We start from the raw sequence: 72,089 nt of genomic DNA, 5'->3' as shown, positions 1-72,089 counted from the left end.
TTTGGAAATGATGTTCAAAGCCGTGATTGTTCAACTTTACTTTTAAATTATTTTTACTTGAATTTTAAAATTCTGAAATAAGAAGAATAAATATAGTATGTAGTTTATTTACATGGTGAAAGAAGTGAATCATTGGAACAATTCTGTTTCATATCATATTCCATAGTTTTGGGTTTTTTTGTTTTCTTTCTTATTTTTTTTTTTTAGTATTAAAACGACCGAGTATCGAAAGCAATGGTAACGAAATAAGTTGACACCGCGTCTCGTCAAAACATGTTCAATTCGAATTTACTCGGAATTACACGTTCAACGAGCATTTGCTGTGAAACCTGATTAAAGGAAAATTACTGTAGACACCTAATAGTAAGTATCAAATGATCTTTTTTTTTACATGTACATGTAGATTTCATAGCGTGAATAATAACAACACAACACCGATATAGGGGATCAGAGTCAGTATATTATTGACTCTGAAAATACGATTTGAGAAATGATACTGTATAAATTTTACTGTATTTATCTTGATCAATAATTGTATATTCCTATACGTATTAATCATGTAAAGATACTGAGGTCTTTTAACCAACAATTTTTTTAAATGTTTGTGCAATACATTATTGACTGACAGAACGTAATTCATGAGCTGTGATCTAAAAATCTTCCAGGCATTAATATAGATTTGAATAGAATTACATCTAGATACATATTTGAAATAGAATATATCCTAAGGCTCTGTAGTTTTAAATTGTTTGGATTATATTGCATTTACATGTAATGTATACATGCTTGTAAATGCCACAGAATGAGAAATAATCTAAATTGGCCTATTTTGATAATGTTCCCAAAATAGAAGTATCATGTAGATCTATACAGGAAGTAACATTTACAAATCATGTTTGTTGTTTGTTATTTGCCAGTTAAGTATCATAATGATAATACTAGTAGTTCATAATAAGTAATTATTCTGCTAAAATCAAATACCCTTTTAATTGTCAACAAATACATCACTGGTAGAAAGGTTATAAAGCTTTTATCTAGCACAAGTTTCCATATTCTACAGGTTTACATATGTCAGCAAGTCCTCAAAAGCAGCTTTAGGGGTTCCCAGGAGATTCTGATGCTCACTGTTAGACTTTCACTGTCGTCAAAATCCAACCTTATTTTCTCTTTTCTCAAAACTTCAGCTCTCAAAAACTTGTTTGATTAATTATGTCACTCCTGTTTTGTTGAACATGGTGTTGTCAGCAATAGGTTCAAGTTCTTCTATGTCTTGTTGTAGGTGATTTGTACAGAAGCGAGCCCCGGCAGGAATGATGGCCTCTTTTGAAATGAAGATTTCATGCCTTACTCCTACTGGGACTACAACTAACTTTGGACCTGGTCACTCGCAGATACAGCATGAAGTGTGCCCTCTTGATGTACATGGGGATGGGAGTGATACAGAAGGGGGACTAATTGGAAGAACTGCTGCTGCTGGTGGTGGTGCTGGACTGTCTTGAATCTGTTGCCTAACCGACTTGATATTCTTCTGTTTAATATGGGAGCAACACACACACTCTGGCATATATTGCACAGAAAATCATGATCAGATGGTGCCCTCCCTATCAGAGTGGTGATCACTGACCTATATTTCTTTGAAATCCTGGATCTGTGTTTTGGTTTTACTCTCCATGGACAGTTGAAACAGAGAAAGAATTAGGGACCACTCCTTGGCATATCTGAAATATTTATGTCATATACATGTAATTAAAATATACAATTTGGGTTCGATGAAAATCTTATCTTCATGTTAAAACCCATTAGCCTAGGTTATTTTTCCTAAAATCTAATTATAAATCAATTAACTTGTTAATTAATGCTTGGTGAATCAATTAATAAATTGTATTCAAGAACTTGGAATTATTTTTTTCCCCACTAATAAACTGAAAATGTGTATCTTCAAATGTTTTGTTGATTAATGTCAGTGTGACATATAGAGGGGGTATGGGGTTTACAACAATGTATACATGGTTAATTTATTTCTGTTATGTAGTCCATGTAAATTTCTGTGGAAACGAGGAAGTTATTTATATTCGGTCTTTCCTATCCCGGGGTAGGAAAGACCGAATATAAATAACCCCCTCGTTTCCACGGAAATTAAGTCCATGAGAGCCTGAAATCTCCCAACCTGGGTCTGTTTAATGGACCCTTCCAAAGTCCTTTTTTAAGGAAAAAGTAAACCATTTTCCTAATCCAAAAAGAAAACTGGTGCAAAAACCATGAAATAATATAAATAATAGAAAAATTATCAGTAGTATTGTAATACATTTTCGGGGGGGGGGGGGGGGGGGTTGCCGTTTCACCTTTATAGATTGGTTTTTTTTTCCTAACATTTAAAACATATCTTTTCAATATCAATTTTGTCTATAGCACAAAATAAAAATTCTAAAATCAATTAAAGCGTTTGATTTTCGTGTGTATATATAAAACAAAACGAAAGAAAAAAAACTAGGATCCTCCACTAGTAAACTATGTTTTCCATTTAGAGTTATTGCCCTTCAATCGAAAAAACGTAAACATAATTAAGAGAATACTCTACATTTCAACACAAGTTTTGTCAAATATTATTTAACAAGATATATTTTGATATGTATTTAAATTGATCTACTTCATTAAAAACAAACTTTCTGTGTGTTTTTGTAGGTGTCTTTCCACGTATATACAAGGGACTTATGAATTTACGAACTTAAATAGTTGAAATTGAAAACAAAACGGTAATTTTATCTCCGTTCGATGTATGAATATTGTGCGTTCAAATTCTCAAGTGCAAATGTAAAATAGATAGAGCTTACAGCCGTGTTTGACATTGCTGTAATATTCGGACATTTGTTAATGTAACACGTTGCTACAACTTTACAGTTATGATTGACAGACTTAATATTTTATAAGAAACTTTGAACTGTAGCCTATATTAATTAAACGTAGATCTACATAATTTGTAAAAATTATGAGAACCAATGGACAAATTCATACGATAGATCATACTGTCTGAATATATATCGCACATCTCCATGCGTAATACATGTGTACATGCTGGGCCTGTGTAATTGAAATGTTTACTGGGGTATTCCTAGAGAGAATGTTCTATCGTTAAAATGATAATGTCCTACGGCACCGATTGTGGTGAGGGCCTGTCCCGAGACACAGATTATTCTAACTAGGGTATTCCGTATGGCCGAATAAGTTTGTACTGTACGTTTGATTCGAACATTCATTCTGTTTTGAACAATATCATTTTTAAAGTAACAAAAGGTAGGGAAATCGGTACTTTTAAAGCCATCGGAACGGACTTCGGAATCAAACATACACGATAGGTCCCCCCCCCCCCGTACCTTTTTACCATAGGCCATGACTCTCATTTACTCGTTTAGATATTGATTTTTTTATTTTAAAAAATATATAAGAACATAAAAACTCACCTCTTTGCTGTTTCTTTTTGAGTCGTATCAACTGTGTTAGTTGTATGTATTGACTTCCTTGGAATCTGACGTTTCCAGACGACACTTTTGTTGTTATTATTTTTTTTTCCGACATGGCCGCATTGCTTACGAGTTAATTTTTTTGATGGAAAGTGTTAATCTAACTTTACATTTTAATTTTAGTTTACAAAATTGAGTCGTGAGTAATGCGGCCCATGTGAATTTATAGACTGAAGTTGGCAAATTTATGCGATTTTCCCGGAAAACGTGAAACTGCGGTAGGTTTGGGCATTTACTTGAGTGCTTTAAACATCCGGTGTGAGGAAACGATTGCGCAATACAACTTGGCTCATGTTATGGATAAAAAATATAATCTTAGATTTATTCTAAAGTGTTCTTTAATTTTTCCAAATTTGGTAGGCCAAAAATGGCATATTGTGGGTCATGTTCTTTAAAAGTATTATATAAATACCACCCCTAGTTTTTTTAAACATATATTTTTGAAGAGATAATTGAAGAAACATTGTTTGAGGGACTTAACATCTGTAATCAAATTCATCTATAATAAGTAAATTTAATCAAACTAAATCTAAAAGTTGCATTGACGTTACGAATGAGCCCCTCATGTTCAATAAAACATGTTTAAATGGAGATTGTGATCAGAGTGTTAAAACTTAGTTTATAGTTAAAGAAAAAAGATATGAATTACATATCCCAATCTGAATTAAAAACAGACTGCTATATTCGACTCGTCTACGGTACACCTCCATACAAGGAAGTGCATCATAGAGAAGCGGAATTTTTTTTATCCTTAACCAACCTGCCATTATTTTGACTTAAATGTTTTAGGAAACACAGCAATTTATATTTTTAGCCTAAATTCCAAATCATCATAAATGTTTGTGCAGTGTACTTTTGGGGGAATTTGAGTGATTCACCTGACCCTTTGAAGAAGGCTATACTGAGCTCTTCAAAGGAATCCTAGATTTGTCAAGGTATCACATCTTCCTATAATTGAATGTAATGATTATGTTTTAAAGATTTTACTGTATCTGTTAAGCCGTTCTTGGCACACTGATTTTGACTGCGGATAACTCCGTTTACCTGATCAGGATATGGGGCTCACGGCGGGTGTGACCGGTCAACAGGGGATGCTTACTCCTCCTAGGCACATGATCACACCTCGGGTGTGTCCAGGGGTCCGTGTTTGCCCAGCTATCTATTTTGTATTGCATTTATTCTGTCACCTGCAAAGCAAAATCATTTTATCTGTCCTTAAAGTTTTGGCCAAGCTATATACACTGCATGCAGATAATTATGTTTCTTAAAAATTGTTATTGTATTTTAACATCTTTTATATGGTTGTATATGTACATGTAACAGAAGTTTTGAAAAATGTGTTCAGTGTTTTATTATGTAAAATCTAGTTAGGAGTACAACTATACATTTACAAATCATGTACATGCATACAAAGGCACAAACACAATTTCTACCACAAAACGTTAATCAGATACAAGTAAAAAAAAAAATAAGATTATGAAAATAAAGCTAATAATTGTACATGTAGCAGATCTTAGAAATATTTTCATGAAGCACGGATCCTAAGATAATAAGAGATATATTATTGCTTATGCTCTCACTTTGCCTGTATTTCTGTCTTTGTTGAGTATATTACACTTGCAAATGGCACACACTGTTTCATGGAATTTCATATCACATTTTTTGTTGCATACTGAATAACTGCATGAGATTTTTTTCTTTTAGAAGCCATATGAAAGGTGAAGATAACGAACAGTGATCAATCTTATATATGTTTTAGTTGCTGCCCAACAAATAGTACAGTGTCATAGTGTAAAATGTAAGTATTCAGTATGTTAGTATATATCGTAGGTATTTTTGAAGCATAATGTTACAGTTAGATTATTATGTCCCCCCTCTTCCAAGGGGAGGCATATTGTTTTTTACTTTCTGTCTGTCTGTCACAAATTCTTGCGAACGCTTCTCCTCCTATATGGTTTATCGGACAGACTTAAAACTTTGTACAATGCTTCACTGGAATCTGTAAATGTGCATATTGTTGGGATGGGAGGATTCCATTTTTTCCTAAGAATTATAGTGTATCTAAGAGGGGTGGAAGATGTTTAAATAGTTTGTGAATGCTTCTCCTCCGATATGGATTATCGGATAGACTAGAAACTTTTTACAATACTTCAATGCCATTTGCAGATAGGCAAATTGTAGGGACATGGGGATCCAATTGTTTTCTTAAAAGTTATAATGTGTCTTAGGGGTGAAGGGTAAAAAATATATATATAAAGTTATAAGACTTTTCTTTCTGGTAAAATAGGCATAGTGTATATACAGCGTAGATAGAAATAAATCACATAGCATAGAAAAATTCCAAATCCATTTTAGCTCACATGAGCTGAAATCTCGAAATAGCAATTCTGATCACTTTGTGCTGTCATCAGTCCATCTGTGCAACATTTTCGACTTCTTCTTCAGAACCATAGTGTTAATTTCATCCGAACTTGTCACCCTTTAAAAGGAAGATAATCACAAAAATAGGGTGAGGTGATTTAAAAATCTTTGTCTCAAGAACTACTGCGCCAGAAAAGCTTATATTTACATGGCAGCTTCCTGGCATAGTGTAGATTCACATTCATGAAACTCATGACCCCTTGGGATGGGATGGGGCCACAATAGGGGATCAAAGTTTTACATACAAATATATAGGGAAAATCTTTAAAAATCTTCTCAGGAACCAGAGCCAGAAAAGCTGAGATTTACATGAAAGTGTCCTGACATAATGCAGATCCAAGTTTGTTAAAATCATTGCCCCAAGGGATAAGATGGGGCCACAATATGGGATCAAAATTTTACATACTAATTTAAAAAAGAAAAGAAAAAAGAATTGTATGTTTTAATGTATTATACCTGAGACATGATATGCTGTGTGTGCGTATGTGTATTTCATTATTATTAATATTTTAATACGCCCTGAAATATTCTTATCTAGCATATTTATATAAGGTATCTTGTGTTTTCATGTTTTATATGTACAATCAGGATAGGTACAACTTTTAATGTTTTATTCATTTTCTATGTATCATGTGTATAACATTCTGTTGTAAGGTATATATGCATTGTAAAGCACTTTTGAGCGTACATATTGTATGAAAAGGGTGCTATACCATACCCGCTGGTCAGGTTGGATGTAGAGACACTTGTAAAAATCCTGACTAAAAGAATTGAATAAATGTGTTGAATAAAAAACACCAGAATTTATTTTCTATACATAATAATAATAAAACCATATTTATATAGCACCCTTTTCATACAATATGTACGCTCAAAAGTGCTTTACAATGTATATTATTGGTATGGTATTGTAAAGCACTTTTGAGCGTACATATTGTATGAAAAGGGTGCTATATAAATATGGTTTTATTATTATTATATATAGAAAATAAATTCTGGTGTTTTTTATTCAACACATTTATTCAATTCTTTTAGTCAGGATTTTTACAAGTGTCTCTACATCCAACCTGACCAGCGGGTATGGTGACTCAATGCTATTTACTCAAACGCTTTCACACTTATGATAGACTATCCTACATGGACACGAATTGTGCTCCTTTGTTAGCTGACCTTTTTTTATATTCATATGAAGCAGAATTTATTCAAAAACTTCTACGTGAGAAGACAAAATCTTTCGCTGTGACCTTCAATTCGACATTTAGATATATCGATGACGTTTTGTCTATCAACAATGATAGCTTTCATTCATATGTCGATTTGATATATCCCTGTGAGCTCGAAATAAAGGACACCACAGAGTCGTCCACTTCTGCTTCATACTTAGATATTTTATTGAAAGTAGACATTAACGACAAACTGACGACTCAACTATATGACAAACGGGATGATTTCAGCTTCTCCATCGTCAACTTCCCACATTTATGTAGCAATATTCCATTATCACCTGCATATGGTGTTTTTATATCTCAACTGATTCAATATGCAAGAGCTTGTTCTGCGTATAGTCAATTTTAAATCGAGGTAAGTTACTGACAAACAAGTTGATGGTACAGGGATTTCAACAGTCTTGATTGAAGTCAGCATTTCGCAAATTCTATGGTCGTTATAACGATCTAGTTCGTCAATACAACCTCGAATTGGGTCAAATGCTGTCTGACGTGTTTCATACCGATTGTTAAACCGTTCTTGGCACACTGATTTGACTGCGGATAACTCCGTTTACCTGATCAGGATATGGGGCTCACGGCGGATTTGACCGGTCAACAGGGGATGTTTACTCCTCCTAGGCACCTGATCCCACCTCTGGTGTGTCTAGGGGTCCGTCTTTACCCAACTATCTATTTTGTATTGCTTGTAGGAGTTACGAGATTGATCACTGTTCGTTATCTTCACCTTGAATAGAAGTAAAGATAAAGGAGAGGTAAAATTATTCTGGCTGCTGAACAAAAACATAAAAATAAGGGAAAAAAAATTAGAAAGTAAAAAATTGCCAACAATGGCTATGTTGTTCTGTTCACCTTGTGCACAATCTAAAAGTCATAAGATTTTGGTCACAAAATCAGTACAAATAGATATTCGTGTGCAAATTACATTCTGATGTAGCATTTATGGCCATAATCTTCTTATTCATGCACATTGTGATAAATAATCAGTTTTTAAACAATTTTCATTTTTCATCAACTATGCAGATCTTTCTAAGAGCTAAGTGTCTTTCAATATGATATGCATTGATCCAGATATTCTTAAATTTTACTAGAAGCAGTGAACTTTCTTGATATCGAGAGGAATATATATAATGTTTCAAAATAAAATTTATTATAATAATATAGTATATATGGTGTATATGTGTGAAACATTTAGATATATTTTTTTCTGATTGAAATTTGTCCGTTATTGGTCGTAGTTGTTGTCGTTGGAATTGTCGTAAACTTTTCACATTTTCATCTTCTCCACAACCAATAGACCAATTTCAATTAAGCTTCGCACTAAGCATCCTTGGGTGAAGGGGATTCAAGACTATACAAATGAAGGGTCATGTCCCCTTCAAAGGGGGAGATAAACACAAATATGCAAAAAAAGGTTAAGGTCATTTAAAAATCTTCTCAAAAACGACTGGCTTAGAAGAGTTGAAATTTATATGAAAGCTTCCGGACATAGTGCAGATTCAAATTTGTAAAAACCATGGTTACGGGGGTAGGTTGTGGCCACAATGGTGATCAAAGCTTTATATGAAAATATGCAAGAACAATATCTAAAAATTGGCCAAGGAAATTCAGATGAGCAATGTGTCCCATGGGCCTCTTGTCTTTAATGCTATTTATACTAAATTGAAACTAAATAGATATTTAGAAGGAGTGATCAAGGTAGGTAGTTACCACAATTGAAATTAATTTCATGATTGCAGGGGTAGGGACTTTGATTCCAAGGTGATTGTTGTCTTTATCATTTGAAAGATTTCTGTAAGTCTGCTGGTACAGTATAAAAAGTCCGTGCATAATTAGGAAAAGCAAAAAAGGATGCACCAAATTGTGGATTTTACAAGCCCATGGTTTTGACTTTAGGATGGGTCCAAATTAGTACATCATGTTGTGTTAATTTACAGATATCATATCACGCAAATCATTTTATGTTGGTACTATAAAGAACCCTCAATGCTACGGCCCTGAGCACTAAGCATAGATATAAATATGTGGTTCCTCACCCACAGCTGGTAAAGTGAATATGAGTGAAAAATCCTCGATGGAGGTAAAAACAAGCAATCAGTATCCATATTTCATATTGCAAAATAAAATTTAGATAGCTTAAATTGATTGTTGTGAATTTTGTTTCTTTCAGATATTAATTTTGAGGAAATAGCTGATGTGCAGTGCACAATCCGAAATAAATTCATCAGTTTATACCAGGATCTACCTTCAAATCCTGTATATAATCTGACCAGGGGTACTCTAAAGTGCAAGTCACAGACAAAAAGTTATTTTTAAGAACTTGTTATAACTTTAAAATGTATGTATGTATACTGATATTGAATTGAATTTAAAAAAATCCAGCATCTGATTTTACATATATAGACATACTGTAGAGATTTCCCACTCTAAAGTTATACATTTAAATTTATACAGATACAGTGGTGTAACATTGTCCTACTTTTTGATCAATGTAAAACTTATACGGTACCAATTTTGATGCACCAGATGCGCATTTCGACAAATAATGTCTCTTCAGTGATGCTCAACCGAAATGTTTGAAATCCGAAATAACTATGAAGTTATAGAGCTAAATATAGACAAATACATATAGATGAGAAAACTATGTTTATTTCAATACATGTTGAGAATTCTCAACCATTTCATTCCCATTTATGAGCAATATAACTTGTACATGGTACTTCTTAACCAACTTTAATACTGTATAACTATAACTACCTGCTTGTATGCATTGCAGGGAACAGCCGCAATAATGATTCACATTTGCTGACGAATTACTTTAGTATGAAGAGTAAAATGGTACGTTAAGTTTTAAATTTATGAAAATGTATATTAGGCTTTTCACATATATTTCTTAAGATATATAGAAAATATGTATATATTTATTAAATTTGTGTAAATCCTGCTAACCTAGCTTCATTCTAAGTGAGGTTTATGGCACGCCATATTTACATCTATTCCTATAAGGATTTCGTATATAATTTATGAAATACTTCTATTTTTGATAAGATATCTAATAAATCTGATACGATATCTCGTATAATTTACAGTTTATAAAATATCTAAGATATATTATAAATTATGTAAGATTTCTCATAAGATTTATAAGATATATTGTATATTAAACTTATACGGTACCAATTTTGTTGCACCAGATGCGCATTTCGACAAATAATGTCTCTTCAGTGATGCTCAACCGAAATGTTTGAAATCCGAAATAACAATGAAGTTTTATATCAAACATGATATCTTATAATGTTTATGAGATATCATATAAAAATAGAAGATATCTTAAATTTATTTTAATATGATATCTTATAAAACAAAAGATATCTTAAATGTTTTATAAGATTTCTGATAAACTTTATAAGTTATCTTGCATATCTTATAAGATGTATGATAAACAATTTTTTGTAAAAAATATCTCATAACTTTATAATACATGCAACATATCTGAAATGTTTTATGAGATACCTTATTAAAGTAAATTCATGTGATACATTATAAAGTTTACAAGATATCGTATAAAAACTCGTTTTCTACATATCCTATAAAATGTATAAGATATCTTTTTAAGTTTGAGATATCTTATAATACATTAAATATGTTTTATAAGATTTCTTATAAAATATATGACATATATTGTTAAGAAAAAAATATAAAATATATCCGATCTTTTATCAAACATCCAATTATGAAGGATACAATTAAGATATTTCATAAACTTTAGAGGGTATCTTATACGATTTATAAGAAATCTTTTAAGTTTTATAAGATATCTTATAAAATCTATGTGATATATTTAAAGAGGAATAAATCTAAAAACGGCATACCATAGAAGCGTAGTAATAATGTCTAACAATAATCTCAATTTCATTTTTTTCTGTGACATTGACTATTTATTATAATGTGTTGTATTATACTCTGCAGTTTATATGAGTCGCAATTATATTGTAAGTGGAGGAATCACACATATTTTCTTCACCAATTTTATTTTCAATCCAAACTATTCAGTTTTTGTAACCAATGCTAAAGATGATTTAATTTGATGAAAATCCTTGACAAGAAAAAAAATTCTTTTGTCCTGTGACTTGCCTACTCTCCTGTGTTTGAAAAACATTCTTCATCTTTTACTTCGGGGGTGGGGGGACTTAATTACTACTTACTACCAAACATCAATTTTGTTCCTTACCTTCGATTTCCTAATTCGGGGAGGAAGGGGGGGGGGGGGTGTGATATTTATACAAATTCTCCATCGATACGTGTTTGCAGTTCTGTTTACCCTAACTAGCATTATAAATGAAAGTGGAAGAGAACGTCATCCCAATTTCTCTATTTGCTTATGTTATAAACAATTGAATACTACCCCCCCCCCCCCTCCGAGACAAGAGCAGAAAAGACCCTCATGACACGACAGTAAGAGTTTAAATGAATTTAACTTCTTGAACTTTTCACTATTTCACATTCATCGTCGGTAATGACAGTACTTAATTGGATTTTCTACATAATTGCAAGGTATCAGGACAATTCATATCATATATGTTTACAATTATTATTTTTGGTCTAAATCCAAGAGGTGTATTAGCAAAATTTAATAAATTTCTGATAGATAGTATATACATCACAGACCAAAAAGACGTGTTCACATAGACACACTTTTTTATGCAAGACGAAATATTTTAGTGAAAATCCAGTGTTTGGGTTCAAATTCATCATCACATTTATGTACATGTAAAATATATAATTTCAGCGGAAGCAAGTTAGCGTTTGGTAGGGAGAGTATTATCTTGGTCTACGGCTGAAGTACTATAATTATCTATAATCTGCGTCTGTTGTTAATTCTAATTGTTTGATTTCCCCCAAGCTGTTATCAATTTACTTCAAACGTTAAGGTACTCATCATCAGGGTACTTTTCACTTTGAAATCGCCGCGTAAAAAGAATCAGTAACGCAAAGTCGTTATAAAATTTCCAACATGGGAATTTTATGATTTTTCAACGGGAATTAGTTGAGAAACGCATTAAAAGATAATTACATGTATCAGAATATTCATGCAAAATTCTTCGTCATGAAATGGTTCATTACAATGTATGATCCTGCCTTAGCGTCCATTGTCATTGTAAATTCTCCAGAAGGAAATGTTGGAAAACGTTAACTCATCACGGCCATTAAATGCCTCTACAATTACAAATATGACAACTGTTGATCACCTTATTTTCTTCAGTTTAGAATAACACTTCCTTGTTGTTTTAAGAATTCTAACATGCAGACACTTGTCTTTTTGATATTATTGAGACTGACTTTGTCCTCTGGATACCGTAAGTAAACAATTTTCATATTATCTATGTCTGTCATATTAGTAACTCTCTCGTTTGTGAAATCGACTACTGAAGATAAGTCACTAGTACACTGTGTTAACAATCATATCGAAACAAGGAGTGCTTCTGCGAATGGTATCTCCAAATCAGGGTTTTTTCCGCCTATATATTATCGAAGTGGATTTAAGTTTAGCATAATCCACATTTTTACTGTTTTAAGTGATTCAATACCCCCCCCCCCACTCCCCGTAAATGACAATAGTACGATGTTAGAGGATAAAGGTCGCTGTTTTAATAATCAATTTGGTGACAAATGTCAGACAGTCACGTTCACACAAACGTGCCAAACACTAAAACAACACACTGCCTCCTAGAGATATCCAAAGCGAATAGTTAAGTGACTCACGTACCCCTATGGCGAGCCGTGAAGGATGCTGCCTCTGCGGGAATTCCTTAGCGAGGTTTCTCATTCCTCTACCGAATAAGGCAAGCTCGAATCCATCCATCCGTTATAGCGATCGGGGCATGAGATAACAGACCCCTCACCAGAGAGAGAGATAGAGAGAAAGAGAGAGAATAAATATATATGTAGCACTAAAATGACCAACAACACAGTGTGGAATTGTCCAATTTTCGGGACGAACAAATAAAATACACTGTATTTACATAGATATGAAAGGCAAATTAATGTAATTATAACGAAGACAAACTATCATTAGAACTAAACTACTAAACATGGCGTTTTCATATTAAAATCGTAAGGTTGTTCATGTAAGTATCATATGAATGCTTCTTCAATATTAAGTCAACCAAAACTGTCGAAGGTATGGTCAATAAAAGCGTATATTGGGGTACTTAATGAAAATATTCTATGAATTTGATCAAATCTGTATTTCATAATGTGTTGGGGTTAACCCAAGTGTATGCGAGTGATTTGTCATACTATTCTAGTTCCATGAATTCAATTGTTAACATCATGAAACAAATGTAAATATATAAAACTAATACGGTGCCAATTTTGATGCACAAGAAGTAAATGTAAATATATAAGTTCTGCATGTATATGGTATGATTCTACTTTGAACAATAAACAATGCATATAATCTCGTGAACTCGAGAAGTCGTAAGGCTTGGCAGAGGCAGCATTGATGTCATGATTTGAACCTTATAAAACTTCGGAAACCTGACATGAGTTTTACTAAACTTCTTATGTTGCGGAAAAAAATTCTAACTGAAAAGTTTCGCAAGTTTTAACTTAAGATACGATGCTTCTGTTTTACCAACGTGTTCTCAAGTTTCCATCATAAACATAACTTACGAATGATTCATAACTTACGATATGTCGCTGTGTCATATTCCCTTTCAATAGTTCATAGTACTTGTATATTCAATATGGACTTTCAGCAGCTGATGAAATCCTCATTGGAGAATTAAAAATGTTAAGGCAAATGAAAGGTGAAGATAACGAACAGTGATCAATCTCATAACTCCTATAAGCAATACAAAATAAATAGTTGGGCAAACACGGACCCCTGGACACACCAGACGTGGGATCAGGTGCCTAGGAGGAGTAAGCATCCCCTGTAATAAAGTTCAAAATAGATAATTGCTAGAATCTACGAATATTTTTATACAAAAATGTATTCATTTTTTATGATTTCATTCGAAATCTCAATCGTTTTCATATGTTCTTTAAATACATTTCAAACTATTGTAAATGACTATATACACTGTACAATACACTGGAATTATCATCTTAGTCTAAATACTTCCTCTAACAAAATATATACATATGTACGAACAGAAAAATCTGCAAATTTTCCGTCTCACCATTTTTTTTTAGTCATATTGAATAACTCAATATTCATATTTAATTTTTCGGTGCATTTACCAACACATGCCCTGTACATGTTGTACTATGTGTACACCAAAAAGTGAACAGCTTTGCTCTTGATTATGGGATGGTGTACACTTTGTGGTCCATGTAGAGAAATCAAATGCGCTTAGGTTTTTAAAATTGGAAATACACATGCTTTGGAAATAGGTTCAGCTTCTCCATCGTCAACATTCCATATTTATGTAGCAATATTCCATTATGACCTGCATATGGTGTTTATATCTCTAAACTGATTCGATGCGCAAGGGCTTGTTCTGCGTATAGTCAGGTTTTAAATCTATGAAGAAGCTGAAATCATCCCGTTTGTCATACAGTTAAGTTGTCAGTTTGTCGTTAATGTTTACTTTCAATAAAATATCTAAGTATGAAGCATAATCGGACGACTCTGTGGTGTATTTTATTTCGACCTCACAGGGATATATTGAATATGAATGAAAGTTAGTATTGTTAATAGACAAAACGTCGTCCATATATCCAAATGTCAAATTGAAGGCCACAGCACGAAATTTCTTGGGGGGGGGGGGTCCCTCAGACACAATGTTAGCATTCAATGTAACATCTATAACTAAGAAAAAGTAATGTCACTCGATGTCCCACACGGTTCATAACTGACGAAAATACAGGCACATACCCGGTATGATCTAATTTACAGGAATCCGTTTTAAGTAAGTCCAATGAGTTTCCGTAACCTAGTCAAATGCAAATCTACATTATCGTACCAATGTTACTCCTGAAGGTAACAACAGCTACATGTGTTAAGTTTATTACTTACCCCAAGGCGGTGTCCACTAGATGCGAGTCATGTTTTAATATAAAGAAAGAATATCCTAGCTACATATGTACACGAACTACCCTTGTACAGAAAATTAAAAATTATTGTAAACTTTCTTTGAGTAATATCTTTGCTGCTAGAAATAACAAAACATGCAACCAATAGACTATCCAACTTATCCTTAAAGATGCTGATGTGTTGATTATCAGTGTAAATCACCAAACCCTGAAACCCACTACCTGATGTACGGCTGTATGAAGCATGTAAAAATTCAAAATATAGTAAAGAAATACAGCTGCTGTTTTTTTTTTACTAAGATAATGAAGAATTAATAAAGTACCAAAACATCTTTGAAATAGATTGTATTAATAATCTTTTCAATGTATTGCAAGGATATAAAACATTGATTTGCTGCATGATTGAATGATGATTTTGTTTTAGATTATACCACATTCTGTAATGAAGAATATAGAATAGCAAAACATTATCAATTTTCCGTTTTTAATCGATCAGAGACAGATTCAGCATCAAACTTCTACACCTTAGGCAATGATGGTATATGACTTAAGGGAAACGCCGAAAACAGTAACAGTGACAATAAAGAAACAAAAATGTGATTAAGTGCCAGAAATGAAATTTGTTGTATGACTGAAAAAATATAAATGTATATAAATCAGTGACAGTGTCGGACGGTGAATAAATGCTAAAGTTAAACGATGCTTTAAATGAAAATAAATGAAAGTTTCATATATAAACAGCGCACTATATGCTGAAATGAATTGTGTAAAATGAATGAATATGCATTGCATTATCAGTGCTTTTTGAAATGTATCGTGCATGCATGAAAATTATCAGTGCTTCATGAGTACATATAGTGTTATTGATTATATATTTAATGATGCATGATGCATAGACATATTTTTCTGCTTTATTTGCATTTAGATTGTCCAGGTAAAATCTACCTGCGTTACTGTTAGAGGACCCTTTAAAGACCGAATTTTAAGTTAACACCCCCAAATTTTACTTGTATGGTGATAAATGGTATGCAGCCTGATCAATCAAACTTTTAACAATATATCTCAGGTGGAGTGACATCTGCAGAGACTGTGGTCTGGAGGAACCCCAGAGAAGTGTTTTGATAACAATAACAGCCAATAATTACTGGCATTTTTTAGATCTCGAAGAAGCCCAGTATACCTGAGATTTGATAGCATTGACCTGTCCACAACTGCCATTTTCTCATAATTCAAAATTTTAAAAACGATCTCTGAACAATGCAATTTCAATATGTATAATTGTATTTGCCCCCTCTATATACATGTATTATAAATTACACAATCAGAAATCAAACAATAATTCCCACATTAATTTCCAGATTTTACAACTTATTGGAATAATCTATATCATCATTTTATGATACCTCTATATCTATAATAATTATTTGCTGAGTCAATGACTGACAGTAAGAGAGAGAAAGAGGGGTGGGTGATGACTGTGTGTCAGCTACCATTAGGAATACAACCATTTTACAATATGTCTTGTGTATATCAAAACTATATACATCACCCTGCTCTCTTGGCCATGTAAATTCCAGGTAAATAACAATGACCATAGATGAGCCCCGCCCACAACCAGTGATCCTTGAAGAAACGGTACGGTATTTTGGGGGGTCTTTAATCCACCTTCATAATGAGATGTTGATTTTTACGAGTAGACGTTCGGCGAATAAGCCAAACATTCTTTACTTTATCTACCAATACAACTCTAGTCCGTTACGACTTTACAAGCAGGTATACTAGCCTGGAATTATATACATTAGCATGTGTATAATAATTCTATATTGGACATTCTTTCACGGCCAGACAGGTCAAGGAATCTCAGTGGTAGAGAGTTCGTTTCGTAACCGGGATGGTCGTTTCTTCGAGACCTGATCACGTTATGACCGCTTCAAACCCTAGAAGTGATTGCTTCTTCGCTAAATGAATGAAGAAACAAATTGGAATATCGGACCTATATCATTTGGAACTTTATGAAAAACTATAGAATTTGGAATTCTACTGAAAAAAGAAGTTACGAAAATTAAGAGTCAATTGGGCAACTTTTGTATACAAATTAATGAGGAATAAAGATCATTTATTTCTGATACAAAAATATCTGCCTGATTGGAACATCATTATCAGAATGATGTAAGCAAACATTTAAATTTTGATGTTTGAAAACGGATGGAAACACAAAAAAGTCACAGCACGGGGTATTTCCTCAGTTTGTTAGATTTTGAGTCAGTATAATAAATGACTTATGCAATGAAATCATTAAAATCACACCATAATACGCCAATCTCGAAGTAAGCACTCTGAAGTTGAAATAAAAAATATGCTAGAGTTCCTCATTGACAATATCTTCGTGGTCTTTAGTGATCAGGACTTCCAACAGTCTGTTGGAATTCTCATGGGCACGAATTTTGCTCCTTTGTTAGCTGACCTGTTTCTATATTCATATAAAGCAGAATTTATTCAAAAACTTCTACGCGAGAAGAAATAATCTCTCGCTGTGGCCTTCAATTCGACATTTAGATATATCGATGACGTTTTGTCTATTAACAATAATAGCTTTCATTCATATGTCGATTTGATATATCCCTGTGAGCTCGAAATAAAGGACACCACAGAGTCGTCCACTTCTGCTTCATACTTAGATATTTTATTGAAAGTAGACATTAACGGGAAACTGACAACTCAACTGTATGGCAAACGGGATGATTTCAGCTTCTCCATTGTCAATTTCTAATATTTATGAAGCAATATTCCATTATCACCTGCATATGGTGTTTATATATCTCAACTGATTCGATATGCAAGAGCTTGTTCTGGGTATAGTCAGTTTTTAAATCGAGGTAAGCTACTGACAAACAAGTTGATGGTACAGGGGTTTCAACAGTCTCGATTGAAGTCAGCATTTCGCAAATTCTATGGTCGTTATAACGATCTAGTTCGTCAGTACAACCTCGTATTGTGTCAAATGCTGTCTGACGTGTTTGCCCAACTATCTATTTTGTATTGCTTATAAGAGTTATGAGATTGATCACTGTTCGTTATCTTCAACTTGCACGTAACAAAATGGGAAACTCCGCCCACTTTTCTTGACAATGTGCTCACCTCATTATTATTACAGTTCTTTATTTTTGAATGGAAAAATCACTTTGATAGTGTTGGTGAGTGGTAGTAGGGGCGTTAGATTGAACCGATGAATTGAACTAATGAAAAGGTGAAAATAACTAATGTACTGTTTATACTGAAGGATTAACATCCCCTCCACGATTTGAGGTTAAGACAGAACTACTCAAGTTATTTTACTTGTCAATACGTATCAGACAAATGTGAAGTATAAACATTTTCTCCACCCCTCACTTACTTTATTTAGACAGGATAGCACAATTAGTTTACATTGTGGTCCTGAAATCATATATACAGACAGCAGCATTGATGGTACCGGGGTTTCAACAGTCTCGTTTAAAGTCAGCATTTCGCAAATTCTATGGTCGTTATAACGATCTAGTTTCCAAATATAACCTATTATTGGGTCAAATGCTGTCTGAAGTCTTTCATACCGATTGTTAGACCGTTCTTGGCGCACTGATTTTGACTACGAATAACTCCGTTTACCTGATCATGATAGAGGGCTCACGGCGGGGGTGACCGGTCGATAGGAGATACTTACTCTTCCTAGACACCTGATCCCACCTCTGGTGTGTCCAGAGGTCCATGTTTCCCCATCTATCTATTTTGTATTGCTTATGGGAGTTATGAGATTGATCACTGTTCTTTATCTTCACCTTACGTTATACAGGTACAATATAAATTATTCTACCAGGTTTTTGCAACGATCAAAGGAATGCCGTGGTCATTGTTCTACGATATGCCTTCATACGTATTAACTGATTACGAGAGAATGCATAAGCAATTCGCTTGCACTTCGTAATTTGCTAGTGCAACAATAAAGTCGATGACAAATAATTCGATTTCATAATCGTAAAAATCAATCAATATATGTTGTAAAACAAAAGAGTGAAGAACATCTGTTATTCGGTATAAGCTAATCGTCTGCATTGCGAGAGCGATACACATGTAAACATGGCGATGAACTGTATTTAAAACAATTGATATAATCCGTTAACATCAAACTTCATACTTGAATTCTTTTTTAAAATTAGAATATCATTATATCTCACCTTTTCGTCAGCACAAAACAATGTAGGCCGTTTCGGAAACTGCCATGGCGTCACAGTGACCTAATTCGTAGCTATATAGGAAAACGATCGGCTGTATATTTCTGAGCCGTCGTAGAATAAAAATAAAGGCTCTTGTTTTCATATATGCTGCGGGGTACCCTTCATGTTTGCCCAACTTTCTATATTTTATATTGCTTATCTTCAAATCAATTTAAAAGTGTCTAATGTTGGGTAAGATTTTGAAAATTCTGGCATATCATTCCACAACTGTCAACCGTAAATTGTAAAACATATTCTAAAATATTTTGTCTTTGCCCTCTGGATATAGAATGAATTACTTGGACTTAATCTGGTAGAGCTACTGATAATTTCGTTAACTATACTGAAATAAAAAAGATCGAAATAATTGGGAGTTAAATTATGTAAAACTTTGAAGACAAGAATGACAGTTCTATATAAAACTTGTCGGACAGAGACAACAACCTAAGTTGCTGCATCATGCAAGGTGAAGACAACGAACAGTGATCAATCTCATAACTCCTACAGCAATACAAAATAGATAGTTGGGCAAACACGGACCTCTAGACACACCAGAGGTGGGATCAGGTGCCTAGGAGGAGTAATCATCCCCTGTTGACCGGTCACACCCGCCGTGAGCCCCATATCCTGATCAGGTAAACGGAGTTATCCGCAGTCAAATCAGTGTGCCAAGAACGGTTTAACAATCGGTATGAAACACGTCAGACAGCATTTGACCCAATGCGAGGTTGTATCGACGAACTAGATCGTTATAACGACCATAGAATTTGCGAAATGCTGACTTCAATCGAGACTGTTGAAATCCATGTACCATCAACTTGTTTGTCAGTAGCTTACCTCGATTTAAAAACTGACTATACCCAGAACAAGTTCTTGCATATCGAATCAGTTGAGATATATAAACACCATATGCAGGTGATAATGGAATATTGCTACATAAATGTGGGAAGTTGACGATGGAGAAACTGAAATCATCCCGTTTGCCATACAGTTGAGTTGTCAGTTTGCCGGTAATGTCTACTTTCAATAAAATATCTAAGTATGAAGCAGAAGTGGACGACTCTGTGGTGTCCTTTATTTCGAGCTCACAGGGATATATCAAATCGACATATGAATGAAAGCTATTATTGTTAATAGACAAAACGTCATCGATATATCTAAAAGTCGAATTGAAGGTCACAGCGAGAGATTTTTTCTTCTCACGTAGACGGTTTTGAATAAATTCTGCTTCATATGAATATAAAAACAGGTCAGCTAACAAAGGAGCACAATTCGTGCCCATGGGAATTCCAACAGACTGTTGGAAGACCTGATCACCAAAGACCACGAAGATATTGTCAATGAGGAACTCTAGCATATTTTTTATTTCAACTTCAGAGTACTTGTGCGTGGAATCAGAGTGGTGTTTAACAAAGTAAGTTTTTGAATGACTGATCACTAGATATGAATGTTTCCGTTTTCCGTTTTTGTTGAAGAAGCAACTGTCTATGATGTCAAAAAGTCTAATCTTTAATTTATCGTGAGGAATGGTCGTGTATGGTGTTGAAAAGTCATAGGTTTTAATGCTATTGATTTGGGGAAAATTCTGTGATTTCAAGTTTACTAAAAGTTCTTTAAAATTTTTTAGAATCCACATTTGATTAACACCACTTCTGGCATATGTAGTCGCACAGTAAGTTTGAAGTTTCTCCTTCACAGCTGTTAACATTTTCGTGAGGAGCAAATATAGGGGCTTGGTAGAGCACTTAATGGATCCAGCAATGTATCTTTGTTTGTAAGGGTTTTTATGTAGTTTAGGAATCCAGTATAGGTACGGTAACTCATTTTCATTCGACCCATTGACTGGAATATTAAATGTGTCTAAAACTGAAGCATAGTTTTGAAGAATTTCGTCTTTTGAAAGGGCAGTTGGAGTATAAGTATGATTACCAAAAGTGGAATTAATGCCAAGTTCGTTTAAAATACAGTTGTAATAATGAGCCTTACAAACAAAGACAATGTTGTTACTAGCTTTGTCAGCTGGAACCAAAACATATTCCTCATGTAACCTATCTAATTCTTTTATCACTTCTGGTTTACTAACCAGAAGTTTTAGGTGTATAAAAAAAATATACCTTGAATAACTTTAGCAGCTCGCTTTTGAAGTGGATATACTTTGTCAAGACCGTACTTTTTTCATATATTGCCCACATTGCATGAAATATTACACGACGTCATTAGGTGCTACATTGTATATGTATGTCAACAGACATGTATGTAATTTTCAATATGACAAACTACGTGATTACAATGATGCAACAAGTATCGAGTAAACTCGGGAGGGATATCATGTATTTTGGAGTCACTTTCAAAACTTACAATTTCCCTTGAGCACTATCTTTAGCGAAACAAAGTTGAAATTTAATAAGATTACAATGTAAAAGTTATACGGTACCAATTCTGATGCACCAGATGCGCATTTCGACAAATAATGTCTCTTCAGTGATGCTCAACCGAAATGTTTGAAATCCGAAATAACTATGAAGTTTTAGAGCTAAATATAGTCAAAAACAGCGTGACAAAAAAGTGGAGCCAAATTCGTCCAAGGATAAGAGCTATGCACGAGGGAGATAATCCTTAATTTTGAAATGAATTTCTAAATTTTATAACAGGAATTAAATATACATCCGTATTTTCAAGCTAGTAACGAAGTACTTAGCTACTGGGCTGTAGAGACCCTCGGGGACTAACAGTCCACCAGCAGATATAATAACATATAAGACCCTGTCTATGCGCTCTCTGCCAAACGTTCTGTAATTGTATAGAAACAACTCTGCATGAACATATCTAAACACGTTTGTTTTTCAATCTTTTTATAAATGTTTAGAAATTTCTTTTTCAATCAATTATTTTATTCTCTAAAGGGTAAATGTTAGAAAACTTTAAGCTTCATCATGGTCATTAAATGTATCCACAATTAGAAATATGACAGCAGTTGATCACCTTACTTTGTTAGATTCAATAATAAAACTTCCCCCTTGTTGTTTTAGGAATTTGAAAATGCAGACACCGGTCCTTTTAATATCAATGATAATGACTTTGTCTTATGGATATCGTAAGTAAACAATATATTATTTATCTATCGTACTACTAACTTTTTCGTTCCTATCACGGTCTAGTAAAGCGATGTTACCACTTAATACACCGTACTAACAATCAAACCGAAACAAGGTACATATCCTAGGAATATATCCCGATAGTGCACATTTCAAAGCACCACTTACTCCCAATTAGTTACCATCTCACAATATAGGGAAACTATATCAAGTTTAACTAGTATTCGCTTGTTATCATACCAGTATATCAAGGTGCAGTATATATTTTGTAAATCTGTAACTTAATTATTGTTTTACTTACCTTGGAGAATAGAAATGCAATTCACTTCGTTTTATAATCAAACTTGACACCGAAATGTTGGGACAACCCTGCAATGTAATATATAGATATCAATTTTGATTAATTATGATTGATGACACAATTAGTAGATATTATTACTTGTTCTGTGTAGAATTATGTTTCTATGTGAACGTAATTTTGGAAATAAGTTATAATTTCCACAATCAGGTAACAATAGAATGTGTTTCTTTCAATTAAAGAAATCATCTCTCAGAAAAAGGAGACTGCGCAGGCTACGGAAATACCAGAATGCCAAGGGTCTGGAACATGTTATAAATCCAGTAATGCAGTAGATGGGGACATTAACACGTTTACAAGGACAGCACCTATTGGAACTTATAATCAAGTTAAATCGACATGGTGGTATGTTGACCTTGAGAACATACTCAGCATCTACAACATCAGAATACAGTTCAAAGACTATGGAGAACAATATGGTATTGGTTTTTATAGTTTAATGATTTTTGACTTGATATGTAAATGTTTTCATTTTCCTTCGTGTCCAGTTCGCTGAAATAATCTCTTCCTTCTTAACTATCACTAATACAATTTTAACGAGTTCTCTGATGGTCACCAATTAGAAATTCCTCGAATGTTTCTTAATTTCCTGGCGGCATGCTAAATCCAATCCTCGATTATATGCAGACATATCCTTCCAATTTTTCTTTTATTTCAAACATTTAGATCGTACGCCAGTAGTCCATTCTACAGAATTACAGAAATTACTCTACATGCAGCAGATTCGAAACGTTATTTCTGTAGCATTAAAGAAATAAAAAGGTTTCGTTAGATTTTACAAAGTAATGTAAATTTATTGGATGTGTATTTTGTATATTATTACTTTGTATATTATTTTGTATATTACTTACTCCTCCTAGGCACCTGATCCCACCTCTGGTGTGTCCAGGGGTCCGTATTTGCCCAACTATCTATTTTGTATTGTTTATAGGAGTTAAGAGATTGATTACTGTTCGTTATCTTCACCTTGCATTAGTGAAAGTATTGATTAGAATACAATTCCTTATATGTTTTACATTGAGGACGTAAAAAACTGACAATTACAACCTTTAAGAAATTCTGCAATTACGTGTAAATGGAAGTTAATAGTCAGATTGTTAGTGAAATGATATTGTTTGAAAAATTCAACGTGTTTGTGATAAAAGTGAATACTAGTATAACATCCATACGCAGACCCCTAAACACAGAGTTGGGATCAGATGCCTAAAAGTGAGCATCCCCTTTTGACCGTTTACACCCTTCATCTTGATCAGGTAAACTGATGATCAGTAATCTCGACTGAGATTGGTCTGGCTGAATATTTGGACACCTTCACCGAATATCTCCTTCATAATTCATGTCTTGTTTACATTCAACATCTGCCTGTTCTAGCAATTAATTTGCACCTAGATGACATTGCCTCTTGCTTCAAATATTAAACCAACTCTGTATCACTATTACTACATTACTTATATTTTATTGTCTAGTGTGTAAATCAAAATGTCAGGAAGCCTTCATGTGAATATAAACTTTTCTGGTTTAGTGGTTCTTAAGAAGAAGATTGTCCCCATATTTTTGTATTTAAAACTTTGATCCACTATTGTGGCCTCATCTTACTCCCGGGGGCCATGCTTTTTATAAACTTGGATTTGCACTATGTCAGGAAATGTTCATGTAAATTTATACTTTCCTGACCCAATGGTTCTTAGTATTAAAAATTTCCCCTATATATTTGCATGTAAAACTTTTATCCTCTATTGTGGCCCCATCCTACCCCGGGGCATTGTTTTAACAAACTTGAATTTGCACTAAGTCAGGAAGCTTTCATATGAATTTCAGCTCTTCTGGTCCAGTGGTTTTTGAGAAGATTTTCAAATGACCGGACCCTATTTTTGCATTTTTGCGATTATCTCACCTTTGAAGGCATGGTTCTTCATTTGAACAAACATGAATATCCTTCACCAAAGGATGCTTTGTGCAAAGTTTGGTTTTGGTTGAAATTGACAAGTGGTTCTGAAGAAGAATAAAATATGAAAGGTTTACAAAAACGACGACAGACATCGGACAAATTTCGATCAGATAAACTCACTTGAGCCTTCGGCTAAAATGACTATAGGAACACTTCAATTTCGAGAGATAAAAAATTGTGCTATGAAAGTCAGCCGTTGAACGGAGAAAATGTTATTTTGAAAGTTATATACCCAGACGGTAAGTAATGCAACATTATTAATGATAAAGATTTAGTATAATGGTCAAGTAACTTATCTGAAGCGAGCAGCAATGTCACATAGGTGCACATTAATTGCTAGAACCGGCCGAAGTTGAATGAATTGTATAGGACTGCCCCGAGATTCAGTGAAGGCGTCACAGTCCAAATATCCAGCTAACTGAATTTCGGCCGAGATTAAGTAATTAGTAGTCAAAATCAGTACGTGAAGTGGTATGAAACTTTACCCAACGGCAAGTTGTATTGGTAAACTGGATCGTTATAACGGCCATGAAATTTGCGAAATGCTGACATCAAACGAGACTTATGAAACTCCGGCCCTTTTAGTATCAATGTATTACTGAATATCCTAGATGGAGAGTTAATTTCTAAATTCCCTTGATTTGCTTCGTGCCTTAACAACTTCTCAATAACTGCTGGACCAATCTTTACCACATTTGATATTTGGTAGCATCTATAAGAGAAGGTAATGATGAGCATGAAAGCCTCTACCAAAATTGTAAATACGATCTAGCCTTTCTACTCCATCTATGTGGTCTTCCATAGTTAGAATAACACTACCTTTAATTTATACCTACCCTAGGCCAGGTTTAGTTTTACCCTGATTTTTGAGACGAGATCACTCCCGAAAAGCAGGTGTAAAACATGAAATGTGAGCCCTTCTTACAGGTAAACTGGTTGATACATAGGTGTGGATACGGCCATAAGAGTTTCAGTTTAAAAGTAATGAAGTCTGAGTTTGTTACATGATACTGGGGTTTGGTTTTTAAGTATCATCAGGTGGTGTCTTTACGACATTGATAGAATAGGAAAAGGATATCAAGATTCAGGTGGTATTCTGAATTTAAGTCAAAATGTTAGTTAGACCCCCTTTTTGATCCAGTTTGCCTCCCCAATGTCAAATTCTTGCCGACGCCCCTGTTACCAGCCGTTCCAGCTTCCAATAATATCGGTCTGTCACAGTAATTTTCCTGCCTTGTCTAGGAATGTTCGCCCCGCGAAAACCATTGTTAAACGTTGATAAACGTTCACTCTACATACGTATATGTCATGCAAATCCAGAAATTTAATATATTTCGTGATTTGTACTTCCTGCGGATAAAATTATATAGGACATACCGGAACCAGACTAGCCAACCGTGTGAGAGTACACAAACAATATATACAGGACCCATCCGTCAGGAATACACCCTGCAGTGAACATTTCGATTGATGCACCAATGGAGACTTTTTAATGGTTCTGTTTTATAAAGTTTTAGTAAATAATGAACACTTTCGGAGAACAAAAGATGACTATTTTGTAAAGTTAGTCAAACCTAAATTGAATGTAAATGAATCATAACATAGATGGTATATTTCAAGTCATTGCTTTATTTTGGCGCCTTATTGACTTTACACATGTAGTTTGCGCCAAGTTAGTATATGTATGCTGCATTTTTGACGTCGCAATAACGACGTCTTAACTACAATATCATAGCAAGTATATTGTACATACACTTTATGTATTAGTATTTCAAATTATTATACTCTGACGAATATATATATATATATATATATATATATATATATATATATATATACATATATATATATATATATATATATATATATATATATATATAGAGAGAGAGAGAGAGAGAGAGAGGTGTTTTATTCGATATATATATATATATATATATATATATATATGTCTCGAATAATCCCGTGGGGATCCGGGTTAGACTAGGTCCTTAGTACCCCCTTGCTTGTCGTAAGTGGAGACTAAGTGGGGTGGTCCTTCGGATGAGACCGCAAAAACTGAGGTCCCGTGTCACAGCAGGTGTGGCACGATAAAGATCCCTCCCTGCTCAATGGCCATAAGCGCCGAGCATAGGACTAAATTTTTGCAGCCCTTCATCGGCAGTGGTGACGTCTCCATATGAGTGAAATATTCTCGAGAGGGACGTAAAACAATATTCAATCAATCAATATATATCGAATAAAACGCACCTCTCTTCAACTTATGTAGCTGTTTGATATCTTAAACTGATAATTGCAGCCATGAGACAAAGTTCGCGTTTTGCTGGTTTTTCGCTCTATGTGTCAAATACAACTACAAAGGAAGATGGGTATCTATGTTATAAGAACGGACAGGAGTCACCGCCCTTGGATTTCAGTACAACTTGTGTCAAACATGGACGTTACATTATATTTTACAATGAAAGACTTGACGGAACGACTTATCCTACCGGATATGAAACAGCTTGGGTTATCACAGAATTGTGTGAAGTAACTGTAACAGGTAAATGTAACATTGTGCTATCATACAATTAAAATACGTTTGATGCAGTATGATAAATTAGGTGCTATATTTTCTCTATATTACATCCTTAGGTTGTAAAGAATCCGGTGTGTATGGATATGACTGTGATCTACCCTGCCCAATTAACTGTCAGGAATCGAGATGTGACATTGTCAACGGAACGTGTTTGGGTTGTACTGCAGGATGGGTGGGGGAGTTTTGTAACAAATGTAAGATTACGTTTGTTATACCATGCAAATATTATTGATACTTTAATGTATATACATTTAATGTAAAATGAGATGTGACAATTGTAAGATGTAACAAATGTAAGAGTACGGTGAAATCCTTATTCCTGTATGATTGACACTCTGATGGAAACGAGTTTAATTGAAAATCGGACATAAAACGGAAAAAATTATCAATATAATGAATTTTCTTTTCGTAGCATGTCCAGCTGGATATTACGGTTTACAGTGTAGATTTACGTGTACTGGACACTGCAGAGACAACCTGTCCTGTAATCACACCACTGGACAATGTGACTATGGCTGTGACAATGGATGGACAAGAACACATTGTAACACAGGTAATTCATTTTTCGTTATCTTAAAGTGTAAAGTATTTACGTTTACTAACCGTTGTGGAATATTTGGTGGTTAAATATCAATATATTTTAAATTTGATGAATATGACAAGAAAGTAGCAATGAATATGAAACGGAAATGCGAATCTTTGTTGAAAGTAATAAATTTTTCGATCGTACTTTACCAGAGTGTCCTGCAGAATCATACGGCCCTGATTGTGTGTATAACTGTAGTAGACAGTGTCTGAGTTACCTCCCCTGTAACAGGACAACGGGAAGATGTGATGGAGGCTGTAATTCAGGATATACCGGGGAACTCTGTGACAAAGGTGAGATGTTTGAAGTGTGGTTTAGAAGCATTCTTGTACATTTTGATAATTCATGTAACTGTTTTGTTTCTCTACTGGGTTCTTTTCTATTATAACATTTAAGAACTTCACAGCTATATATTTAGCTCCGATTGAAATTTATCACTTTTAATACAGCTATTGCATAGGCAGGGTAATAATTTGAAATCGTTATCATTAAATGATTTTGTATTTCCATATGGCAATACTTTGCAATCTGTTAAGAATATTTTTGATAGATATTAAGAGATTATAAATAATTATGTTTTACATTGATAGTCTGTTCAGTTGGTCGGTACGGACTGAATTGTTCAGAGAACTGCAGTTCCCGTTGTCGATCTGAAAGTAATCATTGTAACCATAAAGACGGACATTGTGAACATGGATGTGACGATGGATTCCAAGGAAGTAAATGTGAAGAAAGTAAGATCCAGTTCTTAATGATCAAAATAATCCTAATTTATTCTTTTTTGTATTATTGAGTGAATTGATTTTGCCAGGTTTTGTAACTGATATGTTGAATTTTTGTTGGATCAGTTCACAGTGTTTAAGGATATGAATTTTAATTATGTTTGCATGACTAAGACGTAGTTGAAAACAAACCTCATAGACAAAATGGAGTGATACGGGAATTTCAAAATAAAGGAAATTTAGAAATTTAATCATCTGCATATGGTTCTAATTTATTACTTCAACGGACTGAATAGGGGAGAGCATGATCTTGGCATCATCAATATTTAAACTGTGAAGGGCTATTGAGAAATAACTTCATGTTACAGGGGTTTCAACAATCTTGTTTAACGTCAGCATTATAAAAATGCGATCGTCTTTATAATGGTCTTATTTGCAAATATAGTTTCTCAATGGGTCGAATGCCCTCTCCTTTGTTTTATACCAATTGTTAAAGCGTTTAATACTTATTTTGACTACATAGTACGCCGTTTACCTAATGAAGATATATGGCTCACGGCGGGTGTGACCGATCAATAGGGAATTAATCCTTTTAGGCATCTGATCTCACCTCAAATGGATCCAGGGACCCGTGTTTCCCTGCTTTAAATTTTGTATTTCTTTATTGGATTTAGGATATTGATCATTCACTATTGATTATCTTCACGTTTAGGATTGATTGGTTTTCATGATTTACAGACATGTAAAGGTGTGTATTGTCCAGGATTTAGAAAATATATCATAAAATCACTAAGTTATCTTCATTTTCACACACACACACACACACACACGTGCATAATGCCGAAACTCACTACACAAGACTTTACACCTGAAACTCACTACACTATGTTCTAGTTATGCTAACCAGAATATAAATTCATTTTTACGTAATGTGGGACATCTGTATATTGTTCTGATACTTGAAATATAGAAAAGCCGTCTCTAAAAATATTGAATTTACACCGGATACCTACGACACGGTGTCACATGACTCATGTGAACACACACGGGAAACTCACTACAGAGTGTTTAAACGTGATATATTACCCGAAAGTCACTACATTTAGTCTGGCGATTGATTGAGAGCACAGGAAACTCAAGCATTTCAACCATTTTCAAAAAAACAAAACAAAACCCAACAATTTTTATTTTACAGTATCCCCCTTTACAGCAAACAGGACTATTCCGGATACTAAAGTAAAGGGGGGGGTCTTTACTTTGGTATACGGAATAGTCCTGTTCGCTATAATTTACATGTGTTTATTGAAATAAAATCCCAGTCTTTTATGCATTGTTTTACTTCAGTTTATCACAAAATATTATCCGGAAAGTTGGTACCTTTAAAAGAACTATTTTTTTTTTTATATATCAGACGATATGGCTTCTCGGCCAGTGCACGAGGTTGTGTTTAGCAATGAATATTTTCATATTTCAATGACCTTCATATCCGAAGAAGAGCCTCGGTTTGAAGTGTCACATTGTAACCTATATATTTGATCATAAGTTATATTAATTAAAGGTATTTGATGTTCTACCAAGGAGTGGATGCAAGGGTTGGAGGACGTGTACCAATCCTCAGAGGCAATGGGTCTAAATAGTCCGGCGTTATGCCTTCAGTGCGTCCATGGTTAAGCCCTGGTGGGGCATGGGATGAGACACCTGGTGTTGTAGCGTATACCCCCTTCAGTAGGTTCATCCTCCGGAAAATCTGCTTTATGCCTAGCCATTTAGTAATTACTTTCAGAGAATTTAGGATAATGGAGGATCCAGATGGATATTTACGTCCTAGGTTGAAAATTTAAAACGTTTCTATTTACCATTTTATTAATCGTCTATCATTGTATGAAAGTCCTTTTAAATTGAGATTAAACTATTTTTTTTATGTGTTTGGTATAAAAGTAAGGAAAAACTCCTATTTTTTCCCCCGACATAAATTGTGAAAAAGGTTCATTTATCATTCGACAATATAGAGTCTTTCATCGAATCACGAATACTGGTTCAATATCCGTTTTTAACATTTTCTATGTCACAGTATAAGTTGGATTTTATAATATGTCCTGTGTTACACAATAATATCAAATAAAAATAAGGTCTGATGAAAAGACGAAGAGTGGATATTGAAAATGTACATATACAGTAAATGTATTCGTCTGCTCATGCATTGTGTCCTTGTACAGAGTACAAGAATAGCTTTTCCCCCAAGCTATTTACCCCCCCCCCCCCGAAATTCTGGCTATAAAGCAACCCTACCACATCCACCGGAAACCTGGCTAACTATCAGTATTACCCCTAAATAAATTTGGCTATATAGCAAAATGCATCTTATTAAAAAATGATCCTTCATAAGCGCAATGAGCATTCAATTCAGTAGTTGAACGACTGCCAAAAGAATTTACCCCTTTAATCAATATATCAAAGATATTAATGAAATTGCAACCAACCACGTATGTGTATTGTAGGGAAGTTTCACTACTAGGGCTAGGGGATATAGCCACCCCTTAAAGGGGGTGACTCACTAAATACCATAGCCAGTCTTCCGATGGAAATCCAGACCAATCACGAAGGAGGGAGGCTCACTATTGATAAGTGTGGGGTGGGTGTGGGGGGTCTAACTATATTGCCAGACTCCTCCGGGGGAGGGGGGCTTACTATATATAGCCAATTTTCCGGGGGGAGTCGCATTATATAATACCGGTAATTAATATTAAGCAGATCTAAACAAGGAGTTCAGTCTATGAATCACCAAATCAACGTAAACTCAAATAATTCAAGACATCTTTAAGCATTTGAAAATATCAATTCATTTGATGCGCGCAACAATTCAATTGAAGATCTCTTCAAATAATTAATAATATCTACTATTCTAATTTCTAGCGCGCATTGATTAAATTGTTTATATTGCTCTGATACTTAAAATATAGAAAATCCGTCTTTAACAAAATTGAATTTTCACCTGATACCTACGACACCATGTCACATGTGAACACACACCGGAAACTCACTACAGAGTGTATAAACTTGATATATTACATGAAAGTCACTACATTTAGTCTGGCGGTTGATTGAAGGAATTAAAAGGGAACTCAAGTGTTTCAACCACTTCTCAAAAAACAACTTTTTGGGGAATTTATATAAATATCAGAGAGAGAGAGAGAGAGAGAGAGAGAGAGAGAGAGAGAGAGAGGCTGTCTAGTGTTTTGTCAGTTGAACTAAAATATACTCTTCTGTAACAGAAATTAATGTTAAAAAGATTTGAAAAAGGTTTTCAGTCTAAGAAGCTAAATTCAAGATAAGTTTAATTATTTGAAGATATCATCAATTCATTTGATGCTTGCAACAATTCAATGAAACATGTTCAGATAATTACTAAAATCTACAATTCTGAATTATTGCGCGCATTGATTGAATTCTTTATAGCATTGAATACTTTGATGAGTTGATTAGGCTATAGTTGAATTGTTGTTCTCTTCAAATGAATTACTGATATCAACAATTGAATTGATGCCCTCCACAATTTAATTAAAAAAAGCTTTAATTCAATTACTGGCGCTTCAATTCAATTACTGTGTGTAATAATTTAATTATTGCTCTCTTCAATTGAATTGATATTTATTCAATTGATGCATGCAATACTTCTTCTAGATACAACAACTATCTAATTAGATCTGTCTTGAATTCATTATATTAATTGAAGTGTTTCTCTCTATATAAGAGTTGATGTGCTCATTAATTTCTTGTACAAAAATCGTTGTAAATAATTAAGATATTTTCAATTGAATTAAAGAGATTATTAAATCAATTATACGGAGCTCAAAATCACATGCCGCGCTGAAGTATTGCAGTCATCAGTTAAATAAATGCGCGCAGCAAACCCATTATTGCTCTCATACATTGAATTGATGGGCAGCGCGCATTATTTAATATATGGGCGCAATAATTGATGTGAACACCTAATCAATTGATGAGAACAATGATTGATTTGATGCGCACGTCAATTGATTATTACGGGTAATAATTGAACTGATCTTTTTATCTGAGTTTTTGTTAATTTGGCGCTCCTTATCAGTCACACTTGTAATATAACCAATGTTGCATTCAAAGGCGTCTGTATCCTGGATGTCCTTTATGTCGAAATACGACCCCAAAGGCCATTTAAAGGTGACCATACAGGAAATATTCCTGGTTATATGACAGTGTACTACAGTGCTTTAAAGATCTTTTTTTTTAAATATCTGAATACAGACACTGCTCAAGTCACAGGAAGAACTTGTACCAAGGACTTTTAAAAATACTGTGTGTCCCTGCATCCATCATGAATCTGATCGTTCAGAGTTCAGGATTTTTCTTTCGTACTACTCTTTCAGCAATCTATCAAGAGATACTGAATTTATAAGACTCTATTAAATTGTCTTGATTTTTCATTAGTATTTGAGAAGACACTGAGTAAAAATACTCCTAATCCAATTTGTCACTTGCGAAGTCCAAACCTAATGAAAACTACACCAATTTTAAGACTTCTTTAAAGCAAAGTACAATCAACTGCAAAATATAGGTGTACATATTTATTTCATAAGCATACAAAGCTGATCAATTTAGCTCAAAAAACCTCATATGATGTAAATAAAGCTACTCTTTAGTCTTAAAACAGCAGACACTTAATGTTCATTCATATTTGAAATTTGAGTTAGCTATCAAACTTGAAATATCTATTGAATATAAATGAAAACAAGTTACAAGTAAGAGCATGGTACTATCAATTACATTATAAGTACATTAGTGTTAAACTGCAATTAGTTTTAGTTAAATACTGTTATATTATCTTAGTATATTCATTCAGTCTTTCAATCGCACATGAATATAAGGCCTTGGAATACCATTAAACTTTTTGTTCAATTCAAGATATAGATGGAGAATTATTTCATGTGTACTGCTGTTGATTATATATTTATCAATTTTGAATGAACCAATGTATGGTGTACAATGAATGACAAATGCTGATAATACATCTTGTATATAAAACTAGTATCAAAACCATATACAAGAAAGATTTAAGAAACATATATGCCCTCCATATTACAATATTGAAAATGATCATTTAGAATGTCTGTAGCAAAAGTTACAATGTATCTATTAGTCAGAGGCAACCATTATATGTGATCTCTAAAGGTACCGAGCAGATATTTTCAAATAACCAGTTATTTGAGTCCTGACCTTTGACCTTGAGAGTTTAAAACCAATGGGAGCCATCTATTCTTTAGGCGGCACCAGACTACCAAGTTTGATGTTTGTCAAACAAGGGTTCTCAAGATACTGAATGGACAAAATCTGATGTCCAGAGTAGTTTGACCATTGACCTTAAAATGAATACTAGATATCTACACTTATGATGTGTCAGTGTACCAAGTTTGATGTCTGTCAAGAAACGCAAACTCAAGATATTGTGTAGACAATACCTATGTCCGTAGCATTTTGACCATTGACCTTGTGACTTCAAAATCAAATGGAGTCATCTACTCCTTAGGTAGAACAAGTGTACCTGATTTGATATCTGTCAAGCAAAGAGTCCTCAATATATTGAGCAGACAATATCTTGTCATGTCCAGTTTGACCCTTGACCTTGTGACCTCAAAATCCATGGGGTATCTAATTCTTAAGGAAAATTAGTGAACCAAGTTTGATGTCTGTCAAGCGAATGGTTCTCAAATATTGAACAGACGGTATCTTACTATGTCCAATTTTACCTTCAACCTTGGGATCTGGAAATCAGTAGGGGTCATCTACTCTCTAGGGGCAACCGCTGTACCAAGTTTAGTAACTGTCAGGTAAAGGGTTGGTTCTTTAAATATTCAGTGGACAATATTTTATTATGTACAGTTTGACCTTTGTCCTTGTGACTTCAAAATGAATATGGGACATTATGGGACATATACTTCTTAAAGGAAACCATCTACTTCTTAAAAGAAACCACCTACTTCTTAAAAGAAACCAGTATACCGAGTTTGATGTCTGTCAGGAAAGCGTTCTCAAGATATTGAACAGACAATATCTTACTGTGTCCAGTTTGACCCTTGACCCTGTGACCTGTAAATTAATATGGTTCATTCACTATCTAGGGGCAATCATTGTACCAAGTTTGGAAACAGTCAAGCAAAAGAATTCATTAGATATTGAGCAGACAAGATTTGCTCTACAGACCGAATTAGTCATGTAAAACAATATATACGTCCCCTCTCGTTCAAATGGAGGGGGCATAAAAATTGGATTAACTCTTTGTAACACCTCTGCTAGGAAGTAATTTTTTTAACAGCAAACTTTCCACGACACCATGTTAAACTGGACAGCGATTTCTCCTTCCAAATGGATTTTAGACAGTCAACCTGAGCCAGAGTTTTTCCTAGTTTGATGAAAGTCTCAAATTGTCTTTACAAAGCTGCCTTTTCTGCAGTGGTCCAAGTGTGGCACTGAACATTGGCTGTAATAAAGAATGGACAGTACATATCACTTGAAACAGTTGTACAACAGTTTCTTGAAAGATTGTCCAACTCATTTTCTCTATCATTTACCATAACTTAAAGTAAATGATTTCAAATCAATAATATATTTTTTAAATGTTCTATCCTAAACCTTTATTAAACTACCAATAGATATTTAATATAAAATAAGAATATTGATAAAACTGATGTATGCTCCCCAAAATACATCTCACCTGAATGAACTATTTCAAATAACAAATGATTCACACAATGCTCAATAAATGTTGATATATTGTTGGAATGAAGGTTTCTTTATCATATATAAGGTATATGTTGAGTGATGTTGACCTTTACAAAATGACCTTGAGTGACCTTTGTCTGAAAGCCATTTGCCTATTACCTATCTGCACGATTTATGATCCATACTTGTTTAAAAACTAATGAAATAAGGCACTTTTCCTTATATATAAGGTGTATATTCTGAGTGAGCCTGACCTTCCCAAAATGACATTGGTCCAAAAGTCTGGTCATGAGTAAACTTTGAGTAGAGTAACAGAAAAATATGACTGTCCAAAATCCCAGCATTAAATTGGTGCAGCCTAAAGAACATTTGACTTTTGAGTCATGTGATCATGACCCTCTACAAATAACCTGGGCATAAGGTTTATGACATACTTCTTGGCTATAAGCAGCCTCTGTGTCAAGTATGACTTCTCCATGCACCTCTAACTTAGAATATTAACATTCCTAAGACTTCATAATCTGAAACTCCTAAACTGTGCCCCTAAACTTGTCTGAATGACTTGTGTTCAGGGTCATGACATTTCTTTGATCATATTTTAATTAATCTTGTATAATTTTCTGAAGTTATTTCATAATAAAATTACATTATAGAGAAGAATTTTGCATTGCACACCCAGAAACCTTGACCTAGCTTGTCAAAATGATTATCATCTGATGCTGGTTGTTGCACATTCTTTGAACACAAGCAACCTCTGCACCTAGTATATTATTCTCCTGTTTATCTCATCTTGCAATTTATGGCAAGGACAAACAAGATGTGTTTGTGAAACACAAATGCACCCGATAATGGCCAATTCTGAAGATGGCCAAGGTCAAAAGGACAAATATCTTGGTACCAGTAGAAAGATCTTGTCACAAGAAATGTTCATGTACAATATGAAAGCTCTAATATTTACCATTTAGAAGTTATGACCAATGTCAATTTTTTCTCAAAAAGTAGGTCAAATGTCAAGGTCAAAAGGTTTAGTACCCACGGAAAGGTCTTGTCATAAGGAATACTCATGTGAAATATCAAAGCTCTAGCTCTTACTGTTCAAAGGTTATTAGCAAGGTTAAAGTTTCAGACAGAATGACAGACAGGACAAAAACAATATCCCCCCCCCCCCCCCCGATCTTTGATCTAGGGGGCATAAAAATATCTGTAATCTTGTCCAAATGACCCTCTGCTAAGGTCAGGACATACCCTTAAGTTAAAGCAAACAAGGCTCAAAATTTTTCTAATTTCAAAAAAACAACAAAATGATCTAAATTAAGTAAACTTTGTCCAATCATTATGAAAACCCTAGGTGCAGATTTTTATATGTCTTTATGATTTGAGAGAGTGTACACATTTTAAGAAAATTCCATTAGCTAGTCTCCTAAAATGAGTACAGCCAAAATTATGCCTACAGACAAATCGACAGACAGACAGACCAACAGACAGACATGGCGATTCTAATATACCCTCCTAAACTTCATTTGCTTGGGAATAACAAAATATAATACAAATTATGACATACAAATACCTCGCTTTTTTCTTCCCGACTTCCTAGATGAGCTAGGGTGCCTCAGTATCTGCATTCCCTCTGAATATAGTCTACAACATTGAAGAGATAAAGCTTTAAAATGTTTGTACTGCTGTAAGTTACTATTAACAAAATGTAAATGAACTTTAAATATGTAATATACATATCGCGTTTTCCAAACACATAAACAAGTTACTTCCACCCTGTGTATGTGGGGACTCGGGCAAGTGTTGATGTCTCTATTTGAGTGAAATCCAATAACAAGAATATTAGTAATTGCTTCCCCAAACTGCATCTAACCAATGAAGTTGAACTACTTCATGTAACAAATGACTTGCACAATGATATATAACTTTTGAAATAAAGGTTCTTTTCTATATAAGGTACATGTTGAGTGACCTTGATCTTTCCAAAATGATCTTTAGTGACCTAATCATTTGAAATTTATTAAGTTGCCTATTTAACTTATCTGTGTAATATATGGTCAATACCTATTCAAAAACTTTTTCCTTGTTAAATATAACCTTATTTTATTACCAAACATTTTGTCTTCACGCCGCACAACACAGTACACGTTAACATTATTTCACATTAGGAAATACTGGTCCAATCATTTTAAATATTGAATGTTTTTAAATCTTCTTTTTTTTAAATGCATTCATTATTTCTAAGTTACATTTTAATTTCTGAGGTGCAGGGTGGTGAGTAGGAATGTTATTTTTGAAATCATCACAATTAAATCATATCAAGATTGTGAAACTAAATTCAACATGCTTTAAACCAAATTTCAATGTGTTGATTGAGAGACAAAAGATTTTTGAAATCCAAATATAAACTTTGAATATTTTAGAAAGAGATAACAATGTTAAAAAGTTCTTGGATATCAACATGGTTGGTTACTACAGGCTTCTCAAAAGAATTGATCACTTTGTATTGACATTGAAACTCACTTAACAGTTTAAGTGTGTGAAAAATCTGTATTGACAATGAAACTCACTACATGTGTGTGATTAATAGAATCCTTCATTAGTACGAGTGTGGGATAGGGAAATTCCACCGAGGGGACAAGATTCGCAGTCTAGGACGAGGCTTTGCCGAGTCCTAGACAGCGAATCTTGTTCCAGAGGTGGAATTTCCCTATCCCACATGAGTAAATGATGAAGGATTATTTTTCTCACATTTTACCTACAGTTTAGTGTATAAATTTAGGAGCTTTGAGAAAATTCTAAATTATCAAAATCTTCATTTGAACTTCGATGCAAAAACTAATTAGATAGGCAGAAAGAGCATACCCGAAAATGGTTTACACTGTAAGTGTAAACTAAAAAACCCAAGATTGTCCGCCAGAAAGCTATATAAATTAAAATTCAAAGATAACAATGCAAAATATTTTTACTTCACTGTGTAACGTAAATCTTCACCGTGTGACGTAAATCATAGAAAATATATGACGTCACAATCAAATGACGCCGCAGCAGTGTGAGACAGAAAAATCTCACATGGCTGTCTCACATGGGTAAAGTCAATCTCACACTGGTGATAATGTGAGAAAAATCTGTATTGACATTGAAACTCACTACATGTGTGTGATAAATCTGTATTAACATTGAAACTCAATATATGTGTGTGATAAATCTGTATTGACATTGAAACTCAATATATGTGTGTGATAAATATGTATTGACATTGAAACTCACATGTGTGTGATAAATCTGTATTGACATTGAAACTCACTACATGTGTGTGATAAATCTGTATTGACAATGAAACTCACTACATGTGTGTGATAAATCTGTATTGACATTGAAACTCACTACATGTGTATGATAAATCTGTATGATAAATCTGTATTAACATTGAAACTCAATATATGTGTGTGATAAATCTGTATTGACATTGAAACTCAATATATGTGTGTGATAAATATGTATTGACATTGAAACTCACATGTGTGTGATAAATCTGTATTGACATTGAAACTCACTACATGTGTGTGGTAAATCTGTACTGGCATTGAAACTCACTACATGTGTATTGATCTGTACTGACATTGAAACTCACTACATGTGTGTGATGTGTACTGGCATTTAAACTCACTACACGCATGTGATAAATGCGTACTGGCACTGAAACTCATTACATGTGTGCAAATGTGTACTGGCACTGAAACTCACTGCATGTGTGTGATAAATATATATTGACATAAAACTCACTGCATATATCAGATGTGTTCTAACATTGAAACTTGCTACATGTGTGATAAATGCATATGTATATTGGCATGATATCACGTGTGCATTGCATGTGTGTGATAAATGGAATCCTTCATTCGTATGAATGGGAGATAGGGAAATTCCACCAAGGGGACAAGATTTGCAGTCTAGGACGAGACTTTGCTGAGTCTTAAGCAGTGAATCTTGTTCCAGAGGTGGAATTTCCCTATCCCACATGAGCAAATAATAAAGTGTTATTTTTCTCACATTTTATCAGTTCAGTATTTTAATTCAAGAGCTTTGAGAAAATTCAAAATTATTGAAATCCTTCTTTGAATATATGCAAAAATTAATTACACAGTATGAAGATCTCAGCATACCTGAAAATGGTTTACAATATAAGTGTGAAGTACAAAACCCAAGGTTGTCCATAAAAAAGCTATACATAATATATATCAAATTGAAATTTGAAGAAAACAATACAAACTATTTTTCTTTATCGTGTAATGTAAATCAGAAAATATACGACATACATATGTACATCACAAGCAAAGATATGTCTTAGCAGTGTAAGGCAGAAAAATCTTGTATGGCTGTCTCACATGGGTTGAGTTGGTCTCACACTAGTGATTATGTGAGAAAGATGTATATTGCCTTATACTGGCATGAGACTCACTATTAATATATAATCAATTGAAATAGAGTCTGTATATTGATGAAGCAAACTAAAGACCAATTTCATTTGTCCAAAACTGGTGTACACTGCATTGCATACGTTATAAAACTGGTGTAAAACAACGCATTGAAAAATAAAATAAACTGTCGAAAACAAAAATATGGCAGAACATGTTATTTTCATTCTTGCCACTTTTATAATATATTCAAATCATCCAAATCCTTGACATAATTCACAAAGATCCCATAAAAGTATGAACATGATACATGCATGCAAACTATATAAACGGTGAAGCTGTTATGCATGAATTCTCATATTTTCAGTTGATGTTAATTTGTTAATCACCTCATATACCCTGACAAACTAGACAGTGATTCCTTATATTTATGTTCCCAGAACTTAGGGTATACTCTGTTCTCAATAACTATACAAGAGATCCTTTATATGCAATCTTTTTAAGATGATTGTACGTACATGTATATCATTTGGATGTGCAGAAAGATAGTATTTTAGTCTGAATGTGCATGCATTGGATTTTGGTACACTAACTTGGGAATCAGTCTAATTTTTTTTTTGTTCTTTGAGATTGTTTAATATTCATATTGTAGGCATTTATTAATTAAGACTTGTAATTTTTAAGATTTTTATTTTTAAGATATTTTTAAGATATTTATTAACTGATCTGCATGTTCAAAATGACCAATCTGCACATGCATGCAAAATTTCATTTTGATTGGATTTAATACTAAAATGTCTGTAACTTTCTTATGAATAAAGTGAATGAGTTGATATCACAGCATAGTAGATAGTATGTGTATCTATATAGATTGGTGTAATACAAAAATGCCAACACTCAGTATATGCATATCCTGTCTTTTGAAGATTCTATATTTTTTCTATATTTCAAGGACCATAATGTTTATGTTTTTCATTAAATTCTTCTGAAGTTGAGGATTTTAGTATGTCTTGGCACTTACAGATTGGTATGGTTAAAATTACTAGCCAGCATGTGCATGCACAATTGTGCTAAATTTTGATTAGACAATTTCAAAATCTCCACAGCTTTCTTATATATGATGCAAACATGAAATTCAAACTAATTATGCTAATCATATGTACATGATACAAATACCTGTTGGATGACATCAACAGAATTACAGATTGACATATGCACATAACGTGCATTGCTTTCTTTCATTTTTTGGTACTGAAATGACCACAACTTTCTTATTAAAGGGTAATTAAATTAAAATGATTTTTTGCTGTTGATTTACAATATGAATACCTACACATGCACATGTCAAGCATTTCATTCTGATTAGTTGCATACGTAATATTTAGATAACTGGTAAATCTCTTATGAATGAGAAAAATGGAATTATATTGACATATTCCAGGTACATACTATAAAAACTTAGAACGTAAGATTATGATTAGTTGTGCAGAAGCACAATGACATAATTTCTTAAATGGGGGGATGTTTGCTTAAACTACTCTCACACATCCTAACTGAAGAGCAACTTGAACTGACCAATGCAAGTCTGTCTTCCATTCTGAGTGATTGATGAAAAGTTCCTGTGGTTTTAAAAACGATAGAAAATGCATTGTTCCTTCAAATATATTGTTGGTGCGAACAGATATTCTAAGTATTTTTACAAACTATGGTCTTTCTCTGATCGATTGAGAGGGGTCGTAAAATCTTATGTCAGTAAAATAAAGGAGACATAATAGAAATTTGAAGGAGTGATTATTGGGATACCAGATCCCCCCCCCCCCCCCCCCCATGTAAATATAGAAGAGAGAGGGTTAATTTGTGATGAGCCACTGTGATGAAATCTCCAAATGTTTTAGATATACATATACAACAATATAAGATAAACAACTTTGTATTCAATATTTGTATTCACCTGAGGATGGATGTTAAAATCCAGAAAGCACTAGCGATTTGAATATATTTTGGAACTGCATATTTTCCTGCTTTTTTATTTAATTATTTTGACTGTGTGATATCAACTCTTTCTATTTGGATTATATATATAAATTGATGATCAGATTGAGTTCAATCACATAACATTTATTTCTCTACAGGCTGTTTCGTAAGGGGATGGTTTCCCCTCACTCGTCGGGAAAAAAATGACATCTAACGAAAAACATCCGCATGGCTGAGAATATGTTACACAGAAACATACTGGATAGTTGCTAAGCATGATTACACACAGGATTGAGTAAATAGAAATATATATATATATAGATAGAGAGAGAGAGAGAGAGAGAGAGAGAGAGAGAGAATTAAATACACACTAAGTCTTAAGGTTCAAGCCACATAATGCTGTAAATTGTAGGTGGAGGACCTCTGGATAGTGAGTACATGCTGCATAGATGTTCCCTATGACCCCCACCAATGATACATTGCCTGATAATTCATTTAAAAATGTTAAAGGAAAGAAATTCCAATCTTGTTTTTGATATTGCACTTTCTTCTCATTTATTTTGATAAAAGGGGTGCTTAGTTTATTAAATTCCTGAAAAAAAGCAATCGATAGAAAAATGCTGGTTAAATTTCGAATTGGAGCCTAGTAGGAAAAGAATACAGTACCTAAAATTTCTTGTGGTTAAAAAGTTAATTTCGATCTCATGGTGACATGGATGATTATTTATATGAATAATTTGTCACATACTTGACTCCAAGGAGGTTAGGTTCTTCATAATGATATCCCAGCTAGTTCCTCTCTTCTTTCTATGTCTCTACTGGCATTTTGAGACACATAGTTTTTGGGTGGTTTTCCACTCCTATTACAAGCTTCCTTAAACAGCACCTGGGTAGCCACTTTCAGAATCATTTACATGGTTCCCTGCATGTTTCATCTGTATCTCATAATCTGTTGCGTCAACTATGAAAAAGAAACTTGACATTAAAATCAAATGCAAAGAATCTAATGAAACATTAGCTTGCATATACACATGTATTTATATTATTTTTCAATCTAACATTGCATGGTGACACATATGATTAACATATATAACATGGAAATATTTCCTAAACATGGATTATTAAAGTACAAATACATGTATGCATATTTAAGAAATAAGTTTAATTTTTTAAAGTATTTAAGGGCATGAACTGCTGGGTACCTGTAAAGTGCGAAACGAAATCGAAACAAAACGAAATCCGCCGAAACGAAACGAAATCTACCGAAACGAAACAGATTGTATAACCGATCTCTTTTAATTATATCAGTTAAGCCGAAGGCCTACATCAAAGGGGAGGCGAATTTTATTGATATGTGGTAACTTTCACAGGGGCCTAAGATGCCATTTTTAATTATTATAATTAAAAGAGTTTGGTTATACAATTTGTTTCATTTCGCTTAGGTAGGTTTCGTTTCGTTTCGGTGGGTTTCGTTTCCTTTCGACATATTTCGTTTCGTTTCGGTGGATTTCGTTTCGTTTCGGTATATTTCGTTTCGTTTCGCACTTTACAGGTACCCTGAACTGCTGCGCTTTACGCCAGCATACTTCATGAAGAGTGTTGGTGCTTCATGAAAAGTATGGTGCATGTTTATGCCCTCTGACATGTAAATAAACATCATGATCTGAATTTTTAACATATTATGAACACTCAACTTAATATATTTAGTGGTACCAGACTACTATACATAAATGTAAGCTTAAATATTCTTGTATGTGTTGCTCTATTTCTACTGAATAGAAGTAGAATAGTATTCTTACTAGGCCTACTATATAATTGATACCAATAGAATTCGAATGCTGGACAACTCGCCCCCAAGACAACTCGCCCCCTCTTAGGACAACTCGCCCTCTCTCAGGACAAGTCGCCCCCTTCTCTTGAGACACTCGCCCCCCAGGGTTTGACATTAACTTTTTGGGGCACTAGACCAATCGGGCTACTTAAAATGATTTTTGCTAGACCTGACCTTACATCCACTAGCCCTGACCAACGTTCCAGAATTTTTTTTTATAAAATTCTCCATATCTAAATACATGTACTTAATTTAAATGAAAAACGTTAAGTTTGAACTAAAATGCATTTAATTGTCTCAAAAAAATCTTTAATCTCGTCATTCAATTTGATGCTTTTACTTTCAACCCTATTTTCAGTTTCATTAAATTTTTACCGGCACGGAAATTCTTTAATCCATTTAGAATAAATTGACCTCAATATTTTTTTTTAAATTTCTATTTCATAAGCCCTAGCTGCTTTGTTTCTTCCCAACGTTTTCCTTTTTTTTTCTTTCTTGAGACATCTTTTGCTTTCATTGAGGACGAGATTTCATATTTGATTATATAGACATTCCCGCACATATGTTTAATAAACACTTTCTTATATTCAATTCAAATGAACTGTTTTGGTGTTTTTTTCAATGAAAGTGAATTCAATAATTCTATTTAACCAAAACATAACTTTATACACATTAACAATGTGTAGATGTCGTAGAACATCACTTACGACCGCGACTTATTAGAACTAAAGATAGAGATTATGTCATCATGCGGTTCATTAAATTGCTCGCAAACTCTTTACAGTTATTTTTTTTATGAATAAAATATTTTATGATTTAAAGTAAAGTTTCTTAAATTTGTTCATATTTTTAACACGACCAGTCGGACTAGTAAATAAACATTTTACCCAACCAGACCTATCATTTAGTAGTCTCGGTCGGTCGGGCGTGCCTTAGTGTCAAACCCTGCCCCCAATATTATATATAAATATATTATCACATTTTATTTTTATTTTGTGTGTGTTATTTACACTTTTAACATTTATCAATGATGAAGCATGTAAAACTCTAGTAAACTCGCTAGTTACATCCAGATTAGATTACGGAAATGCATTGCTTTATGGTGTTCATTCTAAACACACCAGCAAACTTCAGAGGGCACAAAACACAGCTGCAAGATTAATAACATGCTCAAAAAAATCCGACCATATTACTCCTGTTCTAATAGATCTTCACTGGTTCCCAGTTGAGTACAGAATTCAATATAAGATACTTCCTTCATACTTTCAAATCTCCCAACAACCTATCTCCAGTTTACATAAAGGATATCCTTACAGTTTACAATCCCACACGATCACTAAGATCCGAATCTCTGCATCTTCTCCAGGTACCTCGGACACGTACGAAAACATATGGGGATCGACGTTTGGACAAAGCTGCATCGAGTCTCTGGAATTCTCTGCCTTTTAAACTCAGACAATGTACTTCATTGTCTAATTTTAAAGTGGACCTCAGAATGCATCTCTTTAAATTAGCTTTTAATTTGTGATTATTTTTATATACTTAGTGCTCTTACATACAGCTCTTACAGTGCTGTTAACAAAAAACAAACACCCCCCCCCCCCAAAAAAAAAACCCCCTGCTGTTTGTTATTATGCCTATGTCCTTGTTATGTATTTAATTATTCTTAAGGGTTGTTTTAAATTGTTTCATATGTTATTATGGTAATCATATCATATCGCTATATATTAATAATAATATTTATGCATTTTAATTCTGACACTATGAATATTTTATTCACATGTATGTGCACATCGATTTTATATTATCTTTTCTTTCACATTTGTAAAGCGCTTTAGAGAAATAATGTTGATAGGGCGCTATATAAATCTTTTAATTACAATTACAATTATAAAGATACGTCTTTTTCTTTCATACTTTAACACGAATGGTAAATTCTAATAGAATTATACATATATTTAATTATTGCATTTCAGAAAAAGTTATATTTTTCATAAATCAATTGGCAAGGAAAATTATATTTACTGATCTTCAGGTAATTGATTAAATGTCTCTAATACTGAGAAAATTTTGAGGGTGTGGGTGTTTCTTTTATCGATATAGTATACATAAGTGTAAAGGTGAAGCATGAATATTCTGATACATGTAATTATCTTTTAATGCATTTCTCAACTAATACCCGTTGAAAAATAAAATTCCCATTTTAGAAATTTTATAATGGCTTTGCTTTACTGATTCTTTTTACGCAGTGTGATTCTTTTTACGCGGTGATTTCAAAGTGTAAAGAACTCTGATGATGAGTAACTCATAACGTTTGAAGTAAATTTATAACAGCTTGGGGGAAATGAAACAATTAGATTTAACAACAGACGCAGATTATTGATAATTATACTACGTCAGCTGTAGACCAAGCTAATACTCTCCCTATACCAAACGCTAACTTGTTTCCGCTGAAATTATATATTTTACATGTACATAAAAGTGATGATGAATTTACTGAACCCAAACACTGGATTTCCACTAAAATCGTTCGTCTTGCATAAAAAGACATGAAGTTCGGTGTTAATGTGAACACGTCTTATTGTCTGTGATGTATATACTATCTATAAGAAATTCATTAATTTTTGGTAATACACCTCTTGGATTTAGACCAAAAATAATAATTGTAAACATGTATGATATGTAGGAGCGAATTATCTCAAGAGAGGGGGCGAGTTGTCCCGAAGAGGGGGCGAGTTGTCTTGAGGGCGGGTTGTCTTAGGGGCGAGTTGTCCCGATGAGGGGGTGAGTTGTCTTGAGGGCGAGTTGTCTTGGGGGCGAGTTGTCCTGATACCTAGAATTCATATACACACTATGGCAAAAATATTACAATGTAGGTTCATTGTTAATATTATTAAAATATCATACATACATGTATATCATACTATTTTACCACTACCCCTACAACAGACATGGGCAATACTCATTATACTGCACAGGTATTTTAATCAATAAATATATATAAATAAATAAAAGGAAAAAACTCTATCTCTATAAATAGATGATAAATACACTATATATCTATCTATATGCATCCCCCCTCCCATTTTTCTATTCGTATCCATTTACAGATTAACAGCTGATTAAAAATTCAGATACCTGTAAATACTGGTAAACTGACAGACAGACAATGGTAATACATGTATATATGCAGCACTGACTGATGTCTATAAACAATGATATCCTCATTTTATACTTACTAATACATAACTTTAAACACAGCACTAAGAAAATAATCTGACCCCTTTTTTTTCTTCTTCAGTCGGTCTACGGCACGAGAAAAATAATCTCCAAGTGCTGACAAATTCAAAAACTTCTGAATTTTTAACAATACTATTTTACATTTGTAAATGGTGCAAAATACAGATAATATTTTGAAACATAGGCTACACAAAATTGATTTACATAACTTCATTTATTTGAGAGTGTGAAATAACAAGAGTGTGAAGATTAAAACACTGTTATGTAATCGTTAGAGATGTCTATGAAACTCACGATAACATGTACCCAGTTCGAATCTCGTAATGGATTTATTATTTTTTTTTCAATTTTATTTTTAGAAATACATATAAATAGTATCTGATTTCTTACAATTGAATAAGTAAAAAAATAAACAAAGATAAAAAATGTCATTTCTGCAACTTTATATGAAATTTACAAAAAGCCCTGGGGATCTTCCCCACTCGATTGAACAGTCTGTACATGTTCTGGTGCCGGTGTTGCGGTGATCGCTGTCGCTAGTGTTCAGGGTCGCTCTAAAAATAGCGGTAGCCCTTGACCGAAACCCCTTTATTTTTTTTAATGTAAGTTACACCGATTTGGCAACACTCTGAGAGAGAGAGAGAGAGAGAGAAATCCGGATCTGCTCTTGCCTTTTCATAAATTCAGTGAACTAGATTGGAGTTTCCATTTACTTAAAAAGTATATCTTCTTAACAGGACAAACACTGATAATTTAACATGAATTTGGTCTGGTATGAAAACACTGGATCTAGCTGCATGCACAAATGGGGATGGGGTTGGAGAGAAGAAAGGGGGGGGGACTTCATTTTGGGACAAATTACTTTATTTTTCATTCTATTCATATTGATGAGAGACACTTGAACCGCACATACTTTAAATGTCCTTGTCCCATTTGATTTCAACACCCTTTATTTGGAAATTTCTTTCAACGCCTATAAATCAACATATTATATAAAGTTGTTTATAGCCATGGCGTAAAGTCAACCATCAGATAAATTAACCCAAAATCTTTGCAACTGGTCGATGTTGGAACAAAATGAAATCTAAACAATTTCTTAAAATAAGGTAAACAATATTTTCCCCAAGAACTTGTTTAACCGCGCTTGACCACACCTTCCTTATTAAGGGGAAAGAGGCTGGAGCTATCCACCGGTTACCAGTTAATAATATCCAAAAATAGTGGTAATAAAGACCCAATTTTTTGGAGCTATGTACTTGTTTAATTTTCTTTGATATTGTCGCTTTGAAACGGGGTTTATATCTTTGAAAATATTGAAAATATTTTGCCAAGCTAAGATAGAATATTCTAAAGAGGAAATTCCAGTTGTTCGTCAGTTTGTTATATATCAATGTTATACATTAAGATACGCATGCATATTCATCAAAGAATGACAAATATACTGTGTATAATAATTCAATTCTCATTTAATATTTAGAGAATTGTTGCTTTTAACGATGTTCATATGTCTAAAAAAAAAACGTGTACACCGATATTGTATTGAAGAGGAAATTCTAACTATTCCTTGATTCTGTATTTGTAAAACATTTTGTCAAATCAATGATAAACCAAAATACTGAAGATAATCATGATGATATAAAACAAACACAAAAACATACAGAAAATGAAAACCATTGAACTATTTAAGCTTACACGCATCTAATTGTATCTTAGTCGTGTCAAAGGTCAACTTACTTTTTCTCACCATTACTGCAGAATAACGATACATCACATACCCCAATGTATTCAAACTAAACGGACGGGAACAAAAATATCAATTTTAAATCATTAATTGACTACTTATATTCAATTAAATAAACAAAAACACTTACATTTGCATTGTCATCCACTCGACCTCGTTTCCTTAGGAAGTTGAATTTGCGCATGCACGAGAATGTGGCAAGGATGCAAAGTGTGTAAGCACCCCATTATGGCTCGGTGTTGTGTGTAACAAAAGTCGTGTGTAACCCGGAAACTCACACTATACAAAATTTTGTATTTTCTGGGTAAAACACGATGAAAAATTCCGATTTCAAGGGGTCTCCAAACCTACGACACACTTTTGTGTCGTAGGTTCTGAAAATGTCGTAGGTTGCTCGTGTGTAACCTTATACGTGTCGTAAGTGTCGGCATAGTGCGCGAACACACACACACACACACACACACACACACACACACACACACACACACATACGTGTAACGCGTGTCAAATGAACACCTTAACTTCCCACCTGCAACTGAACACTTCTACAGTTATTGGTATTTTAGTACGAAAATTTACTATTTGGTACTAAAAACAACATAGAAGACATTGCTGCGGTCAAAATTTGTGAAATATCGTTTTATTCACTCCTTGAATTTTTGCTTATCAAGTGAACACTTTCCTTTACACACGGTCAATTGAACACTTTCCTTTACACACGGGCAATTGAACACTTTCCTTTACACACGGGCAATTGAACACATTCCTTTACACACGGGCAATTGAACACTTTCCTTTACACACGGTCAATTGAACACTTTCCTTTACACACAGGCAATTGAACACTCTGGCACAAACAGGCAAATGAACACTCTGACACACACGTGTAATTGAACACTCTGACGCACATGGCCAATTAAATACTCTGATACACGCAGCCAGTTAAACACTCTGATACACACGGGCAATCAAACACTCTGAAACATCCAAACAATCATTCTCACCACGCTAAATAAATAAGGCCAAATCTCTAAAGCTTACAAAAAAGCGTGAAATGATGATATAAATCGAAATTGGGATGGGATAGACAGGGAATCCACACATTTCGTTGAAATTATCGCCGCAAGAAAATAAAAAAAGGGGGGGGGGTAGTATTGATTGGATGATTGATTATATATTTTACGTCCCGTCGAGAATATTTTATTCATATTGAGACGTAACCAGCTTTAAGCGGAGTACCACGAATTTAGACCTATCCAATGTATCCATAGGGTTCAGGGTCGTAGCAGTGAGGGTTCTTTGAAATATCGTGCCAACACCTACTACATGTACGACAAGGGATATACGTTTATAAGGTCACATCCAAAAGATCCGTGATTCTCACTTCTAAATGTCGAGCGTTTGGCGAAGGAGCAATTAACACTACCAATTTTAACGTCTTAGGTTTGACGCATGAACGATGCTTGAACTCACGACCTCCCGGTCGGGGGGAAGGGGTAGCAGTGTCCATAATGATGACTTTTAATGTAATAATAACTTATGATAATCATCATTATATATATATATATACTTCTATGATTATAGACTCCCTCGTTTGCCAATGCATGCTGTACGTGCCAGACTCTGTAGTAATTCGACCAAAAAGTATGATAAATAAAATCAAAATTCTGTAATACAGTGCCTAAAGGATCTAAAACAAGTATTCATAATTTTATACATTTTTTGTATCACTTTAAGTTTTTTGTTGACTTTTGACATGAATAAAAATTAGATATCTTTGTAAAGAAATGTTACGCGATATCTTAATTCCACTCTAAAAGGGAACATTTTCATGAACATTCTGTTTATATATGTAACTACATAGATGTGACCTTACAGAAAACGTTGCAAAAACCATAAATTCTTTTTTTTAAATGCGGTTTATAACACCAGTTTATATAACATAACTTCAGAATCAGGATTTGTTCCCGGTTCCTTTATATACTGTTACAAAAATATCTACATGTTTATGATATGTACATGCACATTATGTCAATTTTGTCTATCATCTCACCTTAAAATATGAGGACAAAATTGTAATAGAGAACCCCCAAAAATCACGATTTTGCTTCATCTTAGATATTTTTGTTTAGAGATTTCGTGCCTTTGGCACTCATTACGCCCTTCCCTAAACGTGTTACGTGTTGGAACCCCCCCCCCCCCCCCTTTAACCACGTCTGAAACACACCGACAATTGAACCTGGTACATTGCGCATAAATTGAACTATTATAACGAAAGGTAAAATTCAAGTTACATATTTGTAAGTTTTATTGATGAACTTATATGAACAATAAATTTGCATTTAATACATTAAATGTAGTCCTTTGATTAAATAATCAACACAGATGGATCCATATGATAATACATGTATTTGTAAAAGAAAAAAAAGAGTTCCATTTCTCATACAAATGATATCTGTACAAATATCAAAATCAACAAGAGGCCCAGGGGCCACATCGCTCACCTGAGTCACCTTGGCCCTGCTGTTTTGATTTTTAAATGCTATTTTATCAATCTTTATTCTCATGAATAATGTGACGCAAACCTACCTCTAAAGAACACAACATTACTAAAATGAAATCATATAACACAAAGCATATGACAAGCATGATATTGCTGTTCTGGATAAGACCAAGGTATGAAGTCATAGGTCTTGGTATGATATGAAAGACTTTGCCATAAGTAATCTATATACAATACATGAAAGCCCTATCTAAAATAGTCCTGGATATACTTAATAAGTTATACTTTCTTAAAAGTAGGTCAAACTCAGAGTTCAGGGTCACAAGGTCAAAGAACATAATATGATTGATTGTTTTAGCTGTTTTCCGCCACACTCAACATTTTTTCAGTTATCTGGTGGTGCCCAGTTTTTATTGGTGGAAGAGAGAACCCAGATACAATGTACCTGGGAAGAGACCACTGACCTTCCGAGAGTAAACTGGGAAACTTTCTCACTTACCGGTGCAAGCAGGATTCGAACCCACACCAACCACTGAAGAGACATTATTTGTCGAAATGCGCATCTGGTGCATCAAAATTGGTACCGTATAAGTTTTACCTTAAACACAATGTAGTTCAGGACACACTGAATAGGTCAGATTTGTTTTGTCATAAAAATTGTATATACAAGATATGAAAGCTCTAGCTTAAATAGTTCAAGAGATATCTTTAAAGATTTTTCCTTTAAATATATCAGCATATAAAACTTTGATCCCCTATTGTTACCACACCATACCTCCCGGGAAATGATTTTAACAAACTTGAATATGCACTATGTCAGGAAGGTTTAATGTAAATTTGTGTGCTTCATACTAAATTTGAAAAGAATTCTGTTATTCGAATCGTAGATTGATCGCTGTTCGTTATCTTCACCTTTCAGTTATAGAATTTAGTTAAAAATATTCAATTGTTAACATCGACGGACTACAACGGACGCAGACCAATATAGTGTCATCTGAGTTTACTCAAGTGACCTAAAATTGTATAATTTTTCTAAAGCTTTTGAAAATTGATAATGCTATTAAAGCCTAGTCTGATCCCTTACACTCCATTTCAATAGTTAAGCGTAAAAACAGACTGGAGTGGATGGGGATCAAACTTAAGAAAGCTGTGAGATTAGTTCAATATTCAAACCTACAGTTTTTGAATAATAAGTATTTAACCCAACTGGGATGATTTCATCCAAAATATTTCACTAAAAATATTTGTGGGGATATTAGTTCACACAGACATTATGTTTCAAAATGAGTACGAGTATGGAAATGAACTGGGGTTCAAATTGACTGGCTACGTATACCTAACATGGCTACATCAACAAAGAAAATCACTTGAAGCTGTGAGTTTTTAGGTTATATGTGGGTTTAAGGAATATTTGAAAGTATGCTTGGAAACAAGTATAGTGGGAAAATATGTTAGGAATTATTTAATATTAAATTCATGAGACAGCGATGCAGGAATGCAGTGATAGAGGGACTTAACCATGCACTTTTTTTCTGTGCCGTAAATTGAAGATTTTTAATAAGGGGCTAATCTGAAGCTCTAGCGCTCTGACTTGCCCCACTATCTTCTCAAAGAGCTACGATTTTGGGTTTAGTTCTGCATCTAGTTTTTAGGAGAAGATTTTAAAAGATTTTCCTTGTATATATTTCACATATAAAACTTAGATCCCCTATTGTGACCCCACTCTACCCCTGTGAACCATGACCTTTAACAAACTTGAATCTGTACTATATATGAATGTAAAACTTTGATCCTCGATTGTGACCTCACCCTACCCCCGGATACCATGATTTGCACAAAACAGGAACCTTTTATGTGAATTCAACTTTCCTGGTCCAGTGGTTCTTGAAAAGGTTTTTTAAATGACCCCACCCTATTTTTGCATACCCTTTATCTATTGATGATGCATACCAAGTTTGATTGAAACTGGCCCAGTGGTTCACTCTGGAGAAGAAAATGAAAATGTGAAAAGTTTACAGAGAGACAGACGACAGGCAAAGGTGATCAGGAAAGCTCATTTGAGCCTTTGGCTCAGGTGAGCTAAAAAAGTATATAAACATGTTCAATGTTAAACCTGTCTGTTGTATTGCTTAACAGCTCCATTGCCAGCATCTACCCTTACTGAGTTTACAGTGTCAGACCTTGATATCATCATCATCACTCATTTTGACTATCCAGGCCAAATTAATATTTTTGCAAGGGTGAGGCCTGGCTGTCCTGTCGAGGTTGAAGTTTGTACTTCCACACTTGGCGACCCAGTGGATTGATCCTATCCAATCCTCTAAACTCTAGGTCTCGTTTTAGGATCTCATCCCATGTCAGCTTTGGTTTACCTGTGAAGTTCTTTTCTGTTTATCATGATGCATAACATTCTGACAAATCTGCAAAAATATTTAGAGAAGTGATTAGTAAAAGGTCTTCGTAAAAGGTAGCAAGAAATGTACAATTAGATAAAAATCATAATTTCTATTTCTACAAAGTAAGTGTTTATCAAATGATCAGCTGTAAATATTAGTTCACACATCAATTATCATTTTTAAAGATTCAAAGTGATACAGATATCATAAACATTTTATGACAAATATATCATAACTTCAGATTGTTTTTATGAAAAACAAATGTATCCCCAGCTCCCCAAATTGGAAGTGCTCCAAATGAAACCTCCAACCCCTTAATGTACTGCATGGTATGGAAGATAAAGCATGAGCAGGAACATAGACATTATGAACTCCAATAATTAAGCCACATAGGAGAAGGGTTCACAAACTATTTTACACCCTCCACCCCTACAATCCACTATATTAGGGACAACATTTGGATCTTTGATCTGTCCCTGCAATATGCACATCGCAAATGGCATTGAAGTATTCTACAAAATTTCAAGTCTATCGGATAAGCCGTATAGGAGAAGTATTCACAAGCTATTTTAACATCCTCCACACCGCATAGATCTACTATTAACTTTTAGAAAAATAATTGGACCCTCCTGTCCCGACAATATGCACATCTACAAATGGCAATGAAGCATTGTACAAAGTTTCAAATCTATCCAATAAGCCATATAGGAGAAGTGTTGACAAGGTATTTTACATCCTCCACCCCTCTTAGATCTACTATTAACTTTTAGGAAAATAATTGGATCCTTCCGTCCCACCAATATACACATCTACAAATGGCAATGAAGCATTGTACAAAGTTTCAAGTCTATCCGATAAGCCATATAGGAGAAGTGTTCACAAGATTTTGTGACAGACGGACAGAAAGTACAAAAACAATATATCTCCCCTGAAAGAGGGGAGACATAATTACAGTACTGCAGCAATATTTTCACTGTATTTCAGTTGGAGGCTGTCAAAATACAAATTATCAATATACTCTTAAGGTGCAAATCAAAACTTGTATATATATACCTTTTCTCAATACATTTTAATGCGTTTTATTTCATCTCTAGTTGACTCTCTTTAGGACTGACTCATTTTGCTGGGAATATGGGCATCTAGCTATCCTGGTGCCATGCTCTTTTTAATGAATATTGTATTTTCTAGGTTATGTCAAAGCCACTTTTTCTCTTTGATGCAAAATTATGTTTGACTGAAATTAAAGTGAAGGTTATTTAACAAGAAATCTAGTAGACACATTCAAGCAATACCTGTTCCCTACCACTACTAACTATATATTTATTCAACATATGTTCAAATTCAATGGAACCACTGGACTTCATATACTATTTTGTCAAAATGCACAGTATTAATGAAGAGGGTGTTACAACTTACATATACCAGATAAGACGTATCATCAATGTTCCACCTAATATATTAATATCTGCTCTAGAATCTGATTTTCATGCACCCATGTTATGATGGACTGTATTATGGTATTTATCAAGCTCTTTCATCTGTCTGTTAGCTTTTTTAAAAATTCAAAATCTTAGTTTATCAATCCTTATACCCACTCAGGTGATCTAATCAGTAATTAAAAAAACCGATTAATCTTTTTTAACATCATATCTAGCAAAGATACTTACGTACGTACGTAACTTTAAAATGATACTTATGCCTTGTTCAAACAGCGGTTTTAATGCATATTTTGAATTAAAATTTTCAAACTTTAATGCGCATCAAATATACTTCGTAGAATAGATATAGGCCCCTGCATAATGACAAATTTGGGTCACATGCATCATACCCCTGGTTAGCTATAGATTTATATTTATGTTAATTTTGATTGAAAAACTAATTTTAAAAAACTTAATTGATCGCTGAAAATAGTGAACATTAAGTCATTAGAAAATGTCAGATGTAGATCTGTGCTCTGCAGAGACATACTGGGTCATATATGCATAAAGAAGAAAAAAACTATAAAACAATTCTCTTTGATCCACTGTAAATTGTAGGAAAATATTCGATCCCTGGGTCAGAAGAACGTGAACAACATTAAATGATAATGAAGTATTGTACACAATGGCCTTCATTTTTGCAGTTACTGCCATTACACCGGAAGTAGGGGGCGTGCTTACTGATGGGGTCCCCCCCCAATTGTGGCCTCATCCTAACCCCGGGGGCCATGATTTGAACAAACTTGAATCTGCACTATGTCAGAAAGTTTTCATGTAAAAATCAGTTTTTCTGGCTCAGTGGTTCTTGAGAAGAAGATGTTTAAAGATTTTTCATATATATTTGTATGTAAAACTTTGATCCGCTATTGTGGCCCCATCCAACCCCCGGGGTCCATGATTTGAACAAACTTGAATCTGCATTATGTCAGGAAGCTTTCATGTAAATCTCAGGCCATCATTAAAAATATTTTTGTTTGATGTACTCTGACTCACATTTTTCAGGGTGGGTCGCTAGGTAAGGTTTTTTTTTTTTTTTTTTTTTAACGTCATGAAAATTTGTAATATTTTCTTTTAGAATAAGGAGAATTTTCTATTTTTCAAGGGACTCAACCCCTCCCCCCCCCCAAAGTTTTAAATTGCTGGAAAAAATGGTCGGGTAGGAGCAAATTTGATTGGTCGGTCGGAGTACATCAAACAAATCAATGTTTATTTTTGGCCTCAGCTTTTCTGGCTTAGTGGTTCTTGAGAAGAAGATTTTTAAAGTTTTTCCCTATATATTTGTATGTAAAACTTTGATCCCCCTTGTGGCCCCATCTTACCCCCGGGGGCCATGATTTGAACAAACTTGAATCTGCAATATGTCAGGAAGCTTTCAGGTAAATTTCAGCTCTTCTGGCCCAGTGGTTCTTGAGAAGAAGATTTTTAAATGACCCCACCCTATTTTTGTGATTATCTCCCCTTTGAAAGGGACATGGCCCTTCATTTGAACAAACTTGAAAGCCCTTTACCCAAGGATGCTTTTGGCCAAGTTTGGTTGAAATTGGCCCAGTGGTTCTGGAGAAGAAGTCGAAAATGTGAAAAGTTTACAGACGGACAGACAGACAGACGACAGACAAAATGTGATCAGAAAAGCTCACTTGAACCTTTGGTTCAGGTGAGCTAAAAATCAATTAAAATATGCAAATTCATTTTTGGGTTGAATGTATTAATTGTTACACAAATTTACTACATGTATATGTATCTATAGTTTACAAATCATTACATTTTGCTAAATGATATAATTATTCTACATATATCATCTAAGATTTTAATTATACAAAATAAGATCATATAAAATCTGTAAATAAATTATGGATCAACAAAATTGTTAAATACTAAGATCTGCTTTCATATTTACTGTACTTAAGGCCACATAGAATTTCATATTTACAGATTATCATCCACGCCCACCCCTCTCAAAATTATCCACCCCATTGTTTTTTATTCTACCTTTTTTTTTTAAAAGAAGTTGAGAACAAATATTTGGCTTGTATATCAAAGATTTAGAGCATTTCAATGACTGACCCTAACATTTTGGCACGTTGTGGTTATATTTGACATGTTTCTATTATAAGGGTACTCAAAGATGTGGTAGTTGTGAAGGACTGTTGCAGTGTGATATGCATTTGGTCAAGTGACTGCACATGTATGCCTTGTTAAAATTGATTAATGGAGATGCTATTGAATGTGAAAGTATGCGATACCATGCCATTTCCCAATTCTGTGTTTGGAACTTTTATTATTGAGTGTGCGTGTCTTAGACTAGAAGAAGATGATGGCAAACTGAATTGAATAATGTTAAGCAAAAGAACTACAGTACAGTGACTGTTGCTTTGTGGTACAATGATGGTAATTATGACTCATTAATTAGCGGATACGGCAATGGCATATCCTGATCCTGCATAAACTGCATATTCAAACAAGAGGCCCATGGGCCACATCGCTCACCTGATTCACCTTGGCCCATATTTAAAGATTTGTTCTACATATTCGCTTCTAAAACTTTGATCCCTATTTAAGTATTGTGGCCCAACCTACTCACGGGACCATGATTTCTCCTACCTAAAATCTAACTCCAAAAAACCCCACACAAACATAGCTTGTAAAGGGGATAGGAGGACGTGTCTGGTGTTTAATAATTCAATGTGTACAGGCATTAGAAAAATGTGTATATGCAAAAACATACTTTAAATTGTATGCAAAATGATACCCATGTCTAGTCCTATTATAACATTGGAAGGAAAATTTGATCTGGCCACCATTGCTACACGACATTTTAAGTTACGAAAAATAAAAAATTTACATATGAACACCTAGGCTGTGTCAAGCTGAGTGAGCAAGTTTGTGCAGAACGAACAAAACTTACACCAAACACAGCGACACCTTTTCGAAATTTTATTTTTACAAACTTGAATCTGGACTGCATAGCTGTATGTCAGGAAGCTTTCATGTAAATTATGTAAACTGCTCTGGCCTAATGGTTCTTGAGAAGAAGATTTTTATGGCCCCATTCTACCCCAGGGGGTCATGATTTTAACAAACCTGAATCTGCACTATGTCAGGAAGTTTTTATGTAAATTTGTACTTTCCTAGCCCAGTGTTTCTTGAGAAGATGATTTTTAAAGATTTTACCTTTATATTGGTATGTAAAATATTTGATCCCCTATTGTGGCCCCATCCTACCTATGGGGGTCATGATTTGAACAAACTTCAATCTACACTATGTCAGGAAGCTTTCATGTAAATTTCAGCTCTTCTGGCCCAGTGGTTCTTTAGGAGAAAATTGTTAAATGACCCAACCCTATTTTTGCAATTTTGTAATTATATCTTCCCTTTGAAAGGGGGTGTGTCCCTTTATTTGAACAAACTTGAAAGCCCTTCACAAAGGATGCTTTTTGTCAAGTTTGGTTGAAATTGTCCCAGTGGTTCTTGAGAAGAAGTCAGAAATGTGAAAGTTTACAGACAGACGGACAACAGGGGATTGGAAAAGCTCATTTAAACTTTCAGCTCAGGTGAGCTAAAAATTACTATTATTCAAAAAAGCGCAAAAGAATGTTCAACTTCAGTGTTACATGAAAATGTACTTCAAAATCACTTAAAAACAATTATAATATTGCTGTATGAAAATTTTCTGTCCAAAGAAAACAATGTAAAAAAAAAAAAAAGAAGTAATCTACACTCAACAGCAACATGCGAGTATAATGAACGGGAAATATATATTCTGAAAAATAAAAAATACACCACCTGCCCCATTTTTTTCCAAGCAAGGATGGAAATCTAAAAAATAATTTTATGACTATTTGACCTAAAATATTTTGTATACTTACTAATTTCAAAACTCGAAAAGGAAATGTTATCCATGTGAAGCACTCTGTTCATCCTCTGGGGAAGACAATCTTTGATTTGCAGTTTGTGTCATGACTACACTATGATATCTTCTAATCTCGTCATACTATCAGAAAGTAGTTTTGGCAGTTGGCAAGTGTATCAATGGTGTAACTTCTTCATGATCAGATCTTCTATACTGTGTCATATTCAGCATAAAGTAACAAGGGCTATCATCTAGTTCTGAGGTACTGAGGAAGGGCTGTTTTTCTCAACACAGCCTTTCTTCTGGTATTCTTAGGGATACTTTATTCATCTTTTAATTACATTTCCTTCTTGGAGATTAAAAGTTGAAGACCACTGAAAGAAAAAGAAGTGATTTAATGAGTTCCATGTACAACTGTAGTTTATCGAATGTGTTGACCAGAATATTATCTAACTGTAGCCCCCCTCCCCGATCAAGCATGCAATGTCATACATGTATCTGAAATCAATACTTATAAAAATTAATTAAAATTAAAATGTTCAAATCTACAATCTTGTTACACATTTCCTATATTTTTTACTTATCATAACTTTGAATTTTTAATAAGTGTGTCCTTTTGTCCACAAACTTTAACAACCCCTCATAAACAATTTACAAATATGATATCAGAAATAATAATCTAAAAACATTATCCTGTTGTTCATAGATGCCATCAACACTAAGAGTATAACAAATAACAAAAGCTCTCCTGACATTGTCCCATTCTGAAAGAAATGATGTGCTTATATCCCCAAAGGCAGGGGGTTACCCAGAATTGTGTCTAGAGAGAGGAATAATATTTATGGAATTAACCAAAAAATTAGTTATAAATTTTTAAAATTTTTAGCTATGAATTCATGTTAAAAAATTGGTAGCTCAGTGGTAACAGAGCATTTGCTTCATGATGAAGAAATCATGGTTTCGAGCCATGCTAATGTACTTTATTTAGGGTGTAAATGTAGGTAGTGAGGTGAATGCTCCATCGTCATATTTAGCATTCAAAATAGAAAGTTGCTGGTCTTTCAGATGAGACCTTCAAACACCACATGCATGCGTCTAAATGTGTCGCACTTCATATTACTGAAATATTCTCTACAGGTATTATACTAAAATCAAACAAATACATATAATCATATACATGTTAAAAATCTTAATTTTAGAAATTTCTTCTTCTGACAAAATGATGCGCAAGCATAGAAATGGAAGCTATGCCACAATATGTCATGACACTGTACAGCTTGATCAGTTTATACATCACATAAACAATCACAGATGTAAACAATCAAGAAAAACTCAGTACACAACATCATCCCTTAATTTTGTATTGTAGCTGAAGATCATTCTTCCAAGATCGAAATGCAGCTTGGAAATGATTAGCGAGGGTTGAATTATTCTTAAAAAGTAGATTGAAAGCAAAAGGTAACTGCCAAAGTTACCAGGAGACAATAATCCATACATCGTTCGAATTTCCTCCACTGCCACCTAAAGTGCACGTGTAAACCACGCGTGTGACACCACAGCCCGACAGGCTACATTGTAAACAAGTAAAATACATTCAGAGTAATAGTTTTACATATATTCTGTTTGGTTTATAGTCTTAGTAGTTACATACCTGGACAAACACCACCAAATGTTTTCCCATAGACTTCCATACAAATTCCAATCACTGTCAATTATTTATTAAGCCAATTTTCAAAAAATCAGTCACCATTCAGCAAAGTTCATCATCTCCCCTTCAAAATTCCACCAAAAAATATATGGCTTGCCGTTGCGTTTTTCCTTCAAATTTTGGCCTGTTTACAACTAGTGTAGATCCGCACTGAATGAAATTGTCCATCCAAATATCACCTCTCCACTCAGATCTTCCCTTATAACTTCTGTATCTTTCTACATATTCTGTTATGTCACCTGTCATTTTTATCACTTATATTTCACTATTAAATTCCATCACAAAGATTTTCTGTTAATGACCAATCAGATCTCCTGTCAACTTTTCTTCTCCGCACAACTTTGGGTGTCCACAATGGCGGCGCCCTGTAGCTAGGCAATTCTGGTGTTTTTCCACCTATGCGGTACGCCTGTACCATGTACCGTTGTACGTACTGCAAGCAGTGCGGCGTAATGTACATTTGCATCCTCAGGGATTTCAACCCGGACAAAGTGGAACATGCCAATCCCAATACATATACATCTTTCTTTTTTATTTTTGCATTTTTATTTATTTATCTATTTATTATTTATGTCATGGCGTTGGAAAAAACTTCAAAGTAGGGAGACAGATGTAAAGGGGTATACGTTCCAATCATCCAAAAAATGTGCCGTGTGGGGGGTGGGGTAGGGGGTTGATTCCTAAGGACCTGGCGTATTTCTTTTTGTGAAATTCTATCCAAAATCAATATGAATTCTTAGTATACAGAGTACATTAACTACAAAGATTATATTTCAAAAAGAAAAAAAACCCAAACAGTTCACGCAGATTTATCACTTTTATCATCGAAATTTTCAGTAACTCGGGTACTCTGTCGCTTGTACATAACACGATCGGTATGAAACACCATTTAATCAGTCTATGTAATAAAAAAACCATTGATAATATGCAAAACATTTCTTTCAACCGTGTTTACTTACCTCAGATGGGCCAACTTCTTTCCCTGGAAAACTCCATTATGATGATATCACAAATGACGTCATTTAAAACAGAGCATGCGCACTTCGAAAGTGTGTAAGCCATGCTCGCAAGGAAAAAAGATGGACGAGTGCTAAATCTTTACACACCTGTTACACACATCTCATAAATCCTGTTAAGTAAACACTTCAGGATTTTGATGGTAGATGACATATTTAATGATTTTATGCTGATTTTCATAAAAATCCAACTGAACACCACCATTTCCGTGTTCCTTTGGCCGACCCCGTGTTGATTTACACGTGTGCCTTCTTATTCACTGGTTCAATTGACAGGGCTTACAAACACACACACACACACACACACACACATACGGATTTATATGCATGCACATTCATGGAAAATATAATGTTCCAACCAATAGTTCATTTATGGCGACCATTGGCTGGGTCAGATTATGTTGGGCATATTTTAAGGATTTCTTGTCCATATTCCAAATTTACATTACTTTAAATATTGTTGTAAGTTATAGTCTTTTCATATCTTGATTTCAAATATACTCCACATCACGAATATGATTTTGATATCATTCTGTTTACATTGAAAAACAAAACTACGCTAAGTATACTCTCATGTACGACTAAGTAAGATAAGATAACTTTTTGTTCAGTTTTGTTTGTATTGTATGTATAAAAGATGGTAAAGTCTTGTTACACCACTTTTATGAAGCTTTATCCCTCTTCCCCTTCATAAACCTTCAAAAAATTATTTTAATGTATATGATCTATCTCGTAAAATTCAGTAAGTGAACATAATACAATGATTATTTTTTGTCTATTCTAGTAAAGATTTTCAGGTTTTGAAATAATAATCATTACTGTGCTTTGTTCTTTTCTTAATTTCAGTTTGTGATGCTGGTTGGTATGGAGAAAACTGCTCTGCACGATGTAACGAGAACTGTGTCAACCAGTCATGTGATCATATCACAGGCAGCTGTACATATGGATGTAAACCGGGATGGAGGACTCCCAACTGCGTACAGAGTAATTTTAGATATGACGTTTCTTACTATTCTGTTGTATAATATTTACATGCTCTGTATTTCTTTAAATCTTAATGGTTTTAAATGACAATGTTTGCATCGTGTAATTTTTGAAATATGAAAAACAAATAATTAAAATTAAAAAGAAAAAAGATATTTCCGGTTCAGATATCTTAAGTACTTCTAAACTACTTCATAGATTGCATTGATATAATCAGGATCATTTTTTTACTAATTAAATACAAACTTCAAATTAATAATATGATAAGAATCATTACCATTCAGATACATAAAAAAGAAAATACAGACATGGAGGTACTTTAATGTTCGTGGATAACTGCATATATTTCAGGAAGTTACATACATGTATACAAATAGAAACCAATGTATGCACGAGCAATATGTAGAAGATGAATGGTATGGTGCGGAGAATACTTTTTCATGGATATGTCAGTCTTTGAAACACATTTATCTATTTACGAATGACATTTATGTTTATTAGTAAAAGCTCAAGCAATGAATAAACCATTTCATAATGTTTCCCTCTCATATTCTTCTAGAATGTTCAGTAGTAACATACGGCAAAGGTTGTGGAAATCACTGCAGCAGTCATTGCAGAAACATGACATGTAATCACATCACTGGATCTTGTCTGGATGGCTGTACACCAGGATACTTAGGAAGGTCCTGCAACAAGCGTATGTCTTCTTTTGAGAATAATGAACACACTTAATGGGAGTATCAAGCTATTTACAAGATCTGGTGTGTAGATTCACACTTAGATAGTTTCGATTTTTATTTAATCCTTATCACATGCACAAGCGGCAAGGAACAGCCATCTATAATTGACTGAGTTATGAGACTGGCCAAAAACAAAACAAAGCATTAATTAGTCGAGGTAAACGCAATCTAATTAAAATTTGACTTCTTAGATCCGCGCTGTATACTCTGCGTAAGAAGATCTGACATAACCCGACTAGGGGTCATGTTCATGTGAACTTTATGTTAACCAATCAGTAGGTCGCCTATGAAATAGTCGGTGTTCACAATTCAAGGAGAATGATATGTTTGGTTTGAAAGAAAACACATCGCAGCTAGATGTGACGTCACAATGCACCGTTTACATCAACTGGCGTTATATTCCTCGCGTTAATTAAGTAAACCATCTTGACAACTATTTAAATCGTACCTATCTTTATTCATACATAAATCACAATTCACATTTGATTTAATTTGGGTGTACTTTATGTCGTACGTTTTATTGTTTGCATGAACGGAATAGATTAGACATTATTGCGAAAATTTAAAATCCCTTATGTGAGAATATATATTGTTTAGTATGGGATAAACTTCGTGGGAGAGCGATTACTGCAACTTGTTTACGAATTGCCGGGAACCGCCTAGATAGCCATCATTCTATGTATGACGCAATCTGACTGGCTGATAGTTCCCATGAATGTCCCAAGCAAAACGTCATGCGGACGTGATTCCTATGTGGTTATGTCAGATCTTACTGTAGCGATTGTGAACGTATCTTATAATCTGATTTTAATTAGATTGAAATAAACGTAATTGACTCATTCCTTCCTGAATGCAAGGTGAAGATAACGAACAGTGATCAATCTCATAACTCCTATAAGCAATACAAAATAGATAGTTGGGCAAACACGGACCCCTGGACACAGCAGAGGTGGGATCAGGTGCCTAGGAGGAGTAAGCATCCCCTGTTAACCGGTCACACCCGCCGTGAGCCCTATATTCCGATCAGGTAAAGGGCTCACGGCAGGTGTGACCGGTCAATAGCGGACGCTTACTCCTCGTAGGCATCTGAAGGCTCTTATTCACAAAATATCTTACGATTAAGATCAAAGTTTACAAACATTGTAATTTTCTTATTTTTCATTTCTTGTAGATTTCCTTGATCAATATGTAAAGTACATCCATGGTTCATAGAACCTGAATACATACTTGGGACCTTGTGATCGGTATTTAATTTTCAGACAGAATTATTTTGTTCAGGTTAGTCGTAAGATGTTTTGTGAATAAGCTGTCAGGGTTCTTTAACGTACCAACACCTACTGAGACATGGGACCTCTGTTTTTAAGGTCACAAGAAGGAAAAACAATTCTCACTTCTTGATACCGAATGTTTGGAGAAGGAGCAATCACTACCTATGTTAATGTCTAAGGTTTGACGCGGCCATGGCACGAGCAAGGCTCGAACTCACGACTCTCCGGTTACGAAGCGAACAGTCTACCACTAAGCTATCGCGATCGGTTGTATCGATCGAAGTATAACCAGGGGTCAAATGCTGTCTGAGTGTTTCATACCTATTGTTAGGTCGTTCTTGGCACAATCAATTTGACTACGGATGACAGGGGATGCTTACTCCTCATAGGCACCCGATCCCACCTCTGGTATATCCAGAGGTTCGTATTTGCCAAACTTTTTATTTTGCATTGATTATGGAAGTTATGAGATTGATCACTGTTCGTTATCTTAACTTTTATCCGTTTAACCTAATATTGGTCCTAACAAGCATTATTTGTTTCTTTCATTAACTGGGACTGTCTGTATTAAATGTATTTAAGCATGTGACGAAGGAACATATGGACTCAACTGTTCCAAGAATTGTTCTCAGAACTGCCTCGGCGTTTGTGACAATGTTGACGGATCCTGTTCGTGTTACTCTGGGTGGACGGGAACCCCTAACTGTAGTGAAAGTAAGTGTCTAACTCATATTTATATACAATTTTTTCATCTATCTACCGAAAAGTCAGATATCAAGCTTGTAAAGTCCTATTTTTGAGATACAAATCATGACATCAATACTGCCTGGGTCAAGCCTTACGACGTTTAGACTCTCTGCATTAAATAATTCTGCAATAAATATAACCCTTTCAGCCTCCTCCCTCCTTAGTGAACTAGCAATCACAATCTAAATAGAAATTGTTTATTGTTTAAATAAGAATCATATTATATAAATGAATAAGTTAGATATTTACCATCATCTCGTCAACATACCTGTAGTGAATGGTAACCCCCACCCCCACCCTCCTCCTCCTCCTTTTATTGATACAAAATGTATATATGACTCTGTATACCAGTTTTGACGTTAGAACATCATTCGCTGATGTATTCTTCAGACAATATTTAATCACATATTCATAGTGATGATTGGTTGTTTATATGGATATGTCTCTATATATATATGATAGAGGTAATTCGGAATGAAGTTCTGTTTCACTTCATCCTGAACTTTACAGTTGTGTATTAATTAACTTAGTTCTATAACATGTATTTATGGTTTGCGTTATTATTTTCTTATTGTTAATTACCTTGGTAATAGGAATACCCCATCAGTCTGACAGAGCTGGGTGCATGTCGAGTAACTTCACTGTTCACATGTGTTTGCTTTCGTGTTGACATTATTACTTCTGGTTGTTAGAAAATAGTCGATAAATTTAGATCAAAGTTATGAAGGCGGTATACATTGAATCCGCGTTTATATGATGGAACAGAATTGTTAATTTGTATTTTTATTTATTTTGGATACAATGAAATAATTTGATATGTGAGAAATGCACTGTAGAAATTTATTATTATGTTATAATTTTTCTATCATTTATCGACTACGTTTGCATTAGACTGAGGCGTGATAATTCTTCTTGTTCAATCAGGACGTCGGGTAGTTTGTCTGATTAATCGATAATCCAATCAGATAACGTAACGCACAAATCCATCATTTTCTGTTAAAATTCTTTCTTTTCTGTTACGCTACATCATGTTTTAGTATAAAAAGTTAAGACGCGGGTATTTTTGATACAGTCGTTTGATTACATTTTGACTTGGTAGGTGATCGTGAATGAACAATTATGCAATAATTAATGTTGCAGTTTTATCATGTTCAAGAACTCATAAATTTCTATGAAATGGAGTTCTTTCCTTCATTATTCTAAGCAAGTTCTTTATCTATTTATTTTATTTTATTTCATTTTATATTTATTATGCAAACAAATTAGGCATGCTATACGCTTGTACTCTTTCTCTCTTTTAGGCCGATAGTTGATTAATTCATCGAAAGGTCCGTTTTTACTTCATTTAATATTAGTTTTGGATTAGGAAATCTTTTAGATAATAATTTCCATTTAAATATGTTTTTGATTATAATTAAGTAAGTTCTTAATTTTCGTAGACATAATAGTACTATCAACAAGCTATCACTGTTAAAACAGAACAGCTTGTCGTTAGGTTTACAAGTCGGAAGTTACAAATAACTAAGACTTGCTTCATATAATTTCTTTTTATTGTAAATGTGTTGGGACGGGTTTCAGAAGTCTGTTTTGGGTGAAGAGTGACCGAGAATTTTAGTTCCAATTATTAATCGACTGTCTAGATAGGTTTAACTTAGAATATTTTTATACGTTATGATCATAGTATGGATGCGATTGTATGAATGTATATATTGATAATTTATTTTCATTTGTTTCTTATATTTTCATGAATAAATTTAATTTTTTAATGACCATCTTCTGTCTTGAATTGGATATATCAGCGGATGATTTAGGCAATCGGAGAATAGATGGAAAAATAATCTTTTAATGCTTCCCCGATACCGCTACCGTTACATTACCACTTAAATAAAAGGTGAATATTACGAACAGTGATCAATCTCATAACTCCTATAAGCAATACAAAGTAGATAGTTGGGGAAACACGGACCCCTGGACACACTAATAACTTATACGTTAAAAATGTCAGAAACTAGAATTGGAATATTATTTCCCCAAATCAAATTTCTCTTGACTTTTGCCTTCCTTGGAAAGTTTATGCACTGTAGTCACGGTTTTACTCGCGATATCACGAATATTTAATGATAACTCTCACTTAAATTTGATACCGAAGTTTGTCATCGTTTTTATCTTTTCAGATCTTCCTAATTTAGTTCAACCAGTACTGTTCTACGGTTGTATTAGTAGCTGCTGATCTCTTTTAAATCTTTGTGAGCTATTATGGGTCACTTTCAGTATCTAGTTACCCCATAGTTGTACAAATTATGATATAAAACAATTTCAAAAAATCCCCATTCCCACCCCCAAAATATCTAGAATCTTTAATAACATTGTTGTCTATCACAAATTTGTAATCTTTCATATGTTCTAGTGATAAGGAGTAAATATAGACTAAGAATTTGAATATTTTTGTATTACTTTCAGACTAATACAAATTGTCCGTAATTTATTATTGTCCGTAATAACGACTATAGTACTCCAGATGTATACATCGCAGCCTTGTCTATTTAATTGGTCATCAACTCCGTCTTTTTTGTTGTCATTGTTATATTATTGAGGTAAATAAAATTGTTTGAGGGTTATGGAAATTCTCCATGAGTCAAAAAAAGCCTTTGTAATTAATATCAATCATACTACATTCCAGGGTAATCTTTAACAGAAAACAAGAGAAGCGTTCCTCGGACTATATAGCTAGTGCTGAAATACCACCGCCATTACAAGTCAACAATACCGATGTACATCAGTATCAGGAACTCAACATGCACAATGATAGTTTATATCAGAATCTGTCATTAAGAGATCGTTTATAAAATGTATATTAAACGTAACTTATTCTTCTTGTTTTCGTGATTATCCTTTCTTTACTGATGAAATGTGAAGAATACGAACAATAATCAATCTCATAACTCCTATAAGCAATACAAAATAGATAGTTGGGCAAACACGGACACCTGGGTACACCAGAGGTGGGATCAGGTGCCTAGGAGGAGTAAGCATCCCCTGTCGATCGCTCACACTCGCCGTGCGCCCTATATCTTGATCAGGTAAACGGATATGTTTTCTTCGCCTTCACATTTTGATAAGCAGGGTTCATACATGTTACGCTACATTTATTTTACGAATAAATAATATGAAAAGGTGAAGAAGATAACGAACAGTGATCAATCTCATAACTCCTGTAAAGAATACTAAATTACGAGTTTAGCAAACATAGACCCCTGATCATACCAGAGGTGTGATCATGTTCCTAGGAGGAGTAATCATCCCCTGTCTACCGGTCTTAACCGCCATGATCCCTATGTCTTGATCAGATAAACGGAGTGCTCCGTAGTTAAGTTCAGTGTGTAAAGAACGAAGATGAAATAGATATACAATGATAAATAGAGTATGTGGTATTAACAGTGTGTATGCTATAAATTTGATTGTTTGGAAACTAATTGTGGAATCTCTATTAAACTTATCAGAATTGTTAAATAAAACGTACTGTTAAATCGGACAAATTTTGAAGTTAAATTATAAGTTATGATAAACAATCCTCACAACTACGGTTGTAGACAGCTTAATAAGCTGGTGACGTTTCCACAAATTACGGTACGTACACTGTACTTTGTTTCGAAATATTGCACGTAGTTGGGGTGACATTGAGGTGAAGCCGAAGTTAACAATGGGTTTTTGGAGGGGTAAAGATTTTCAATATTACCCTCACCTACATGCGGGGGCCTCTGTGTCCGAGTGTTTCGCAGAAATTTATCTTTATTTCTTTTATTCTTCCTTCGTAAATCCCCAAAACAAACTCTCATTTTTACGTTTTTTAACTTGATTACAAACCTGTTCTAACATACCAACAACTAATTTAGATATTGAATTGTTTTCAATACATGAAGATATTGGGGAAAGTGATCCAGTTGGCAGCATGATTAAAAGCAAGAAATAAAGATAAATGTCTGCGAAAGGTGAATGAGCAAAAAATAAAGTATTGTAAGAGAATGTCATTGAGAAAATGACGTTTGGTTGCATTCAATTATTTCATATCATTTTTATCTACGATTTAGTTCGTCAATACAACCTATCATTGGGTCAAATGCTGTCTGACATGTTTCATACCGATTGTTAGGTCGTTCTTGGCACAAAGATATTGACTACGCATATATCAGTTTACCTGATCAGGATATAGGACTCACAGCGGGTGTCACCGGTCGACAGGGGATGCTTACTCCTCCTAGACATCTGATCCCACCTCTAGTGTGTTCAGGGGTCCGTGTTTGTCCAACTATCTATTTTGTATTGCTTGTAGGAGTTATGAGATTGATAACTGTTCGTTATCTTCACCTTTCATCTGTAAAATTATCAAAATAAAACACCATAATTAAGATCGATAGATACAAGGTATTGGGGGGGGGGGGGGGGGGTGGTGGTGTTTAATAATTGAAAACACAATTTATACATGTTAGAATCTAAATATATAATTGATAAAATTCCCTATAAGACGTGTTTTGAAAATTTCAAGAGATGTTGATTTCTTGATATCATCTGGAGAGTCATTCCAAAGATGTGTTGCAGCCCAACTCAGTTGGCGTTGTCCGTAATTTTTGTTCTGATGTTTTTTTTTGTGCACCACAAGTCGATTTTGACCGTAATGGTCGACTTGGCTTGTATTCATTCAAAAGACTTGTGATGTATGACGGCATAGATCCTTGGAAGGAACAATATGTACATATTAAAATATTGAATTGGGGTCGGTAATTGATGGGAAGCCAATGCAGTTTCACCAGAATCGGAAACATGTGCTCCTGTTTCGGTGACCTCATAACTAGACGAGCAGCAGTATACTGTACTCGTTGCATTGAATCTTAACATGGTACATTGTGCATCTTGGTTAAATTGTTTTGATGTGATATGCTCCGTAGTTAAGTCACTGGATCCTAAATGAATCAGTAAAATGCAGGGGTTTATGATCGTGCTTAAGTAAATAAATGGTTGATGTTTTCCTCCTACTGGTCCCATTTCCAGGTGATGTTGGCGATCCCACAATCCAAATAGTTTTACTTGTAATACTTGGCTTTTATTACTTGAGAATAGCAATAAGTATGACTGAAGTACCTTAGTGCTATGCATGAATTCAGTGCGTGTGTATGTGGTGTCTGACTTATGAGGGGGTTAATAGAAATATGCCTTAATTCGTAGTGTTGGAAAAAACTCGGTGTCCAGAAGTTTGATAATTTGACAAACTAGGGGCTTGCCGGTTTGGTTGGTCTTGGGCCTATGTAATGATACTGGAAATTGACATAGTTGGATTTGAAAAACTTCCGAAATCAGCAATGAGAAAACTTCACTGACTCTGCGCAAACTGTAAAAAGCCAAGGAAAAAGCTGCTGACAAACTACATGATTCAAAAGGCGAGCGATATACTGATGTTAAGGCATGAATTATTTTAACAAATAACTGGTATGATATAGGAAGTCTGATATCTTTGTTGACGCGTACAGACCGTTTGACACCTTCTAGAGCTTTTGTGATAATGAATGCGTTGGTAGTATCTTGGAAACCCTGGGTTTTATGATGATAAACAACTGCACTCAAGTGCAAACAAATGGTCCTATATGTAAGCTGATTTAGTGACAAGTAAGCAATGTAATGAAGCAGCTGATCGACAGGGACAGGTCATGTGCTGGTGAAACCATACTCTAAAGTGAACTGTTTAAACTTAGTTTGAGCCATATTGTACGCCAGGTAAGTGTTGTGAGGCAAGTGATCCGTTAAGCAGTCTGGATGTTTTTTGCTCTGTAAGTCCCGTATGTGGGTTGGTAATTGTGTAGATCACTGGTCTGCTTCTGGTGCAAGTCTTCGAAGACGGTCCCACTGCGAACGAGAAAATGCATCTGCAATGTGATTGGCCTTAGTATTAATCACCCCTACTAGTGTTCAGAACATATCCTTTATCGGTGTTAAGTAGAGCGTAAAATCAGAGACTATCGGAGGAAATCTAATATCGCTGCTCCCGAGACTCCAAACGCGAGCTACCCGGTGAATTTTCTACCGGATATAGATGTACTATAAGGAATTCCAGTGTTAATGTGAGTATCAATTAGAAATTATGGTATATTGTGCTTTATTTCGTTTCGCAATATATAGATCTACGTATCAATGCATTGTTTTCCTAACGACATCAAATAATAAAGCTTAAATAAGAAATGGTAAGAAAGAGTTATCGTCCTTAGATTTGGATCTAGGCCAACTTTGAAAGAACTTTTGATCATTGTGGGAAAAACATTGAGATTTGATTGATTGATTGATTGATGTTTTCCGCCACACTCAACAATTTTTCAGTTATCTGGTGGCGCCCAATTTTTATTGGTGGAAGAGAGAACCCAGATACAATATACCTGGGAAGAGACCACCGATCTTCCGAAAGTAAACTGGGAAACTTTCTCACTTACCGGCGCGAGCGGGATTCGAACTCGCACCGACAGAGGTGAGAGGCCGTATGATTTTTGAGCGCGATGCTCTAACCACTCGGCCACGGTGCCCCCCTAAAAAAAACATTGAGAGGGCATCTCTCTATTTCAAAATACCATATTTCAATTTCAATGTTGCATAGGGATTGTGTTCAATTTATCAAACACTGAAATGTTGCATACAATTTACCATTTTCACACAGAAAATACTATAG

General features: G+C 34.3%; 2 protein-coding genes and 3 long non-coding RNA genes across 6 annotated transcripts in view; 3 read left to right on the top strand and 2 right to left on the bottom strand.

Annotated features, from left to right (window-relative positions):
• LOC125649971 (uncharacterized) overlaps positions 1-1,943 on the top strand; it is a 2,090-nt gene extending 147 nt beyond the window's left edge. The window contains exons 1-2 of the long non-coding RNA XR_008802648.1: positions 1-363; positions 1,280-1,943. The exon at positions 1-363 is cut by the window's left edge and continues 147 nt beyond it. This is a non-coding gene — a long non-coding RNA (uncharacterized LOC125649971). The remainder of the gene's footprint in view (positions 364-1,279) is intronic.
• LOC130054360 (uncharacterized) lies at positions 963-3,544 on the bottom strand. Its single transcript, XR_008802669.1, has 2 exons — positions 3,459-3,544; positions 963-1,718 (listed from the first exon to the last, which is right to left on the bottom strand). It is a non-coding gene; the product is annotated as an uncharacterized LOC130054360 (long non-coding RNA).
• An 8,788-nt stretch (positions 3,545-12,332) lies between these two features.
• On the top strand, positions 12,333-24,350 carry LOC130054347 (uncharacterized). Its single transcript, XM_056163893.1, has 3 exons — positions 12,333-12,522; positions 23,094-23,330; positions 23,578-24,350. The coding sequence occupies exons 1-3, from the start codon at positions 12,468-12,470 to the stop codon at positions 23,667-23,669; spliced, it is 384 nt and encodes a 127-aa protein (XP_056019868.1). The 5' UTR covers positions 12,333-12,467; the 3' UTR covers positions 23,670-24,350.
• Positions 24,351-27,157: 2,807 nt separating this feature from the next.
• LOC125682711 (multiple epidermal growth factor-like domains protein 10) lies at positions 27,158-68,250 on the top strand. Its single transcript, XM_056161496.1, has 9 exons — positions 27,158-27,398; positions 27,491-27,628; positions 27,847-27,987; positions 28,173-28,313; positions 28,611-28,754; positions 62,491-62,628; positions 63,188-63,325; positions 65,219-65,350; positions 68,064-68,250. The coding sequence occupies exons 1-9, from the start codon at positions 27,158-27,160 to the stop codon at positions 68,066-68,068; spliced, it is 1,218 nt and encodes a 405-aa protein (XP_056017471.1). The 3' UTR covers positions 68,069-68,250.
• On the bottom strand, positions 33,329-48,897 carry LOC130054348 (uncharacterized). Of its 2 annotated transcripts, none has more exons than XR_008802643.1 (4): positions 48,824-48,897; positions 42,630-42,842; positions 37,063-37,133; positions 33,329-35,253 (listed from the first exon to the last, which is right to left on the bottom strand). It is a non-coding gene; the product is annotated as an uncharacterized LOC130054348 (long non-coding RNA). The 2 variants fall into 2 exon arrangements; XR_008802644.1 differs by lacking the exon at positions 48,824-48,897 and adding an exon at positions 46,952-47,183.
• Positions 68,251-72,089: the final 3,839 nt, after the last annotated feature.

The sequence above is a fragment of the Ostrea edulis genome, chromosome 4, assembly GCF_947568905.1.
Source record: "Ostrea edulis chromosome 4, xbOstEdul1.1, whole genome shotgun sequence".
NCBI classification, from domain to species: Eukaryota; Metazoa; Mollusca; class Bivalvia; order Ostreida; family Ostreidae; genus Ostrea; species Ostrea edulis.
The sequence above is the reverse complement of the archived record's forward strand: the minus strand, read 5'-3'. Positions and strand labels throughout refer to the sequence as shown.

What these genes read in the sequence shown, in the direction of transcription:
- LOC130054347 (XM_056163893.1), top strand. Translation starts at nt 12,468, where the DNA reads ATGCAGACACTTGTCTTTTTGATATTATTGAGACTGACTTTGTCCTCT. An exon ending in GACTTTGTCCTCTGGATACC is followed by an intron (nt 12,523 to 23,093) that starts GTAAGTAAACAA and finishes TTTCAATTAAAG; the next exon opens with AAATCATCTCTCAGAAAAAG. An exon ending in AGACTATGGAGAACAATATG is followed by an intron (nt 23,331 to 23,577) that starts GTATTGGTTTTT and finishes TCAAACATTTAG; the next exon opens with ATCGTACGCCAGTAGTCCAT.
- LOC125682711 (XM_056161496.1), top strand. Translation starts at nt 27,158, where the DNA reads ATGAGACAAAGTTCGCGTTTTGCTGGTTTTTCGCTCTATGTGTCAAAT. An exon ending in GTGTGAAGTAACTGTAACAG is followed by an intron (nt 27,399 to 27,490) that starts GTAAATGTAACA and finishes TTACATCCTTAG; the next exon opens with GTTGTAAAGAATCCGGTGTG. An exon ending in AGGAAGTAAATGTGAAGAAA is followed by an intron (nt 28,755 to 62,490) that starts GTAAGATCCAGT and finishes TCTTAATTTCAG; the next exon opens with TTTGTGATGCTGGTTGGTAT.